The 72089-nt window shown below is 33.9% G+C and overlaps 1 protein-coding gene across 1 annotated transcript; it reads right to left on the reverse strand.

Annotated features, from left to right (window-relative positions):
• Nucleotides 1-33607: 33607 nt before the first annotated feature.
• Nucleotides 33608-37621, reverse strand: LOC149182550 (uncharacterized). The gene is made up of 2 exons (XM_089414593.1): nt 35274-37621; nt 33608-35120 (listed from the first exon to the last, which is right to left on the reverse strand). The coding sequence occupies exons 1-2, from the start codon at nt 37619-37621 to the stop codon at nt 33608-33610; spliced, it is 3861 nt and encodes a 1286-aa protein (XP_089270719.1).
• Between the last annotated feature and the right edge of the window lie 34468 nt (nt 37622-72089).

Genomic DNA, 72089 nt, shown 5'->3' on the forward strand with positions numbered 1-72089 from the left:
TCTTCTCAGATTCTAAAATTCTATTAGATGTAGTCACTTGGATTCCTAACCTTAGGCATACCCGAGGAGAAAGGAAGCACTATTTTGGAGCATTGACATTATATTGGAAGAATAAGACTCTACTAGGCAAAATCTTGTTTGATAAACATACTTAGAGATACAACATCCTTTCTAGTTTGGAGGATGTCAAAAGGTACCAGCAGAACCATAATTATCACTTAGAGATGATTGAGTTGAGGATTGCCCACATTGAGCTCCATTTCTAGTGTAAACCAAATTCACATGCTCCTCTACGATAAAGTTCTAGAGACATAATTATGGTCGATTATTTACACACTTGAGTTTGCATGCTTATCTCCAGTTTTTGTTTTTACATTGCATTCATAGATAGTCTAGTCATGCTAAAAATGTCGAAACATTTTGAATTTTGGACTAATTACTCTAGTGGTAAATGGTCAAAATATCTTGTTTCTTGTTTGGCAAATTGAGACTACCTACCCAATGACATGTGTTAATAATGCTTAAATGATAGACATGGTCTGCTTAATTTTCTAACATAATACAGCCTTAAAAAAAATTATAAGGTAATCCAAATATTTTAAATTTTAACTTTTCCACCAAATCATCTATGCATGTATATATATAGACCCATCAAAATATCTAAAGGCCATGAGCTCCATCATTTTGATAATAAGACTCCCACAACACTAACATGGCACTTGTATTTAAAGTAAGGTTTACCAAAGGCATTACATTAACCAGAAAGACACAAACTTAGAGATCTTCGGTTGGAATAACTTCTACAACGTTATTCACTTCTCTTATACGCTGGGAAGCTTCCAAAGGCTAACCTTCTTCTTTCTTCCTGAATTTAATTGAGCCAATGAATCACTCGAGTAACTTCTGTAGAACTGTTCGTGTAACCGTAAATGTAAAAATACATATTAAAAGAGACTTCTGTGGGGATGCCTGGTCATATATGTCGAATTCCGCAGCTGAGGCTTGGAGACTTCTTTCTCTGGGACGGCTGTACAGGCTTGGAAACTTCTTTCTTTGGGACGGTTGTACATAGCTGGTCAGTTCCTGTATCAGCTATGTATCTCCTTACACGTTTGCTTCAAAATCAGTTTGATTGGTTTTTCTTGAAACAAAAACTCTCTTTCCCCTGCAATTCGCACGCTAAGCTTTTGGTAGGTGACGATGTAAGTTCTTGGTGGGATTAGCAGCTTCTTTTCTAGCTGTATGCCGCGAGGTCCTCAGCTTTGTTGCACCTCTTTATCTCTTTGATGGTTCGGTTGTTATTGCTGCTAGGCTTCTCGGTGGGATTAGCAGCACTTTTTCTGGCTGTATGCAGCAAGATCCGAAGGTTTGTTGCACCTATGTATATCATGTACCGGCTATCACTGGATATGTCGATTGAGTTTCGTTACGATTAAGCGGTGTCGCTGTGCAAAATCGGGATCGGAATGTTACCTGCTCGTTGGTCGTGACCATGGATACTCTTCAGTCAAAACCCTAATGTTAGGACATTATTATCTCAAAATATTCCTAAAATTAAAAGATACAAGTTTTTTAAAGTTTCCATAACAGTAACATGTCACGAGAAATTATCATGATTTTATCGTAACATTTTTTTGGGTCAAAATTATGTAACACTCCAATTTTCTAATCTCTGTAATTAGTTAAGATTTAACATAACTAATAATTATGCCGTACGATGCTTATTATATTTTATCCATGTAAATATCGTTATTATTATGTTATTATGGATTTAATAAAACATTTAAGGCTAATTTACCTAGAAGTGTATAAAAGAGGAACCATTATATCACAAGGGTGAAGAGTGAAGGGATTGTAAGGGAATTAAGATAAATAAATAATTTTAAGTTTTCCATGAAATTGATGTTTCTTCATCACCAGGTGCTTTATTAAAAATATAGAAATTTCAAATTTCAAATAAATTAATGTATGAGGTAGTTGGTGGGGAAGTACACATTTCATAGTTATGGAACTATGGGGTTGAGTACAACAAGAAGAATGGTCTCTCATGCAAAGGGGAATTACATGGGGAGACATTCATTTAGTCATGCATTCATTCATGCTACGGCAAGTGTGAGCACCCACAAATGTAGTAGAAGGGAGGGAATATTAAAAGAGGATTTGGGGATTTATGTAGAGGTTCACTTGTGCAAATTAGGGTGATGCTTTGGTCACTATTAAATGAAAGCTATTGGTTAGAAAGAGGAAATGGCTCTTCAAGAGGTGTGAATTTGTCTACTCTATGCATGGATTCATGCAGAGGTTCACTTGTGCACATTAGGTTGATACTTTGGTCATTGCTAAATGTAAGCTATTGGCTAGAAAGAGGAAAGGACTCCTCAAGGCGTGAATTTTTCTAGTCTTGTGGTGTGTGTTTTTGTTACAAAGAAGAGGGAGTGACCTATTTTCTGGTCAACCCTAGATAAATATGAGTGGCAGAGTCCATACTAAATCAAGTGAAGAGTGCTACAGAGAGAGAACTTAGAGGATAAGCTAAGCATAGGAAAGAGAACATTATTAGTATATGTGCAGAGAGAGAACTCAGAGGATAAGCTAAGCACAGGAAAGAGAACATTATTAGTATATGTGTAGAGAACATTATTAGTATGTGTGCACACTTGGAAGTGAAAGTTGCATTTATAAATTGTAATATGATCATCCTCATGGCATTGCTAACTAATAAGCTCAATTAGTTTGGAGAAGATGAAGGTTCCAATGTAGAGGTCAAATCAGAGGGGAAATTGGGGGATTATAAAGAACTAGAGGTGCCAAGGAAACCTAAACTAGAGCAGTTGAGTTTGATTGTCATGAAACATTCATGGTTTCTCTTTAAAATGGAAGAAAAGGTGGACATCAAGTTGTATCAAGTTGAAATAAATTCTTCTAATTAAATCACTAGTTGTAGCAATTATAGGTTTGCTTTAGTGTTCACCACATCTGATAAGGAACAAAAAAAATCATTTACTCATTTGAAATTAGAAGGCCATGCCCTTACTTGGTGGGATTCAAGCCAAAAAGAAACCCTAATAATGGAGCAAGATCCTCCAATAAATAAGTGGGAGGATTTCAAAACTCTCAGAAAGTCCTAATTCTACCCTATCAGGTATGTAGATGAATAGTCGATTTGGTGGCATTACTTCAAGCAGAGATAGGGGAAAAGTGTATAGAAGTGCACCACATAATTCGAAAACATTACAATAATGCTTTGTATCTCTCTCAAGAACCCAAATGTACTCCTCAAGTATTCACGGGGTCTACACAGCCATCTACGAAGGTAAGTGATGTTGTTCAAACCAAGAAATGTGGACAAGACATGTGTTCAAGTGCAATGATTAGAAAAAATTGGGTAGAAGAAAGGGAAGTCAAGTGGTTCAAAGTAGAAGGAACTATAGGAAAACTCCAAAGGGAGGAATAAGCTCAAATGTGGAAACAAAAATAAGATAACAGTTGTAGCACATTAGTGCAACGATCCTAACAACTACTGCAACCATTATAACATTGATGGTCATAAAAAGGAGAAGTGTTAGAAATTAGATCGAGAACTCAATAAAAAAAATTAGAAGAAGGACAAGAAGAATAAAAATCTCATAGCCACATATTCGAGAAACCAAATGGAAAGATGCTCATGCATGGATGAGGATTATTTTCACATTAGTGCAAAGGGGGGTTGAATCTAAGTATCTGTCAACAATGGGAAGTGAAGGAGATGATCAAACACTTCCATATAAAGGTATAGGTTAAGAAGACAATAATTGATGTTTTTTTGAACTCAAGATCATACACGAATCTCATTGCCATAGAGTTGGTCAATAAATTGGGATTGGAGGTTCGATATCATCCTATATCATATCCATTAGGATGGGTAATTAAGGATACAAAAATTAAGGTATCCAAATATTCCACAATAAAATTTTCTATTAATGTTGATTTTATTAAGGAAGTAGAATTGGATGTAGTTCCACTTGATGGATGCACACTTGTGTTTCGATGTCTCCATATGTATGCACACAATGCAATCTTTATGTGCAGAGCCAACCAATACTGCTTCATCAATGATGAAAAAAATTTCATCATTAATGTGCATAAGGGAAAGTGTAAAAATTCATTAGTAAGTGCCAAGCAAGTCAAGAAATTTAGTATTTCTAGCTAGAAGTATGTTTTATTGCTTTGATGGTAAACTTAGTCTATAGAAGAGTCAATGAGTGCAAAGGATCCCTAGAGGGGTGCACTAAGGAATATAGGCAATAGTTGGAAGAGTTGTTACAAGCATACAAGGGAGTGTTCTAGGAGCCTAAAGGGCTACCACCTAAGAGGGAAGTGGAGCACAAGAGCCAACTGTTGATGAAATTTCCACTGTTAAACATTACGATGTATAGGAAGTATGTTATAGATGAAAATGAGATGAAGTGTTTGGACAATGTTGGAGTAGGGTGTTATTTGGCTAGGAACCTCACCATGTGTGTGACCCATCATAAATGTGCCTCAGATGGATGGGACTTGGGGAATATACATTGATTACAAGGTGTTAAACACAGTTATGCTCAATAACGTGTATACCTTCCCTATAATACATGATCTATTGGACTTGTTTGTAACAAGAAAAATATTTCACCAAGCTGGATTTAAAATTAGGGTATCACCAAGTTTGAGTCAAAGAAGAAGATACCTAGCAGACAACCTTTAAACCCAGACAAGGTTTATATGAGTGGTTATTCATGCCATTTGGTCTATGTAATGCACTAGCTACATTCATTATATTAATGAATGATATTTTGTGCCCATATGCATATTAATTTATTATTATTTATTTGAAGGGCATATTAGATTTTAGTGCTAACTGAGACGAGCATGTCTCATATTTGATGTAGGTGCTAGAGACTTTGAAGAAGCACCAATTGTTGGATAATTTCAAGAAGTTTGAGTTTTCAAAATAGACATTGATGTACTTAGTATATGTGATTGGTGGAAGGGACCTGAAAATATATCTTGTCAATTTGGAGGCCATCATGAAGTGACAAACTACCAATGTTTCTATGGTTAGGAGTTTTGTTGGGGTAGCTTGAGGAAATTCATAGCCACATTTTCAGCAATAACCACACCACTCCACACCACAATAGTTAGTGGAAAGAACTTTTAGTGGGAAAAGGGTCAACAAAATTCCTTTGGAAAGTTGAAGAAGAAAGTTAGTCAAGCATCAATTCTTGCATTATTGAAATTTTAGTATTCCTTTGAAGTGGAGATAGATGCAACTTGATATATTATGGCAGCAGTCATCATCATGGGAAGAAGGCCAATATGTTATCATATCAAAGTATTTCACGTAGTGGTTCTCAACTACCCTGCCTATGACAAGGAACTCTATTCTTAGTACAAGTTGTCAGAAAGTGGAAACATTATATAATCGGAAAGAATACAATCATCCACATAGATCACTAGTCATTATAATACCTAGAGGCCCATAGTAAGTTACAACAAACTAGACATTACAAATAGGTGTGGTTTTTATAGTAGTTTCATTTGGTGATTAAGTACAAGAAGGGAAACACAATAAGTTGGTTGACATGATTTCAAGGGAACCCACATTAAGATTGATGGCTTTGGGAAGTATGATGCACATGGAGCATTTCCCCCATGATGCACATAAAAGGGGACGTACAAAGGATGAATACTTCATGTAGGTATATCAATAGCTACAAGGCCATATTCATGTTGAAATTTTCACAATTGACTGCCATCTCTAGAATGGGTTACACTACATGCTAGACAAACTATGTGTTTCTAAAGGTATGTGACTACAACTAATGACAGAGGCTCACACTTGGAAGGTTGTAGGGAATTTTGTTGTAGGGAATGTAGTTTCCAATTTACAAAGGTATGTGCACTAGCCCAAGATGCAAGAAGATGTAGCTAGGTTCATTAGTGGGCATATACTTTGTTTTATCGGTAAGCCTAGTAATAGGAAAGAGGGTCCATGGAATTTGCAAGAGGTTTATGAACAACCAAGAAGGGACATGACTACATGTTCATGGTAGTTGATAGGTTCAACAATATGTGCATTCTCATTCCCTATAAAAATACCATCAACAAGAAATAAGTAGCAAATTTGTCATTTGGACATGTCTAGGTGCTCTTTATGATACCAAGGAGCATTATTTTAGATAGGGACACTATATTTTTCAGTGCATTTTATAGTATATTGTGGGAAAATATGGACACAAAGTTGAAGATATTGACCTCATTCCATCCACAAATAGATGGGAAAACATAAGTAGTCAATGAGACTTTGGTGTAACTTTTGAGGGTAGACCTGGGATAAAAATCTGGTGTATATACAAGAGTCTTATAAAAGAACAGACCACACTTCCACTTGTAAGTTGTTGATTGAAACTTATTTTGTATTTTTCCACCATCACCTTTGGATATTGCATATGGACAATAAAGAACAGTGAGGATCGCAAATGCGATACTTCAAGGGAAAATAAATTTGTTGAGAAGATCAAGTATATCCATTTGCAAGTACAAGAGACATTGAAGTAATCATATGTAAAGTATAGGACTAGGCATGAACATATAATAGAGAAATTATTTAGATTGGGAGATATAGTATGATTACAGTTGAACAAAGGGAGGCTATAGGGTCATGGTAAGAAAATAAAGGTACTGTGATTTGGTCTTTTCAAGATATTAGGAAAGGCTGGAACCTACTTATTATCTCAAAAAATTTCTTCTCCGATCACATAACTTATTATGTCATTACTCTGCTCTACTATTGAAGTTTATATAATTAATTTTATAATTGTGGGATGCTAGTAGTTGATAAGGATCATGTGGTTGTATTCATTATCCCTTAGAAGAATGAAATCATGCGTAGGAACATGAAAATGATTTTGGGTTCTAAGAGTTGTAGTTACCCTTATCTCTATTTATGAATATACCTCTATTTTAATTTAATCCTTAAAGTTTAACAATGCCTTGAGGGAGGTGCATGTTTTCCCTATGTGAAACCTAGCATATAATGCGTTGAAATCCCTTGGAATATCTTCGCAAGGAGTTGCTTAAGAAGATTAGGCTCATGATTGTTAGCTTGAGACAAGGGATTTGAGAAGGAACTCTTGGTTAATGAATAGGGCTTGGGCCCTATTATAAACTTCACAAGAAAATAATTTTGAGTGAGATACTGCGAAGAATGAAGACATACATGATTTGGGAAACTTGAGAAGCTTTGAGAACTTTTTTTCTATTATAAGAAAAAGAAAATTGCAGTGTAATGTATGACATCAAGGTACTATTCTAGTGCTATATGCTACACAAAGAAAATATGTTAGTGGAATACAGTATGCAATGAGAAGACAGAAGAATAAGTTTGAGATGCGGTGAGAAGAAAGAAATATTGCAAAGTTTGACCTTTTGAGAGATACAATGTGTTGCATAGGTCAAGGGTGGTAGCTTTTAGTTCGTGGTGTGAAAGACCCTTAATAATAGTAAACTACATGAGAAAAATCTTTTGTGTAGCACAACCAACAAAAAATTCTAGGATACTTGCGCAATAAATAGAAGTTCAGGTGTATGAATCTACTTGGGTATTTAGTAGAATGTGCAGTCTTCCTTTGACGAGACCAACAAAATTGACAGAATAAAGAACTTAAAATGGATGGATTAGGGTGGAAGATTTAGGTTTTAGTTATTAATTGACCAGCATCATAAAATATTAATAAACTGGTTGGTTGTCTATTCAATAAGACCAAAATGGTTATTGCTTTATCCTAACCATTGTTGGTAAAAAGCAATTTTTGTGGGTTATTGCTTTATTCTGCACATTGTTGGTAAAAAAGCAATTTTTAAGTAATTTTTTGTGGGTTTACGTTGTAGATTAGCTTATTTTATTGGGTTAATGGTTACTTAATTTTTGTTTTTGTAGATGAACATTTCAATTATCATAAGGGCAAAAAAAATATGTAGATATTTTTGGAAATATAAATTCATATGATTTTATTAAAATAAGTTGATTAGATTAAGTTTAGATCATTTGAATTTTCTTTTTTTTCTTACTAATGATAATGAGAGATATTTTTAATTTCTATCAATTAAATCAAATTTATTTTTTTGAGATTGAGGTTGCTTCACTCTAAAGAAAACGATACAATTGTGGGCATCTTTATTACACTAAATACTGATAATGATTCTGTGTATGCATTTTTGTTAGTATTTAAGATCAAATAACATTTTTATCCAACTAAGATTAAAAAATATTTTAAATTGCAAGATAAATAGAAGGAAATTTTAGTCCAACTAGGGAGGGCATGGTAAGGAGTTTGAAAATAAGAAGTTTTTAAAATTTTGAGAAAAATAATATATCTTGCTTTTACAATATTGTTACATTTGAATTTGGGGTTGTATGACTTGGTTATTTTCAACTTAAAAATTGAAATTGTGTATAGGTGAGGCTTATGTAATTGCATAAATAATGTAACAGAGGCATATGGATCATTCTCTACCCAAATGTTGAAATTGTGTATAGGTGAAGATTATGAAATTGCATAGTTAATGTAACAGAGGCATATGGATCATTGCAAAGGCTTTTTCTAGCCAAAGAAGAAAACATCTAAGATTTGTTGGTGTTGGGAAATTCACAGTTGGTTATCCATCACCTTGCTCATGCATCTTTGCCTAATGATTGCATGTTGGGAAGCATTATTGATTGAATCAAGAATTTGGAATTAGTCTACTCTACTATTAACTTATTTTATGTGTTGAGAATGAACAATTCTGCTACAAATGATCTCACCAATAAAAAACTAAATTTGAGGCAAGTGTCATAATGAAAAATGGGATTCCTTCCCTCGGAACTATTCCTTATCAATTAGTATGCTATGTAGTATAAATTTTGTTTATATTTATAGGTATTTTGGAAAATCTATACCTCCAAAGTCTTTGTGTCTTTTAAGGTAGTAAAACCGCTAATAAATATTGAGAATAAAGTAACATGTATAGCTATTTTCATTGTAGAACACGATAATACAACATTCTCTGATGGTTAAAAAAATGATGTTACTACTGAATTCTTCTCCCCGTATCTTATGGAGTCGAATTCGAATTCTCTGTAACTATGTTATAGCCCACTGAATCAAGATATCAAGATTTCTCCCTTAGCTTTTATTGTTCTTGTGAGTACTAAACCATGTAATGAAAATTTATGAGAACTGAACGTTTGTCTTCGCCATTGTTCTAATAGGTACGCACTTTGGAGGACGAGAAAAAGAGACTCCAGACCAAGTTACCAGTTTCTTGAAAGTCCAAATTCTATTAAGATGATTATACTTCTCGGTTCAAGGATCTACATATAAACTGGTGCTTGTATGGAAGATTGGTACTCGAGGCGAATCCTCCACTTTAGTGTAGGAAAATGTAGCGTAAACCAAACTAACTTACATATTGGGTGTGTGCAATTAAAATTTTACTGTTCCTTTTAAAAATCATAATTATTCTCGTATATTTACCCTCTTTGGGTTCTAATCTAGCAACTGTATTGGCAGACTTAATACCTTGCCCAGCAGGCCCTCAGAGATGACAGGAGATGGCGATAATTCTCAGATAGGAGAAACTGAAATTTCTAATGCCTGATCAAATGACTATTAATTGTTGTTTCTCCACCTGTTCCAAGACTTTGAAAATCCATGACGAATGGAAAGTTGGTTATGTGTTAGAGGATCATACATATTTTTTGCTTTTTGTAGTTATGGATTTTAATGTCTTCAACTTTGTTTTAACATGGTTTCGGTCTTTTTAACTGGAAATATCATTTTTTTTCCAAAAGGAAAAAACACGGGTTTTTATATAGTATCCGTACATATTCAAAATATATATCTTACATGTAGTTAATAAGATCTGAGATAGGAAATCTCCATATCTAATAGCTATAAGGCACAAAAACATTTAAGCATGAAAGTTCAAAAGAGGACCAAAAACATAGACCTACTGTAATAAATATGTATCTATATCAGTATGGAGTTAAGTATATTCAAATGTTGCAAATTGAATAGACATAGACAGGATAATAAATACTATGGAAGCAGAATGGATCCATCTTCTGCAAGATTGTGGAATCTTCTACAGGATTGTTGTCCACCAGAAATTGGTGCATTGAGTCGACAGCCACAGAAAGACCTCTTTTCGACAGAGAATTAGCCACAATGTTAGACTCCCTTAATATTTGTTGTAGAGGGATGTGCACAAAGGACTATTTGAGATTGTGTATGTGGTTAAGCCAACTTTCAAGGTTTGGTGGAGAAAAAGCAGTATTCCCCAATCCTCCATCTATGAGAGATTTGGAATCTCCATATATGTGGATAGTGTCCATAGAAAGTTCCTTTGCAAACCAAAGGAGACCCAATAATGCCAACATATCTTCCCTCATGTTTGAGCTAGTGCCACCATGCCAATCTATTTTGTATTGTTTTTTGTGACATATCTGAATCCATGCTCCACATCCAGATATACATATCGGTGGTGTGTCATCAAAATAACCTGCAAGGAACTGAATGCATGGATGTATATATCGATAACTTAGGTCTTTATCATTATGCAGACTTATATCTTGTGTGCCCATCCACATCGCAATGTTGGACCAAATCTTGTGAGTGTTAATGGGGATACCATCACATATGTTTTCGTACCTAGGTCTCCATAATTCTCAATGAAGAGAGGGATAGGCTGGTGTATTCTCCCTCTCCCACTCCACCAACATAGGCACTGTTCAATTGAGAGGTAAGTTCTATTGGGGAAACTAAAAAAAAGAGAAGTCTAGCACCATACCCGTGATGTGATCGGGCATTCCAGCAATAAATGTAAATTTGTCTAAAATGAGTTATGACATAGTATGCACAATCTTGGTCCATGTATACCCTTCTTTCACAGATGTTCACAAGTCAAGGTTTTTTCTTGCCACAGCAATCAAGTGTATAGAATGATCATAGTAGGGATCTTCATTGTCCATATATTCTGGAACCATGTTTTATTGTTTAAAGAGAGTCTGGAGCACATTTTGTATTTGTAAGTCTCCGCAACCACCATTATACCTTTGTAAAAAGTCTTAGCCCATGAAATATGATCACCCTTCTCTGTTCTGCACAAACCCATCCTTCTAAGTTCCATTATATGGTTATCCCAAACCTCAACACTGTGTCCTGTTAGCCCGATGTCAGTTTCCATCTTCCAAATTGGAAACCTCCCATGCCAGTGATGAATAACCTGTGCCAAATAGGAGTACCCTTTGGAATGTAATCTGTCTATGATGTCATTGGAAGGATGGACACCTAGTATGTTATCTATACCAATGAGAATACAATTACCTGTACAAAAATACCAACGAGTTCGCTGGAGAAACCATAATTTGATTTTATTGAAACTCAACCAGATATAAGAGCCAAAGATTTTACCTATAGAGCCATCCCCAATCCATTCTGATGCCTCTCTATCATTCATGTACTTTTCCAAAATGATGTCCCTACAGGTACCCTCTCAAAATAGTGCATGCCACAATGGCTTAAACAATAGAGCACATCTAAAAAATTTCATGTCCAGTACCCCCCATCCTCCATATTTGTTCGAGATAGTGATCTTCTCCCATTTTATCAAATGGTATTTTCTTCCTTCTTGAGTGCCTACCTAGATGAAATGTGTCATAATTATCGAGATTTTGTATACAATGGACGTAGGAAGCATAAATAAGTGTGCCCAGTAAACCGAGATTTACTGAAGAACCAACTATGCAAGGGTGAATCTCCCCCCTTGAGTGAGCCATCTATGAGACCAGTCAAATAATTTCTAGCAAAATTTATCTAATATCCATAGGCAGTGATTAGTCCTATAGTTGTTGGGCTTCAGTCTGTGTCCCAAATATGTGAAACCTTCGCACAGTGGCTTTGTAGCCACACCAAATATACTAGCAATAAAGTCAATCACCTCTCATTCTCTACAAGAGTAAAGCAGAAGTGACTTTCCTCCATTAACCTGCAATCTAGATACCTCTCCAAATCTCATAAGTATATAATGCAGAGCCAGCCATTATGCTCTGGATACCATACTGAAAGTGAGGATTTCATTGACAAAGAAGCTGTGGGATATTTTGACATTCTTCCCCATATTTATGCAACGGAAAACACTAGTATTTTGAGGCTCTCATATCTTGTGATTGATCCCATCCATAACAAGAATAAATAGAAGGGACGATAGTGAGCATCCCTGTTGTAAACCCCTTCTAGCATGTAAAAAATGGGAAGGATATACATTGATCAATACTGTAAACTATACTGAAGTAACACATGCCATAATCTACTCAACATTGTACATCATCAGTCCAATCTTTGTCAATATGAGTCATAGAAACGTCTAATCTGCACAATCAGATGCTTTTTGCAAATCAAATTTGATGATTAGCGCCTCCGTTTTCTTCATGTGGATGGAATGTATACAATATTGGTTCATTTCCAATACATCATGAATCATACAGTTGTGGAGAAAATCATATTGTTCTCGGGTAATATAAGTTGACAGAGTCGACATCAAGTGCTCCGCTATTCTTTTAGAAATCAGTTTGTAAGTAATATTGCATAGAGAAATAGGTCTGAACTCCATAAAAGTGACGAAATCTGAGGCTTTTGGAAAGAGAGCAATAAAGGTTAAGTTTATGGCTCGAGTTATATTCCCAGTGATCTTGGATTCTTCAGCCATATTCAGAAGTTTCTTCCCCATGAGATCGAATAAATGTAGGAAGAGATCAACTGTCCAACCATCCGGGCCAAGACACTTACCTTTAGTGAAAGATTTCAAAACCCTGTGTACTTTGCCTAGCTCTATAGGTCTGGAAATAATTTGATTTTTTTCCTCATCAAACATGTTTAGATAGTCCTTCAATCCCCATATTTGATCTTCAATATTAACACCATTTCATTCCCTATAGAAAGACTCAAAAAATTAAAATGATTCTTGTTGTATCTCAAATGTAGTGTATACATGCACACCATTTCTCCCCTTTATGTGCTAAACAGTATTAATATTTCTCCAATATTTTGCATACTTGTGAAAAAAACAGGTGTTCTGGTCCCCCTCTTTTAATCACAAAACTAGACTTTTCAAGTGCCAAGTGGCCTTATGTATATGTAATATCTTCTTCTTTCTTCCTCCAGCTCCTCAACTTTTCAATGATAGATAAGGAAGGGGTCCTCATATCCAAAACTCTTCCAAGATGATCAATCTCTGCCACAATTGATTTCGATTCCATGTACAAAGATTTATTCTTATGCCTTTCTCATTTACACACCCGACTCTTCAAGAATTGGAGTTTATTTTTTATGTGATGCATTGTTGATGTGCCTAGTTTTGAAACCACCATATTCCAAGATGTTTTAATCAATTCCTGGAAATCTTCATCCTCCAACCATATACGATTAAATTTTAAAGGGATGCCAATTCGAACTAGTTCTAACCGCCATTGTAAAATAATGGCAAGATGGTCCGAAATGTAAGTTTGATTTACCTAGGTATGCATATTTTCCAAATGGTCAAATAGATTTTCATGCACCAAAAAATGATCCAGTCTTTTCCCATTGTGAAATTGCCCCATTCTACCATTATGCCATGTGGGAGATAAAGGATTTGGGGGAGTGTCTATCAAATTCAATGTAGTAAATAGTGTCTACAATCTATCATCCAAGGGATCCTGCCTGCGATGTATCCCCTAACACTCCTCCAATGAAAATGTAGTATTGAAATCTCCTGCTATAACTAGAAACATCATTTCACTTTGCCTGATATTGAGATTTATTGGGCTCTTATATTGTTCAACACAAAAATAAAACCATGCAAAACTTTCTTTAATTCATTTACTCAAATTCATTTAAATGACTTAGATTAAATTTCTCATTTTGGATTTTTAATACATTACCACTAAACCACACTCCACTGAGAAATTTAAATCCAAAATTTATCAACTTTGACTTTTTAATATGAGTGCAAGAGAGTGTTTCTATAACAATTCAATATTGTTGTATGTAAAATTTCCATTATATATACCATCTATTTTAAATTTAGATTTAAAATGAATAAAAAAAAATGTATAATTTTTTTAATAATTTAATTCTAAATCATATACTAATTTATTTATTAAAATTTTCACATATTTAAATATTTAAATATATTTAAATTTTTAATATACATAAAATAAATAAAAATAAATTAGATTTATAATTTTATTAATATATTTTACATTAATTTGGTTTTTTGAACAATCGCCACAACTTCTAGTTTATATTGAGTTCATGAACATCTCACTTTTATCAATATAATAATTTCCACTAATTACATATAAACTCTATTAATGCAATGTATCTAAATTACATATAAATAATAAATTCCTAATTATTGTGCAATACTATACTGCGAATTTATATCTTGATAATGGTTTGTAATGTGGGTCCCTTCTCTCATATTAATATGAATTCTTAAATAAGTTACTTCTTTATAAACAATGAACTCCTTTATGAACTATTTCTTAAAAGAGAGTGATGTAAAGACATAGATTATTTTCATTCCCGTGAAACAAGGGATGTTTGCATTAAAAATTGCATGACAACACATTATTAACTAGTATATTTCTATGATGTTCATAACCACGGCTAGCATTTATGTTGGTAATGTTTTTTAATTTTTTATCATTTTAAATGGAATATATAGAATTTGGTAGATATTTTGAAATTTAATTTTTTAATAATATTTATTTAGAAAATATATATATATATATATATATATATATATATATATATATATATATATATATATATATATAATTTAATAGAATCTTTAAAATTCATATTTTGTTATTTAAAAAATAAAAATAAAAAATTTATCTATTTTAGTACTTTTGAAATATTATTTTGAAATTTGGACAGTTTTATCAAATTTATATAATTTAATTAGATCAATAAATTTATTTATATTAAAAATTAGTAATAAATTTTAGGTGTATATTTCTGATTTAATAAAAGATAATATTAAACTTATTAATTTTCATATATTTTATAAATAGCCATTTATAATTACTAGTATTATTAAAAGGTTTTTTTACCACTGAATATTTTCTATGTATAATTGTTTAATGATGAAGGTGACACAAGTTAAACTCATGAAGTTGTGTTTTTCCTTGGTTAGGGTTTTCCTAGGATAAATTTTGTGTCTCTTGTTTAGTTGACTCTTTATGGTCCTATTGGATTTATTTTTTTACGATTGAATATTGTCTATGTAAAATTGCTTAATGATGAAGGTGACACAAGTTAAACTCATGAAGAAATTATTGGAAGTATTTGTGAGTCTAGAAAATATTGAAAAGTCAACAGGAAACAATGTAAGGTTGTATAGACCTTAGATGGTTTTAAAGGCCCTCAATATTATATGAGGAGAAACTCTAACAAATCCTAAAAGAGGCTTTAATATATCATGGATCATGCATATGATTTAAATAATCCAAACATGAATATAAACATAATCTTTAGCCTAAAAGTATCCTATAGGTACCATTATGTTAGGTTGTTTCTTAGGGACATATACATCAAGTGACAAATAAAATCGTTTTCTTAGGGCCTAATGAGGTTTGTATGGTTTATGACCATAAATATGGTGAAAAATCACAACATAACCCTTATAAATTTAATGAGGCCCTACAGATGCTAAATATTTTGAAATGGAAACTAAGCATTTACACCCTAAATATGTATATATGCAGGTTATTAGCATGCATAGGGCCCCAAACTGCATCGTATGTTTTATAAATGGAATATTCAACTTATAAATAATGAGTGTAAGGACCTTACCCATATTATGAGAAATAAAATCATAGTATTATGCATTAGATAAAGTTTCTAAGAATCCATGGGGGTTACCATAGAAGTCTAGTAAACACCACGAGTTCATATAAAATGTGTTTAATTTTATCCATATGTATTTGTGGTATATGATAATATATGACAATTTAAAGCACTACAAAATTATATGACAAATTTTTAATTAGTTTTTTTTTTCAAAATTCTAAAAAGTGTTATTAATAATTATAAATTAATTTACTACTAAAAGACTAGAAAATAAGAGAATGATGTGGCAATTTTTTTATAATAAAAATAAATATTTTAACAAGTACCTAAATTCACATGTTTAAAATATAATGAAGTTTTTACCACTCTATAAGACCTACTGAAAAATGTTTTATAAATCTCTTGCCATTTTGATGTTCGATGAACTAGTGACTCCATGAATTACTAGCTTTGATTATATGTCTAAATACTCTATTTATCATAGTTTCTATTATTAGATTACATAATAACTTAACTTTTTTTAAATATCATTAGAAAAAATATCATGATTTCATTGCTCAAGTGACTCCATGAATTTACTAGCTTTGATTATATGTCTAAATACTTTATTTATCATGGTTTCTATTATTAAATTACATAATAACTTAACTTTGAGGAATAATAATATATGTTATTATTTATATTATGGTTTCTTTAATATATTAGAGTATCATGATATCATTACTTAGGTGATTCCATAAATTACTTATATAGATATGGAGCATGAAATATGAGGAAATATACTTATATGAGGTGCCAAACTTATAGTGCTAAGGGTGCCAGACTTATTTTGTTATGGAGAAGTACCATGCATGAGTTTTACACACAACATGAATACCATTTTTATCTCATGAAGTGTGTAAGTATTTTGAGTATCACCAAAATATTTAATTTTGAGGCGAAAAATTGAGCAACCTACATGAACAATTTGCATTTTGTAATAATGTACTCACTTTTATAAAACATTTCCACCTGTGTGTCATGGTGGTGCTTCATTAAGTCAAATATTTAATTTTTAGGCAAAAACTTAAGCCATCTACATGAACAATTTAAATTTCGTGATAATGCTTTCACTTTTATAAAACATTTTCCACCAATGTGTCATGGGTCACGCTTCAGTTGTAAACTTATGTGTTTTTTTCATATATAAGGTTGACTAACTAACAATTTCATTGGATGTTGCAAAGGAAATGTGGTAAGTTAGTAGCATATGGAAGAAGAGCATAGGTGAAGAGAGATGTGGTATGTTATGCGATTTAAATGTTGTCTACTTTGGCATTGTTTCCTTTGCAACATAAATTATTGCCTCTAACAACAAGTAATAAATTAATTTAACTTTACAACAAGTTTACCAAGGCCAATGAATGGATGCCCCCAATTACATGAGGTATGTGCCATGTGAGCATGTTATATGATAGGTCTAGTTGTAGTAGCTTCTCACATTTTCCCAGAGTTACATATACACTACCCGATAACTGGTTGAGAGCAAGATTTACTTTTTTTAGTTGTTTGAGGTGGTAAATTAATTTAAATTTACAACTAGTTTACCAGGGCCTATGAATGGATACCCCCAATTTCATGGGGTATGTGCTAAGTGAGCATGTTATTTGACAGGTCTATTTGTAGTAACTTCACACATCTTCCCAGAGTTAGATGTATACTACCCAATAACTAGTTCAAAGCATGATTTGTTTTTTCTCATTATTGGAGCTATCCATTGGATTTGGCGATTCTTCCACAGAGATTCTAATTATTTTGTTTAAATATTTTATTCTTTTTCTGATGACATTGAGATTGATATGATTTCTTTAGAAGGGATCCTAGAAGTGGGCACAAGAAATGTCATTCACTGTAATTTGAAGCATTGTTGCCCGACATGAGGTATGTGCCTTATGAGCTTGTTATATGATAGGTCTAGTTGTAGTAACTTCACACATTTCCCAAGAGTTGCATGTATACTACCTAGTAACTGGTTCAAAGCAAGATTTATTTTTTCTAGTTGTTGGAGGTCGCTAATGGATTTGGGGATTCTTCCAAAATTATTAGAATTATTTTGTTTAAATTTTTTATTCTTTTTATGATGACATTGAGGTTGAGATAATTACTTTAGAAGGAATCCTTGAAGTGGACATTTCTGAACTAGAGAAATCTGTGCTCTTCTCAATGGAAAGACATGTTATGAGATGTTCTCTTACATGATAAAAGAAAAACTCAAATGGGCCATGATTGAAGAAACATTTCATGTTCAACCCCAAACTAGTTAAGCGATCTTCACTAGCTAGAAAAGGTAAATTAGAAGGCATTCATCTAATCACCATCTTCTACTTGGAACAAAATATGATGCTACAAACAATATGACATGTGACAAATCTACCAATCTTCCACCAACGCTACAAACAATTCCCATGTTTCATTTGACGTGCATCTGGTACAAAAAAAACATGAGTATCTCATAGGTGATGTGATTCATTATAACTTGAAGCATTGTTGTTCGACTTGGACTATCTGATTCTACATTTTCATTCACGAAATACATATATTCTACGTTTTCATTCATGAAATACATATACTAAAGAACAAATCCTGTAAAGGCTAACAACACTTCCTCAAATTCAATTGTAGGTTGTTATGTGGAATTTTTAGAGTATCCCGTAATTGTTATAGATGAGTCCTCCACTTAAAAGCCTTTTTGTTATATTGCAACACCAAAAATACAAAAATCCCCTATTACATTTGCGCACACAACCATCCTTAATTTCTTAGAAGGTCAATGTTCACCAATTTATTTTTTAAGGAATGGATAGTTTATATTGATGAAGCTGGTAAATCGGCTAGTAAAGTAAATTAAAGGAGTGATCACCATCAACAATAATCCATATATATATACAAAGAGTAGTCTTTTCCTGTCCTGCCTATTCCTTTCTATACTTCTAACAACGTGTTTCTTGTAAATTCTCCCAAAAACCCAACAAAAAGTGCAAATTTACAAAGCATTTAACAAAAAGAGACCTAAAACCCGAACTCTACATTCCTAGAGGTTCACTATTGGACATTACGATTAGATTTTATTCCTGCTCTTGGAGTGTAATTTCTACAACAATCTACTCCATAGGCTCGCTTGGTTGAATGTCGTCATGCTCACCAAGGGACGCGAGATCCCGCAAACCAAACACCGCCTTGAGGATACTTTCGCAATAAACAAAAGTTCAGATGTATGAATATACTTGGGTATTTAGTAGAATGTGGAGTCTTCATTTGACTAGACTTAGAGAATATTTCAAAATCTGAAGTTAAAGAGGTCAAACCATTAATATTCTCGTAACCATCCAATTCCAGGATTTTTCCCAATAAGCATTAGTTCAGGTGTATGAATCTATTTGGGTATTTAGTGGAATGTGCAACCTTCCTTTGATGAGACCAACATAATTGATGGAATAAAGAACTTAAAATGGATGGATTAGGAAGCCTAATATGGCAGGAGAGATTTAGGTTTTAGTTATTAATTAACCATCGTCATAAAATATTAATAAACTGGTTGGTTGTGTATTGAATAAGACCAAAATGGTTATTGCTTTATCCTACTCATTGTTGGTAAAAAGCAATTTTTAAGCAACTTTTGTGGGTTTACGTTGTAGCTTAGCTTATTTTATTGTGTTGGTGATTACTTAATTTTTATTTTTGTATATGAATATTTCAATCATCATGAGAGGAAAAAAAAATAAATGTAGATATTTTTGGAAAAATAAATTGATATGATTTTATTAAAATAAGTTGACTAGATTAAGTTTAAATCATTTGATTTTTTTTTCTTTCCAATGATAATGAGAGATATTTTTAATTTCTAGCAATTAAATCAAACTTATTTTTTTGAGATTGAGGTTGCTTAGCTCTAAGGAAAATGATACAATTGTGTGCATCTTTGTTACATTAAATACTGATAATGATTTTGTGTATGCATTTTTGTTAGTATTAAATATGAGATAACATTTTTATCTAATTAAGATTAAAAAATGTTTTAGATTGCAAGATAAATAGAAGAAAATTTTAGTCCAACTAGGGAGGGCATGGTAAGGAGTTCAAAAATAAGAAGTTTTTTTTAGTTTTGAAAAAAATAATATATGTTGCTTTTACAATATTGTTACTTTTGAATTTGGGGTTGTAAGATGTGGTTATTTTTCACCTAAAAATTGAAATTGTGTATAGGTGAGGCAAACCAAACACCTCCTTGAGGACAACAACTGTTGCCATTTCAAAAATGACCTCAATCCCATTAACTTAGACCCAAAGTGTCCACCTTGATGGCTAAATTTTCCACTGTCAATTGAAGCCTCTTCATGGCCTCCTGTAGATGCTCCATTTGCTGGATGACTAGAGAAAAATGAGAATGAGCTTCCAACACAACTTTCTCGTCAACCGTTTCCATCTTGGCAACAGCTTACTCTAGATAATTTTGATTTGAAGCCCTCCTGACATATCTGTTTTGTTCATGGATAGAGGAGGCCATGAGTCTAATCAATGAAAGCTAACCTTAATACTTAACACATCCAACTTTGTCAATTTCCATTTATAATGGGGAATGTGACTAGTTTCCTTTCCTGCAGAGATATTTTCGCATTGGATGCTTCTAAGCTTTGATTTCCTACTCGTTTCGGCTATAGACTAAATCAAATCCATTTCCCATCACTCGATTTTACTACATTTAATCTACATAGGTGAGATTAAGCTATTATCCATAGGGATTTTATGGCCCAACTTGAAGTTGCATGAAGCATGATTCCATTTGTCCTTGCGAGTGACACATTGCCTCTCCAATATCCATATGGAATATCACTCAGCTTGTTTTTCCTTGATCGAGAGCCAACATTTCAAGGAAATAATGATCGAGACGATTTCAATGCTAACTAATAATATGACGGGCCTTGGGAATTAGTTTGTCCAAGGTGTCCTTTGATTTATTACATCCTCCATTCTACATAATTGCAACATCATGGAATATATTAATGAGTTGAGTCACCTCTATCTTGGCGAAGTATTCCTTGATCAAGATGAGCTCCTATATTGGAGTGCTCATCAATGATCTAGTTATTTCCTCTTTTTGATATGATAAAAGATAATGATCTCAAATTTTCCAATTTGTCTCCTAATTTGAATGTCCATTGGGGACTGAATTTTTTTATAGAATTTTTGGCTCTATAAAAGTTTTGGATGTTTATCATCGTGTCTCTCAATACCACAATACCACTAGTTGATGAATTCCTCTTACTATGGCTATTTTCAACCCTTACCAAAGAGTCAGAGTTTCTTCTTGATTGTTAGTGATTGATCCTAGTCCCCATGCATGTTTAATCTCTATTTCTCCATTGAAGTGAAATATTACCCCTTCTTCTTTTGCCTCTCCCTTCACCCATTTTGACAGAAATGATAATAAAAAATTATATTCATAATCAAATAATATTTTATTAAATACTCTCACTTTTATTTAAATAAAGTGGGAAAATTTGTTTTCGTTGAAATTAATATAATTCTTTTTTATAAAATACCTTTCGGTTAACATCTCACAGATCACGAATACCTTAGACTTATTAATCCATATATATTTCATATAAACTTTTTTATAAGATTATTTTTACATAATATCTTCCTTAAATCATGATATCATCCATTAAACCTAATATTTTCTTAAACAATTTTATTTTCCCATAATTCATATTTCTCTACTTATTAACTCTTTAATTCTAAAATTTCAATTATTATATTTTTGATGATGTAACCTTTTGTATAAAAGAATATTGGTGAATTCATATTTTTTTATAATTATAATTATGTGAAAAAATAAATAAATTGGAGAGTAATAGATAATAATATTTAAGAAATAAATTATTATAAATTTATTAAGTATTAAAATCAATTTATTTTAAATATAATTTAGTAATTAATAAATAAATATAGAATTAAATTATAAAAAAATTTATATCTTAAAAATTTTAATTTATTACAAATTGATGATTTATTTAAATATTTGATAAATGAAATTTTAAAATACTCCATATTCTATTAATTTCTATATACTTCATTATTATTAAAAATAATTATAATAACGGTAAAAAAAAAATAAATTAAATATTTTGATTTAAAATATTTATATATTTTATAAACAAGTTTTTAAATTTCACTTAATTAATTAAAAAAAAAAAAACACTTTTCTATTCCAAAAAAAAAAATTAATAGCCAAAAATATCTTTACAATCTAGGCAACATAATAAGTACTTTGAACCATTTATTATTTATTACTTACTACTAGAAAGTAACTTACTATTAATTTATTTGGGGAACGCACTTCAATTTTTGATAATCATTAAGAATATCAATTTATAGTTTATTATTAAATTACAAGGTATTTAACATACAAAAATCTCTTATTAAATTTGAGCAAACAACTGTCGTCAAATTCTTACAAGGTCTACTTTCGCTTATTGTGATTAAATGATAATAAAAAATGTATTCATAATCAAATAATATTCTATTAAATTAAAAAGTATTCAGTATTCAAAAATATCTTTACAACCCAGACAACATAATATTAAAAAAAAAAAGGAAAATAGAGCTTTACAACAAAAATATAAATCTAAATTCATAAAGAATTTTAAGTAAATAATTTGTTTGCCTTCACTATGAATTTTAGTTCCGAGTTAGAGTAGGATTACATCTTTATCTATGTATTCCTTTCACTTAAACTAAAATTTAGTTCAACACAACATCTTACCTTTGATTTGAGATGTTGAAAGAGGAAGCTTTTAAGGTTGACCTTTGAATTTAGAAAACTACCTCCAGTTTTTACATTAAGTATCTCTAAATTGAATATTAAAAGACGAAGATTCCAACCATCAGAATTTAGAGAAGTCCTCCAAATTCATACTTTAAATATTTAGAATCTTCAACTACTTTCAAACAAGCTATGAAAATCTACATAAAGTTTCATCAACATCCATAGTTCTTTTGCCTACACTAAGGAATGTTTAAAGTATAAACTTCTTACCTCTGAATTCAGAACTTACAGCCACATTCTAACTTTTGTCGATTTTTGGACTTCGAATGTAGAAAATTGCAAGAAATTCCTCTCCTCTATGAGCTTCAATTTTTCAACTCTCATTAAAGTAGTGACGATAATATAATATACTAAAATTCATCAAATTGTCGTAATTTTGTAGGCTAAAGGATGTTTTCCAACATACAAGGCCAACGAACAATTGAGAAAGTGACTCCATATTATTTCGATATTATGCTCAAAGCCATGAATACACCCAATTATGCATAAAATGACTAAAAGAAAAAGAAGGTGAAAGATCGAGCAAGGAATGAATTCTAGTACATTGTCAATTTCAAGAAATCCCTTCGAGATCACCTGTTTCTGGTAACAAAATGCTCATCAAGAAGCTGTAAAATGATATAAATGCCAGAATGGTTTGTATGAATTGGTAATTAGTGTAATTTTAGTTAAGATCCATTCAACCACTTCCTTTCGTCAATCCATCAAGTGATGTAAATCAAGGAGGCAATTATGAGCTTAAGTGGTGGGATTCTAGGGTCAAAAACCTTGCAATTGTCGAATAATGAATTGAATGGTGCCAAACAGTCCAGAGTGGAAACTGGGTGAGTTCTTCTCAGAGAGGAATGTCTTACAATGTAATTAATTTAATGTTTAAATTTTGTAAACCATACAAAATTTAAGCTTTGTAAAAACATTTTGTTTAAATATTCTTTTAAATAAATTTTATATATTGATTTTTATTGAAATTAAAAATATGTATTTATATATTTTAAATAATTGATAAATATTTATAAGTATCAATTTATAATAAATATCAAAACGCTTACTTTAAGATATATTTCACATCATAAAATCAAAAAAATTAATTAAGTTATATTGTTATTTTAAGTTATTATTATTAATTATAAAAAAAATTAATTAAGTTGATAAGTGTGTCTACTTTGGAATGATATTGTCTAATGAGGGGAAATTTCATCTAGATGGTAACATTTTCACCAGAATTGGACGTTTTTTATTTTGCAAAATCTTGATTTAGAAGTGCTCCACTCTGGATTTAAAAAAAAATGGATTCAATGCTCTAAAAACCCCACAACAACTAAAATTCTATATTTTGACTATTGTAACATGTATTTTCAAAATTTTCAATTGGAATTTTCCAAAACATGCTGAAAAATCTATATTTTCATGTGAAATTGTCGCCTACTTAAACTACTCTTTTTGGAAATTTTAAATTTTAATTTAATTATTGCTAATTATTAAGTGGACTGTAGGAATTTAACCTTAAATGTAAAATGAGAAAAAAAAAAGGAAAAAAGACGTAACTACTTTTGAGATAAATCTCAACCTTTGATTTCTCACTGCTACTTAGAATATTATAAAATATTTCATAGAGGTTAAATCTTCACCATCAACTCAATAGCTATTGATAATTAAATTAAAATTCTAAAAACAATATTCCTAAATAAATATATTTATTTACATAATAAATATATTTATATAAATCTTAAATTTATAGCTTTTATAATAAAAAAATATAAATATCTAACATTTTATATATATATATTATATCTTCTACTATCCTACACTTCAATTTATATATTAAAAAAATTACTTTCTTTAGATTAACATCTTCAAATATTATATTAATATTCACATTAAAAAGATTAGAATCTCTTTTTTGTTTGGTATTTTATATTTAGGACATGGTAATTCGGCATTTGAGCTTCAACCTCTCATGATGTTAGACTTTAGGTATCTCATTCCATTTATTGTCGAATTTTGAATTTAAACTATTATATAAAATAAAAAGTTTCAAAATTAATTATATTAAGAAAATTTCAAAAATAATTAAAATTTTAAACCTATTTAATTATAAGGCACTTTATTAGCCTTTAGATACTCAATATGAATGGCAGGAACACTTACAACATATATTAGAAGGAGACAAAAGTGACCTAGAATAAGAGACTGCCAATGAATGACAAACTCCCCTAATTGGGTGATTCCCATTAGGTGCAGAAGACTAGGGGGTTATGCTTTCTGCCCTGTAAATGCTAGGAGAGTTAATGAAGGGGGTCACGTGGTTGTCCCCTCACATGCATAAGCATGCAGATTAATATTGCCTCTATAAGTATGTTTTACGACTGCGTAGATCCTACGAAAGTTGTGAGTGTTGGTTTGGGCACTCAGAGCGACAATGAACTATTTCCTCTCCCCATGAGAGATTTTAGGGAGGAAATTATCTCTAGTGTCAATTATGTGTGTACATTTTGATGGTAATCTTTGCAAGGTGCACTAAGGTTACTGGTATGTGGGATGCATGATAGGCTCTTGGTGGAGTTGCCGAAGGAAAGAGCTGAGAGCACCAACAGAGTAGGATGTGGTGTGTTTCTTGGACTAGTTGAGTTCATGGGTGTGGACACACATAATTCAACCCTAAGCAAGATGCCTCTCCTAACCTATGATGATAGGGTACTTCTCCATCTCTACTAGTTTTTTGTTAATCTTCAGGATTACTCTTTGAATTTTGTCTAGTATATCTTTGGAAAAAAAATATTTTCCCAAGGGTTCAATGTAATTTTTGTGGTTGTTTAAATAGTCATTGGAGGCTTAGTTGTGATGTCGTGCATGTGTTAGTTATTACCACCTATACACCTTACGATGTCACCCGTGGCAGTCATCAACTGAACTGGGCTTGTGACCTTCTAACTCTTCACCTTTCTTCATTGTTATCGGGTTTGTTGGAATATAGGGGTCTGTGTCTATGTGGCTTTATCTTTGCTGGCCTCGAGAGTTGTCACTGGTAGCCGACTTTGTTTGGTGACTTACTCTGAGTAGGGACAATTTCTTCTTGTTGCAACTTTGTCTTCATTCCATCCCATGTTGGCCTTCTAGGTCTAGTTGGTCTATAATCAGTGCCTTAATGTATACCAGTTCTGGTAGTTGCACCCCCTCTTCCTTGGCGTTTCATTTTGTGAGTCTTAACTCCATATCAAATTGTTATTGGTTGAAGATGGAGTGGTAGTGAATGCGCAATAGGCATGGGCAGGGGGTTTTGACCCCCAAGACTGATATGAAGCTCAACAATAGGTCCAGGAGGTTGCTGATAAATACCATGCAATGGTCCCCCTGATACCCAAAATGAAATCCATAATTTTGAGTCTCATGTTGTTCAAGATAGACAAGTCTTCTAAAATTCTAAAATTCTTGAAGATGTAGCCACTTGGATTCCTAACCTGAGGCATACCCGAGGACAAAGGAAGCACTATTTTTTAGCATTGACATTATACTGGAAGAAGAAGACTCTGCTAGGAAAAATCTTGATTGATAAACAAACTTAGAGATATAACATCTTTTCTAGTTTGGAGGATGTCAAAAGGTACCAGCACAACCATAATTATCACTTAGAGATGATTGAGTTGAGGATTGCACACATTGAGCTCCATTTCTAATGTAAACCAAATTCACATGCTCCTCTACGATAAAGTTCTAGAGACACAGTTATGCTCGATTCTTTAGACACTTAAGTTTGCATGCTTATCTCTAGTTTTTGTTTTTACATTGCATTCATAGATAGTCTAGTCATGTTAAAAATGTTGAAATATTTTGAATTTTGGACTAATTACTCTATTTGTAAATGGTCAAAAATATCTTGTTTCTTGTTTGGCAAATTGAGACTACCTACCCAATGACATATGTGATGCTTAAATAATATACATGGTCTCCTTAATTTTCTAACCTAATACAACCTTAAAAATTTTTATAAAGTAATCCAAATATTTTAAATTTTAACTTTTACACCAAATTATCTCTGCATGTATATATATAGAGCCATCAAAATATCTAAAGGCCATGAGCTCCATCATTTTGATAATAAGACTCCCACAACACTAACATGGCACTTGTATTTAAAGTAAGGTTTACCAAAGGAATATAGATAATAGTTGGAAGAGTTGTTACAAACATACAAGGGAGTGTTCTAAGAGCCTAAAGGGCTACCACCTAAGAGGGAAGTAGAGCACAAGAGTGAATTGTTGATGGAATTTCCACTGTTAAACATTGAGATGCATAGGAAGTATGTTATAGATGAAAATGAGATGAACTATTTCGACAATGTTGTAGTAGGCTGTTATTTGACTAGGAACCTCATCATGTGTGTGACCCATCAAAAATATGTCTCAAATGGATGGGACTTGGAGAATATACATTGATTACAAGGTGTTAAACACAGTTATGCTCAATAACATGTAAACCTTGCCTATAATACATGATCTGTTGGACTTGTTTGTAACAAGAAAAATATTTTACCAATATGGATTTAAAATTAGGGTATCACCAAGTTTGAGTCCAAGAAGAAGATACCTAGAAGACAACCTTTAAACCCAGACAAGGTTTATATGAGTTGTTATTCATGCCATTTGGTCTATGTAATGCACTAGCTACATTCATTATATTAATGAATGATATCTTGTGCCCATATGCATATTCATTTATTATTATTTATTTCAATGGCATATTAGATTTTAGTGCTAACTGAGACTAGCATTTCTCATATTTGATGTAGGTGCTAGAGACTTTGAAGAAGCACCAATTGTTGGATAATTTCAAGAAGTTTGAGTTTTCATAATAGAATTTGATGTACTTAGTATATGTGATTGGTCAAGGGGGCCATAAAATAGACCTTGTCAATTTGGAGGCCATCATGAAGCGACCAACTCCTACCAGTGTTTCTATGGTTAGGAGTTTTATTGGGGTAGCCTGAGGAAATTCATAGCGACATTTTCAGCAATAACCACACCACTCCACACCATAGTAATGAGTGGAATATTATTTTATTGTATTGATGGTTACCCAATTTTTATTTTTGTAGATGAACATTTCAATCATCATAAATTAAATGTAGATATTTTTGGAAAAATAAAATTGATATGATTTTATTAAAATAAGTTGATTAGATTAAGTTTAAATTATTTGATTTTTTTTTTCTTTCCAATGATAATGAGAGATATTTTTAATTTCTAACAATTAAATCAAACTTATTTTTTTGAGATTGAGGTTGCTTATCTCTAAGGAAAATGATACAATTGTGTGCATCTTTGTTACATTAAATATTGATAATGATTTTGTGTATGCATTTTTGTTAGTATTAAATATGAGATAACATTTTTATCTAATTAAGATTAAAAAATATTTTAAATTGCAAGATAAATAGAAGAAAATTTTAGTCCAACTAGGGAGGGCATGGTAAGGAGTTCGAAAATAAAAAGTTTTTTTAATTTTGAAAAAAATAATATATCTTGCTTTTACAATATTGTTACTTTTGAATTTGGGGTTGTAAAACTTGGTTATTTTCCACCTTAAAATTGAAATTGTGTATAACTGAGGCTTATCCAATTGCATAAATAATGTAACAGAGGCATATGGATCATTCTCGGCCCAAAAATTTAAATTGTGTATAGGTGAAGGTTATGCAATTGCATAAATAATGTAACAGAGGCATATGGATCATTGCAAAGGTTCTTTCTAGCCAAAGAAGAAAACATCTAAGATTTGTTGGTGTTGGGAAATTCACAGTTGGTTATCCATCACCTTGTTCATGCTTCTTTGCCTAATGATTGCACATTGGGAAGCATTATTAACTGAATCAAGAATTTGGAATTAGTCTTCTCTACTATTAACTTCTTTTATGTGTTGAGAATAACAATTCTATTGCAAATGATCTCACCAACAAAAATGTAAATTTGAGGCAAGAGTCGTAATGAAAAATGGGAGTCCTTCCCTCGGAACTATTCCTTAATAATTAGTGTGCTATGTAGTATAAATTTTGTGTAAATTTTGTTTATATTTACAAGTCTTTTGGAAAATCTATACCTCCAAAGTCTTTGTATCTTTTAAGGTGGTAAAACCACTAATAAATATTGAGAATAAAGTAACATGTATAGCTAATCTCGAAAGATTTTCATTATTGAAAATAAAGTAACATGTATAGCTATTTTCATTGTAGAACACGATAATACAACTTATCTAATGGTTAAAAAATGATGTTACTACTGAATTCTTTTCCTCGTATCTTATGGAATCAAATTCAAATTCTCTGTAACTATGTTATAAACCACTGAATCAAGATATCGAGATCGCTCCCTTAGCTTTGCTTGTTCTTGTGAGTACTAAACCATGTAATGAAAATTTATGAGAACTGAACATTTGTCTTCGCCATTATTCTAATAGGTATGCACTTTGGAAGATGATAATAAGAAACTCCAAACCAAGGTACCAGTTTCTTGAGAGTCCAAAATCTATTAAGACAATTATACTTCCTGGTTCAAGGACCTACATATAACCTAGTGCTTGTATGGCAGATTGGTACTTGAGGTGAATCCTCCACTTCAGTGCAGGAAAATGTAGTGGTACACCAAACTAACTTACGTCTTGGGTGTGTGCACTTAAACTTTTATTGTTCCTTTTAAAAATCATAATTATTCTCGTATCTTTACCTTCTTCGGGTTCTAATCTGACAACTATATCGGTAGACTTAATACCTTGCCCAGCAGACCCTCTGAGATGACAGGAGATGGCAATAATTCCCAGATAGGAGAAACTAAAATCTCTAATGCCTGATCCAATGACTATTTATTGTCATTTCTCCACCTGTTCCAAGAGTTTGAAAATCCACGACGAATGGAAAATTGGTTCTATGTGAGAGGATCATACATGTTTTTTGTTGTTTACTAGTTATGGATTTTAATGTCTTCAACTTTGTTTTAACACGATTTTTGTTTTTTTAACTGGAAATATCAGTTTTTTCCAGAAGGAAAAAACACAGGTTTTTATATAGTATTAGTACATATTCAAAATATATATTTTACATGCAGTTAATCAGATCTGAGATAGGAAATCTCCATATCTAACAACTATAAGGCACAAAAACATTTAAGCATGAAAGTTCAAAAGAGTACCAAAAATATAGACCTACTGTCATAAATATGTATCTATCTCAGTATGGAGGTAAGTATATTCAAATATTGCAAATTGAATAGACATAGACAGGATAATAAATACTATGGAAGAAGAATGGATCCATCTTTTGCAAGATTGTGGAATCCTCTACAAGATTGTTGTCCACTAGGAATTATGGAATTAGCCACAGTGTTAGAATCCTTTAATATTTCTTGGAGAGGGATGTGCACAAAGGATTGTTTGAGATTGTGTATGTGGTTAAGCCAACCTTCAAGTTTTGGTGGAGAAAAAGCAGTAATCTCCAACACTCCATCTATGAAAGATTTGGAATCCCCATATATGTGGATAGTGTCCATAGAAAGTTCTTCTACAAACCAAAGGAGACCCCATAATGCCAAGATATCTTCCCTCATGTTTGAGCTAGTGCCACCGTGCCAGTCTATTTTGTATTGTTTTCTGTCACATATGTGAAGCCATGCTCCACATCCAAATATACATGTCGGTGCTGCATCATCAAAATAACCTGCAGGGAACTAAATGCATGGATGTATATATCGATAACTTAGGTCTTTATCCTTATTCATACGTATATCTTCTGTGCCTAGCCACATCGAAATGTTGGACCAAATCCTATGAGTGTTAATGGGGAGACCATCAAATATGTTTTCGTTCCTAGGTCTCCATAATTCTTAATGAAGAGAGGGATACGCTGGTGTATTCTCCCTCTCCCACTCCACCAACACAGGCACTGTTCAATTGAGAGGTAAGTTCTATTGGGGAAATTAGAAAAAAAAAAGAGAAGTCTAGCACCATACCTGTGATGTGATCGGGCATTCCAGCAGTAGATGTAAATTTGTCTCAAATGAGTTATGACATAGTACACACCATCTTGGTCCATGTATACCCTTCTTTTGTAGATGTTCCCAAGTCAAGGTTTTTTCTTACCACACCAATCAAGTGTATAGAATGATCTTAGTAGGGACCTTCATTCTCCATATATTCTAGAACCATGTTTTGTTGTTTCAAGAGAGTTTGGAGCACATTATGTATTTGTAAGTTTCCACAACCACCACTATACCTTTGTAAAAAGTCTCAACCCATGAAATATGATCACCCTTCTATGTTCTGCACAAGCTCATCCTTATGAGTTCCATTATATGGTTATCCCAAACCTCAACACTGTGTCCCATCAGCCCGATGTCAGTTTCCATCTTCTAAACTAGAAACCTCCCATGCCAGTGATGAATAACCTGTGCCAAATAGAAGTACCCTTTGGCATGTAATCTGTCTATGATGTCGTTGGAAGGATGGACACCCAATATGTTATCTAGACCAATAACAATATAATTACCTGTACCAAAATACTAACGGATTCACTGGAGAAACCATAATTTGATTTTATTGAAACTCAACTAGATATAAGAGCCAAATATTTTACCTATAGAGCCATCCCTAATCCATTCTCATGCCTTTCTATATTTTAGGTACTTTTCCTGAACGATGTCCCTCCAGGTACCATCTCAAAATAGTGAATGCCATAATGGCTTAATCAATAAAGCACATATCAAAATTTTCATGTCTAGTATCCCCCATCCTCCATATTCGTTTGAGATAGTGATCTTCTCCCATTTTATCAAATGGTATTTTCTTCCTTCTCCCATTTTATCAAATGGTATTTTCTTCCTTCTTGAGTGCCTGCCCAGATGAAATGTGCCATAATTCTGTGTATTTTTTATACAATGGATGTAGGAAGAATAAATAAGTCTGCCTACTAAACCAAGATTTACTGAAGAACTGACTTTGCAAGGGTGAATCTCCACCCGAGGGTGAGCCATCTATGAGACCAGCCAAATAATTTCTAACAAATTTTATCTAATATCAATAGCCAGTCATTAGTCTTATAGTTGTTGGGCTTGATTCTGTGTCCCAAATATGTGAAACCCTCACACAGGGGCTTTGTAGCCACGCCAAATATACTAGCAATAAAGTCAATCACCTCTCAGTCTTTGCCAGAGTAAAGCATAAGTGATTTTCTTCCATTAACATGAAATCTAGATGCCTCTTCAAATATCATAAAGATATAATGCAGAGCAAGCCACTATGCTTTGGATACCATCCCGAAAGTGATGATTTTATTGACAAAGAAGTTGTGGGATATTTCGTCATTCTTCCCCATATTTATGCCATAGAAACACTAGTAGTTCGAGCCTCTCGTATCTTGTGACTGATCCCATCCATAACAAGAATAAATAGAAGGGACGACAGTGAGCATCCCTATTGTAAACCCCTTCTAGCATGGAAAAAATGGGAAGGATATCCATTGATCAATACTGCAAACTATACCATAGTAACACATGCCATAATCTACTCAACATTGTACATCGTTAATCCAATCTTTGTCAATATGAGTCACAGAAACATCCAATCTGCACAATCAGATTCTTTCTGCAAATCAAATTTCATGATTAATGCCTCCATTTTATTTGTGTGGATGGAATGTATACATTATTGGTTCATTTCCAAAACATCATGAATCATACAGTTGTGGAGAAAATGATATTGTTCTCTAGTTATTTTTGATGTGATTCATTGTTGATGTGCCTAGTTCTGAAACCACCATATTCCAAGATGTTTTAATGAATTCTTGGAAATATTCATCCCCCAATCATATACGATTAAATTTGAAAGGGATGTTAATTCGAACTCGTTCTGACCGCCATTGTAAAATAATGGGAAGATGGTCCAAAATGTAAGTCTGATTTACCCAGGTACACATATTTCCTAAACGGTCAAATAGATTTTCATGCACTAGAAAATGGTCCAGTCTTTTCCCAATGTGGAATTGCCCCGTTCTACCATTATGCCATGTGGGAGATAAAGGATTTGGGGGAGTGCCTATCAAATTGTATGTAGTAAATAGCATCTACAATCTATCATCCAAGGGATCCCGCTTGCGATGTATCCCCTAACACTCCTCCAATGAAAATGTAGTATTGAAATCTCCTGCTATAACTAGAAACATCAGTTTACTTTACCTAATATTGAGATTTATGGGGCTCTTATATTGTTCAACACAAAAATAAACCCATGCAAAACTTTCTTTAATTCATTTACTCAAATTCATTTAAATGATTTAGATTAAATTTCTCGTTTTGGATTTTAATTCCCTACCACTAAAATATACTCCACTGAGAAATTTAAATCCAAAATTTATCCACTTTTACTTTTTAATCTGATTGTAAGAGAGTGTTTCTATAACAATTCAATGATGTTTTTTTTTTTTTTTCCCAAAGGAAAACTTGTAATCTTTCATTATATGATGAAAAATTACATGTAGTAAATGTTGTTCAGCATATGCGGATTTCCTTCATGACTTAAGAGTCTATGGTCCTTCTTGTACATGTCTATTTCAAAATCAAAAAATCATCATGCAGGATGATGCCGTATCAAACTGTCAAAAATATACACCACACAGGATGTTTGTATAAAAAGAAAAATGTATAATTGCATCTCACAGGATGTTGTTCATGAGATACTGGATTTCTATTATCAACATATATACATGGCAAAATCAATGGTCATCCACCCTAGGGTAGATTTGATCTATGTAATGCCTGTGGTAGTATTGATACTGTGAGTTGACCCTCTGTTCTTGGATTATCCACTATCCTCCTGGAATGTGCATGGCTTCCTTGGATAATCCGTCGGCACAGTGATTATGCTCCCTGTAAATATGACGAACAATGATTATGTTAAAATGTGCTTTGAGGTGCATAACTTCATCCAAAATATTTAAGAGTGTGTGTGCATGACATCTAGCTTTCAGATTGATCCAGTTTATGATAATATTTGAATCCCCAAAAATCTGTAAATCTCTGCAATCATGATTTAATGCAAAATGCATAAGGTGTCTGATGGTTATGAGCTCAGCGAAATTGTTCGTTCCCATGCCTAAGCCCATCTTAACTTTGAAATGATGATTAGCTGATAAATATAGAATGAACCCCCCACCACATCCATGCTGCTGTGCAGCACCATCGAAAAAGGCCCATGGTATAGATTGGTCTATGGGATCCAGGGCAGCTGGTCTGCGAATGCGAGGAGGGGTAATTTCCGGCAGTTCATGGTATGCTGCTACGATTTTGGCAGTGACAGATTGCCAGCGTATCGAGCCATTTTCGAAAATCAGTTTGTTCCGCGCCAACCAAATTGCCCAGCTAATGATAAGGGGAAGGCATGCACGGTTTGATCTGGAATGAGCATGATACCAAGCCTCCCATGCTACTGTGATGTTTTCACCCTCCCAATTACTCATAAAACCGAGCTCCTCAGTCACCTCCTTCCATATCTGTTTAGTTATTCCACATGTAAGAAAAAGATGAGTGGTCGATTCGGACTGTTGTTTACAAAGAATGCACCAGGTGGGGCCATGCACAGATCTGCGCATGAGCGCTTCCCCAGTGGGGACCTTATTCCAGAGTAAGCACCAGAAGAAGAGTTTTGTCCTGGGAGGGGTCTTTAATTGCCAGATGATCTTCCACCAGCTCTGCACTATTTCTGGCTTTTTGTAATTAATCAGACACAGGTACCCTTCCTTGGGGGAATAAAATCCAGATTCAGCCTTATCCCACATGAGTTCGTCTGGTCCGTCTTTAATGCGAATATGAGATTCACTCAGGGCATTCGTGTAATCCTCCCAGCTTTGATGCCATTCCGGAGGCAAATTTAACTGCACTGTTGTTTTCCATGCCTGTGTAAATATGGAAGAGTTCTCCTGATCCGCTATGTGGGCTATTACTCTAGTATTCTGATGATCGAGTATTCGAATAAGCTCTTGTGGGAGATAACACCTCCCTCCACCTCCTGTCCATGGATCCATTCTGATACGAGCCCTGGATCCATCATTTATTCTCCAAGTTAGATGGCTGCGAATGAGGGGGAGCGAGTACAATAGAGCTTTCCATACTGTTGATATACCTGTTCTGTTCCAACCAGGTAATCGGATCCAATCCATGAGATGTAATGGCCATATGTATTTGTGGTATGAGATTGATGTCCAGAGATTTTTCTTTGTAAGCAAAGTCCATCCCAATTTCACAGCCAGAGCGTGTGCAAAGTGTGTGAGATCCTTAAGGCCCCAGCCTCCCCACTTTTTTGGCAGAGAGATGTTATCCCAGCTGATCCAAGCAAAAACTCTTTGATCCTATCTCCCATTCCAGAGATATCTACAACAAGATTGCCTCAGGCGAGCAAGAATACCTCTAGGTATCCAGGCTAAGGCCATCCAGAATACAGGTGTGGCCTCCAAAACTGATTTAATGAGAACTAACCTCGCTGCTCTTGATAGAAATCGATGGCTCCAGTGTGAGATCCGGTTCTCTAATTTTGAGATCAGCCAAGTCCAATCCACAATCTTGTGACCCGTCAGCTTGATCCAATAACCCAAATATTTGAACCCCTGATCCAACGGGCGAGGATTATATGGGAAACGCTGCAAGGCTAGGTCAAATTCTTGAGCTGATGTGTAAGCCTGGGAAATAGTTGATTTTGTGTGGTTAGCCATCATGCCTGTTGCCCTGAAGAATGAGGCAAGAATCTTGTCAAAAGTAGTCATGTCCCGAACACTCCCATCCAAAAATATGATGACATCATCTACAAATAGAAGGTGTGTTAAAAAACACTGATCAGTAATCTTCAATCCTGATAATCTACCATTCTGCTTTTCATGATAGATGAGTCTGCTCAGCCCTTCCATTACAAGTAGGAAAAGGAGCGGAGAGAGAGGGCATCCCTGTCTGAGACCCCTTTCAGCATGGAAAAAAGGGGAGGCGGATCCATTAATGAGCAGACTGTATGTGGGGGATGATATGCATGCCATTATCCAATTTGTGAAAGGAAGAGGAAAGCCCAGATGGATAAGTAGCATTTTGATATAAGTCCAATCCACCCGATCAAAAGCCTTGGCTAAGTCAATTTTGAGGATGATACCTTTAAGACGGCAAGCTCGGATAGAATGAATGGCCTCTTGTGTAGTACCAATCGCTTCATGAATTTGGTGATCTTCAAGAAAAGCAAATTGTTCAGGGAGTATGTGCTGAGAAAGAATAGGTCTGATACGATTGGCAATGATTTTTGAAATAATCTTATAGAGGCAATTGCAGAGGGAGATGGGACGAAAATCATCAAAAGAGCCAGGGGAATCATTCTTAGGAATAAGGGCTATGAAGGTGGAATTGATAGCATTGAACATCCTCCCTGATGAACGGGATTCCTCCACAACCAGAAGGAGATCCGAGGCCAATAAGTCAAAGAAAGCCAAATAAAATTCAATAGTCCACCCGTCTGGACCCGGGCTTTTATCCTTCTTGAACCACTTCAGAACCCCCTCTAGTTCCTCCTGGGTAACCGGCGAGGTTAATTCATTTGCTTCTTCTTCACCTACAAAATGGGGGAAGAGTCCAGCCACATGAATGATATCTGCTAGATTGGCTTCATGGGGAACTTTGAATAAATTCTGAAAATGTGATGTGCCCAGTCTGGAGAGTTTTTGGAAATTGTCTGCTGTATCTCCATTAGGAAGGGGCAACTTCCAAATCATATTAGTGACCTTCCTTCCTTTGGCATAATTCTGGAAAAATATGGTATTGTTAACTACTGCCTTCAACCATACGGCCCTGCTCTTCAATCTCCATGCTTCCTCCCTTTCCTTAAGAATCTTGTCTTTCTGCAGCTCAAGCTCTATCAATTTGTTTTTCCCTTCAGCTGAGGTAAAACCAAGATTCCTATCATCCATCAGAGTTTCCAGCTCTGCTTCTATGTCCAGAATCTTCCGATCATCTTTAATCTTCTTCTCTTTGGCCCAAGTCATGGTTATTTGTTTAAGCTGTGAGAGATTATGACAGAAACCCTCTGCTGCCGACCTGTGATTCGATATAGGGTGGGACACCCAGTAGTCCTTGATCAGCTTAGTATATTCATCGTCTTGAAGCCAAACATGATTGAATTTAAAGGGAGCCCTTGGCTTGGCTTCAGGTCCCATAATTTCCAAATATATAGGGGAATGGTCGGATTTACCCCCTGCCCCTACCCATTGTCTGTATCTGGACAGTCTCTGGAGAAGGGGGATCTTGATCATGAATCTGTCAAGTCTCCTAGCCAGGGCAGCCTCCCCTATCCTCCGGTTCCTCCAGGTAGGCATCGGCTTGTTCATGGGGATATCAGCCATATGATGATGCTCCAGAATGTCTTTAAAGAAATCAGACAAGGGGTCAATCTGTGCATGCGATCCCCAGGATTCCCCAAATCCCATAGAGAAATTAAGATCACCCCCAATGATAAGCTGATCTATAGATGTCAAATTTGATCCAAGAAAATTCTGCCAGAATTCCTCTCTCCTCTGGCATGGGCCATATACATTGATGATCCTCAAGGTTTCCCCTAGCTCCGCTGAGAAGAAATCCATGCCTATGTATCCCACTCCCCCCCAAGTGGCAGATACATTTATTTTCCGAGGATTGTATCCGATGGCTAATCCTCCAGCCCTACCAATGGCATCCAGCGCATGGTGATGCCATCCAGGTCGTAGGCCGGCAAGGGTGTGCTCAATGGCATCAGCATTGCCCAAAGTTTCTTGCAGCATAAGGATATCAATTGGTTCATTTTCAATCAACCTCCGCATGGCTAGTTTCTTGGAGGTACTAGCCAGACCTCTACAATTAAAGGATAGGCACTTCATGGTGGAACCCCTTCCAGGGCTTTCAGTGCTCTAAGGACCCCTTCCATGGTGGATTGCTTGCCCAATACTACCTCAACTCCAGCTTTCTGAATAGCTTTGGATAGGTTAGATTTGCGACCCCGGGTTGAAAGAGCAGGGGGTCCAGGGTAGACCACCCCCAGCCCAGAATGTGAGTCAGAGCCAGATAAGGGCCTTGACCGCAGGTTGTAAGGGTGTGACAATATCTGGCAGGACGAGGCCACTACCTCAGTAGGAAGAGAAGAGGAATGGACCGTAGGAGAGGATGGTGCATTGATGGGCGGAGGGGGGGAAATTGCACAAGTAACCAGAGAAACAAATGCTTCCGAAGGTGCATCAACGGAAATTGATAATGAAGGTGAAATCAAAGGGGAGGAAGTAAATGTACCCGATTTCCGCGCTACCTCCGCAGCTGCTGCGGCCCTAGCCCGTGTCAAAGGGGGCGAGGGCATCCTGATTGCTTCTTCTGCCTCCTTCGGCGAACCTCCCACGTTGAGATTCTTGGGTGCCAACGTACTTATTTGCGATGCCGAACCCGGGGCTTGAGATGCCGACACTGGAGCATTTCCTTTTAGAGATGAGGGCGGGCCTAGGGAGTCCGTTGTTTTCGAGAGCAGAGGGCATTCTTTGAATACATGCCCTACCTTATGACACCTTCTACATCGAAACGGTACCCCCTCATAATCCAAAATCTGGATCCTGGTGTAATGCCTCCACTTCAGGGTGATCTTTTCTTCTAAGCCCTCCCTTGTGTCCAAGTGAACCAGAATTCTTGCCAGTGCCCAATTTTTTGTCTGTACATAAGTCTTATCATATTCCAAATATGTTCCAAGGGCATTACCAATCCTGATAAACACTGCTTCAGACCAGAATTGTAGAGGTAGACCAGGTAATCGTACCCATATAGGTCCCACCCCAATTTGTTCCCGCTCCAGGTCGAATAATGGTGACCAGCGTTTGAGGAGGACCGGGGCCATCTCAATGTGCCAATATTTGGCCAGGATCAGATCGGTGTATTCAGCTTTCATAAAATGCAGAGAAAACCAACCCTGCGCCAGGCTCTGAACCTCCAGCAGCTCTTGGAGAATGCCACACCATATCTCTTGTACTGAGTTCGTGAGCCTGGTTGCTAAGTAAGCCCTCCCTCGCACATGTCCAACAAGTACTCTGTTGGCCTTATCCATGACCTTTCCCATAGGAATATCTTTGCCAAAGGTGATGGTAAGATCCTTTGTGGACTTCTTCACACACTTAACCTTTCACTTTCCAGTTCTCGGCGCCGATGGGTGCTCCGTCAATGGATCTGATCCCAAATCCTTTAGGGGAGTCACCGATTTAGGGTTTATGACGAGGGAGTCGAAGCATCCCGAAGGGAGGGAGTTAGGGTTTGCCAAGACTGGATGAGGCGATCTCTGGGGGGGCACCGGGTTGAAAGAGGGGAGCGGATCGAAATTAGGGGAGGGTGGCGTAATAGCAGAGAGAAGATTGAGCGTGCCAGGGGATAGAGGGGGAATGTCTAAACCCGGGGTCTCCAAGGAGAGTGATCCAATACGCAACGGCGAAGTAGAGGATCCAGGGAGCACGACGACCGACGAGATAGCCGGATGAGGAGGTGCAGATTCGATAGTGCTAGGGTTGGCACCGCGGCCGCAGAAAATGGATTGTCCTTCATAAGGGTCCTAGGAATAATCGATCGCTTCTTCTTCATAATCCATAGCTTCCATTGACCTAAACTGCCTTCGAAACCACCAAGACAGAAGTTAGTTGACCAAGAAAGGTGGGACGGATGTCGACCGGTCGAAAAAATAGGGTGACCACGATCGCATTAACCTAGATTAACTGCGAATTAATTCAGATCTGTCTCTGCGCAGGTGCAGGGAGATGCGCTCGCCACTTGCCCGCCTCCGGCCACGTTAGAGCCCAGAAACCCATTCTCAACAATTCAATGATGTTGTATGTAAAATTTCCATTATATATACCATCTATTTTAAATTTAAATTTAGAATAAATAGAAAGAAATGTATAAATTTTTTAGCAATTTAATTGTAAATCATATATTAATTTATTTATTAAAATTTTCACATATTTAAATATATAAATTTATTTAAATTTTTAATTTACATAAAATAAAATAAAATAAAACAGATTAGATTTATAATTTTATTAATACAATTTTACATTAATTTGGTTTTTGAACCATCACCACAACTTCTAGTTTATATTGAGTTCATGAACATCTCACTTTTATCAATATAATAATTTCCACTAATTACATATAAACTCTATTAATATGCAATGTATCTAAATTACATATAAATAATAAACTCTTAACTATTGTGTAATATTGTGCTGCTAATTTATATTTTGATAAAGGTTTGTAATGTGGGTCGCTTTTCTCATATTGATATGAATGCCTGAATAAGTTACTTCTTTGTAAACAGTGAACTCCTTTATGAACTATTTCTTAAAAGAGAGTGATGGAAAGGCAGAGATGATTTTCATTCCCGTGAAACAAGGGATGTTTGCATTAAAAATTGCATGGCAACACATTATTAACTAGTATATTTCTATGATGTTTATAACCACAACTAGCATTAATGTTGGTAATGTTTTTTTATTTTTTATCATTTTAAATTGAATATATAGAATTTGGTAAATATTTTGAAATTTAATTTTTAATAATATTTATTTAGGAAAAAAATGAATATACAAATATTTATAATTTAATAGTATCTTTAAAATTCATACTTTGTTATTTTAAAAAAATATATAAATTTTGAAATATTATGAAATATTTTCTTGAAATTTTGATAGTTTTATCAAATTTATATAATTTAATTAACGCAATAAATTTGTTTATATTAAAAAAATAGTAATAAATTTTAGAATTTTTTTATTATAAATATTAGGGGTATATTTCTGATTTATTAAAAGATAATATTAAACTTATTAATTTTTTTATATTTTATAAATAACCATTTATAATTACTAGTATTATTAAAAAAAAAATTACTGATTAATTTTTTAATTTTATGATGAATCTCATAAGTACATTCAAAGTATTGATAATCCAAAAATCACATATGATGAATTGGAAATAACTTCTCAACTGTGAAATCACAAAAGCCTCAAAACTATAATATTGACGTTTCATTAACAAAGATTAAACTATTTCTCCTTTCTCAAACCCTAATCTAATAAATTTCACAACAAAAAATACCCACTATAAAATTGCTATCAAAACTTAACATATTTCCAAGTTACAATTTCAATGGCATGCCCAATAGACTAATTCTAGAAAAAATACACTTCTTCCACAAACATTCCACTCCATCCTCAAACTATGTCATTGACCAACACTTGACAAGGGAAATGGAAACAATCGAACAACAAGAATAATTCATTTGCAACAATGTCCACATTTGGGGTATTTAAACCCTAAAAAGGCTCTTGCATTGATAACGTGGTTGTTCAGATGGTGTGAATGCGCATTGTACTTGGTAACCCCCAAATCGAAAGGTTATTTATGTTTGATTGAATCTTCAAATAGATGGTATAATAATCAATTCTAGATTAAAAAGGCAAGACTGGACTATAGTAATCAAAATGGTGGTGTTAGCATTAGTCTATGTGGCAAGTAATTTAACAGTTTAGGCATTCAGATTGTTGTAATTTATGGATTAATTTTTGAGAGTCAATAGTGTTATTTTCCATCTTATTTAGCCTCTTCCCAAGGCAAGAAAAAAACTATAAGCATAAATAATAGATTATATATTTCATTCATATTTGCAAAATGCAAAGTATTGCTAACATTAGTTCCCCAGTATTAAATGTTAATAAATGTTATGTGGTTACTTTAGGAAAGTATGCATATACACAGGTGAACTGTGGCTTTCATATGACCAGTTCCTTGTTGGGAACAATAGGTGTGATGTCATCCTCAGGTTGTCAGGTCTATCCACACGTGTGCGGTCTAGCCAATCACCAAGCAAGCCCTCGATTAATCAACCAGCCAACAAGTAGCAAGTTCATTATTAAGTTAATTGTCTGCAATTCTTAATCAAAATCCAGAAAGCAAGAGAGAGCTCAATCTCATGGCTTTGGTCGCTCGATCAGCCATAAAGTTGAATCATGGAAAGAAGAGGAATTTGCATGAGATATGTTGACCCCTACCACCACTAAAGAATGCACCCGCTCGATGTGATCATTGGTTTCAATTTCCCCCCAGAAGCAAGACCGTGTGCCTAGAAGTAAGTGAGTGATCAAGGATGCTTTGAAGAAGACAATTTGGGACCCATTGATCAACTAACCAACCAAAGAGAATGATATGTGCTTGAAAGGAGCACCTCTCCCATGCATTGACCTCAATTTCCATCCCACCCATGGCCCCCATCGTGCCACAGTGAACTCGTCTTTCCATCGGTACATCCATGGACCCCAGAGTCACACTCGAAACTCGTCCACGCAAACCAATTACCTGTCACACTTGATGGAAACCTGACACCCGTTGCACCCAGAGTAACATTATGAAAACGAAACCTCCATGCATTTATATATGTGGAGTTCCCGAGTCTAGTTTCAAATATCATGTTAAATAATAGGCACGGATGACTGGTATGATTGGTATGATTGAGCTAGCTAATATGGAACTAATGAACTAAGATAACAAAAAGACAATGTAACTTTGTAAAATAGAGCACAATGGGAAGAAGCATGATTGTCTTTCTTGAAGATCACTTAGCGCAATGGGCATTGGGCACTATCAATCCCTCCCTTTTTCAAGTTCTAAAAATCACCTCCCTCACTACCTATCATGTGTAGGCAAGTCCCATAATGTCATAGAAGGTAATTCTTGCCTGAGCAGCTTCAAAAAAATAATTTCAATTTTTGAAAATTAATTTTTTTTTTCCACTGAAAAAAAAGTCAAGTTAGCCATCCAAGAAGTACAGGTCGACTCAGTGTACAAACACACCTTGTTGGGCTCATGAATTCGCTATTTGTACGCTACTCATTATCCACTTCAATACACAAAAATTCGGATCACCATAGGAGGCAGGATAAGAATGAATATGAGGCAGACTAGAAGGATGAATTTGAGGCAAAATAAGAGGACGAATTTGAGGCATGAAAAAGGACGATTTATGGGGCAGAAAACGAAAATTGCGGGATGCTGAAATTTCAAAAGGCCGAAATTTCAGGAAGTAGAATTTGTCTTTGTTTGATTAAGTTTGACCTGGGTTTGGTTATTAGTCAGTTTGACTTTATTTTTTGATTAGGAAGTCAGATTGTATCTATTTTTGAATTGGACAATTTTGCTACAAAAAGGTTGTTGTGTTTTTCCTTGTTTAGGGTTTTCCTAGGATAAATTTTGTGTCACTTCTTTGGTTGACTCTTTATGATCCTATTGGATTTATTTTTTTACTACCGAATATTTTCTATGTATAATTTCTTTATGATGAATGTGACACAAGTCAAACTCATGAAAAAATTATTGGAAGTAATTGTCAGTCTAGAAAATATTGAAAAATCAACAGGAAACAATGTAAGGTTATATATACTTGAGATGGTTTTAAGGGCCCTCAATATTATATGAGGAGAAACTCTAATAGATCCTAAAAGAGGATTTTATATATCATGGATCATGCATATGATTTAAATATGCCAAACGTGAATATAAACAGAATCTTTAGTCTAAAAGTATCATATAGGTACCATTATGTTACGTTGTTTCTTAGGGACATATGCATCAAGTGACAAATAAAATCGATTTCTTAGGGCCTAACGAGGATTGTATGGTTTATGACCATAAACATAGTCAAAAATCACAACATAACGCTTCTAAAGTTAATGAGTACCTATAGGTGCTAAAGATTTTGAAATGGAAACTAAGCATTTACACCCTAAAGATGTTTATCTGTTGGTTATTAGCATGCATAGGGCCCTAAAGTGCATCATATGTTTTATAAATGGAATATTCAACTTATAAATAATGAGTGTAATGACCTTAGCCATATTATGAGAAATAAAATCATGGTATTATGCATTAAATAAAGTTTCTAAGAATCGATGGCGATTACCATAGAAGTCTAGTAAATACCACAAGTTCATATAAAATGTATTTAATTTTATCCTCATGTATTTTTGGTATATGATAATATATGACAATTTAAAGCACTGCAAAATTATATGACAATTTTTTAATTAATTTTTTTTTTCAAAATAGTGAAATTTCTAAAAAGTGCTAATAATAATTATAAATTAATTTACTAGTAAAAGACTAGAAAATAAGAGAATGATGTGGCAATTTTTTTATAATAAAAATAAATATTTTAACAAGTACCTAAATTCACATGTTTAAAATATAATGAAGTTTTAACCACTGTACAAAAGTTACTAGAAAATGTTTTATAAATCTCTTGCCATTTTCATGTTCGATGAACTAGAGATATATCTCAAAATCCCATTGATAATTTTTTTCTTTTTTTTTTGGGGGGGGGGGGGGGTTGGGGGGCAAACATCAATGACATTGAAATAAATGATGTCGCATCATAATATAATATAATTTAAATACTCTATTTACTATGACTTTTATTGTTATAATACAAAATTTAAAAACTAATAATATATATTATTACTTATGTTATAGTTTTTTAAATATCATTAGAAACAATATCATGATTTCATTACTCAAGTGACTCCATGAATTTACTAGCTTTGATTATATGTCTAAATACTCTATTTATCATGGTTTCTATTATTAGATTACATATAACTTAACTTCGAGGAATAATAATATATGTTATTATTTATATTATGGTATCTTTAATATATTAGAGTATCATGATATCATTACTTAGGTGATTCCATAAATTACATATATAGATATGGAGCATGAAATATCAGGAAATATGCTTAAATGAGGTGCCAAATTTATAGTCCTAAGAAAGGGCCCTATAAAATATAGATATATGTAACAGTGCCAGAATTATTTTTTTATGGAGAAGTACCATGCATATTTTTACACATGACATGAATACGATTTTTATCTCATGAAGTGCGTAAGTATTTTGAGTATCACCAAAATATTTAATTTTGAGGCGAAAAATTAAGCAATCTAAATGAACAATTGAATTTTGTAATAATGCACTCACTTTTATAAAACATTTCCACATGTGTGTCATGGATAGTGCTTAATTAAGTCAAATATTTAATTTTGAGGTGAAATCTTAAGCCATGTACACAAACAATTTGAATTTCGTGATAATGCACTCACTTTTATAAAACATTTTCCACCTATGTGTCATGGGTCGCACTTCAGTTGTAAACTTATGTGTTTTTTTCATATATAAGGTTGACTAACTAAAAATTTCATTGGATGTTGCAAAGGAAATGTGGTAAGTTAGTAGCATATGGAAGAAGAGCATAGATGAAGAGACATGTGATATGTTATGTGATTTAAATGTTGTCTAGTTTGGCATTGTTTCCTTTACAACATAAATTACTACCTCTAACAACAAGTAATAAATTAATTTAACTTTACAACAAGTTTACCAAGGCCAATGAATGCAGGCCCACAATTACATGAGGTATGTGCCATGTGAGCATGTTATATGATAGGTCTAGTTGTAGTAACTTCACACATTTTCCCAGAGTTACACATATACTACCCAATAACCAGTTCAATGCAAGATTTACTTTTTTTAGTTGTTTGAGGTGGTAAATTAATTTAACTTTACAACAAATTTACCAGGGTCTATGAATGGAGCATGTTATATGACAGGTCTATTTGTAGTAACTTCACACATCTTCCTAGATTTACATGTATACTACCCAATAATTGGTTCAAAGCATGATTTATTTTTTCTCATTATTGGAGGTGTCCAATGGATATGGCGATTCTTCCATGGAGATTCTACTTATTTTGTCTAAATATTTTATTCTTTTTATGATGACATTGATATTGATATGATTTCTTTAGAAGGGATCCTAGAAGTGGGCAAAAGAAATGTCACTCACTGTAACTTGAAGCATTATTGCCCGACATGATGTATGTGCCTTATGATCTTGTTATATGATAGGTCTAGTTGTAGTAACTTCACACATTTCCCAAGAGTTGCATGTATACTACCCAGTAATTGCTTCAAAGCAAAAAAAAAAATTCTAGTTGTTGGAGGTGGCTAATGGATTTGGGGATTCTTCCAAAAAGATTATAATTATTCTGTTTAAATTTTTTATTCTTTTTATGATGACATTGAGGTTGAGATAATAACTTTAGAAGGAATCCTTGAAGTGGACATTTCTGGACTAGAGAAATCTTTGTTCTTCTCAACAGAAAGACATGTTATGGGATGTTCTCCAACATGATAAAAGACAAACTCAGCTGGGCCATGATTGAAGAAACATTTCATGTTAAAGCCCAAACTAGTTAAGCGATCTTCACCAACTAGAAAAAGTAAATTTGAAGGCATTCATCTAATCACCATCTTCTACTTGGAACAAAATATGATGCTACAAACAATATGATGTGTGACAAATCTTCCAATCTTCCACCAATGCTACAAACAATTCCCATGTTCCATTTGACATGCATCTGGTACAAAAAAAAACATAAGGAATATCTTATAGGTGATGTGATTCACTGTAACTTGAAGCATTGTTGTCTGACATGGACTAGCTGATTCTACATTTTCATTCATGAAATACGAATATTTTTCATTTTCATTCATGAAATACATATACTAAAGAACAAATCCTGTAAAGGCTAACAACACTTCCACAAATTCAATTGTAGGTTGTTATGTGGAATTTTTGGAGTATCTCGTAATTGTTATGGATGAGTCCTCCACTTAAAAGCCTTGTTGTTATATTGCAACACCAAAATAACAAAAATCCCCTATTACATTTGCGCAGACAACCATCCTCAATTTCTTAGAAGGTTTGTGTTCACCCATTATTTTTAAGGATGGATAGTTTATATCGATTAAGCTGGTAAACAGGCTAGTAAAGTAAATTAAAGGAGTGATCACCATCTATAGTAATCCATATATATATACAAAGAGTAGTCTTTTCATATCCTGCCTATTCCTTTCTATACTTCTAACAACATGTTTCTTGTAAACTCTCCAAAAAAACGCACCAAAAACTGAAAATTTACAAAACATTTAACAAAAAGAGACCTAAAACCTGAACTCTACGTTCCTAGAGGTTCACTATTGGCCATTGCGATTAGATTTTATTCCTACTCTTGGAGTGTAATTTCTACAACAATCTACTCCATAGGCTTGCTTGGTTGAACATCGTCATGCTTACCAAGGGACGTGAGATCCTACAAACCAAACACCGCCTTGAGGACAGCAACTGCTGCCATTTCAAAAATGACCTCAATCCCATTAACTTAGACCCAAAGTGTCCACCTTGATGGCTAAATTCTCCACCATCATTTGAAGCCTCGTCATGGGCTCATGTAGATCCTCCATTTGCCAAATGACCAGAGAAGAATGAGAATGAGCTTCCAGCACAACCTGCTCACCAACCCTTTCCATCTTGGCAACAGCTTACTCTAGAGAATTTTGATTCGAAGCCCTCCTGACATATTAGTTTTCTTCATGGATAGAGGAGGCCATGAGGCTAATCGACAAAAGTTAACCTTAATACTTAACACATTCAACTTTGTCAATTTCCATTTATAATGGGGAATGCCACTAGTTTCCTTTCTTGCAGGCATATTTTCGCATTGAATGCTTCTGAGATTTGATTTCCTATTCGTTTTAGTTGTAGACTACATCAAATCCATTTCCCATCACTCGATTTTACTACATTTACTCTACATAGGTGAGATTAAGGTATTATCTGTAGGGATTTTATGGCCCAACTTGAATTTGCATGAAGCGTGATTCCATTTTTCCTTGCGAGTAACACATTGCCTCTCCAATATCCATATGGAATAGCACTTGGCTTGTTTTTCCTTGATTAAGAGCCAACATTTCAAGGAAATAATGATTGGGATGATTTCAATGCTAATTAATAATGCGACAGGCCTTGGGAATTGGTTTCTCCAAGGTGTCCTTTGATTTATTACATCCTCCATTATACATAATTGCAACAACATGGAATAGATTAATGAGTTGAGTAACCTCACATAATTCAACCCTAAGCGAGATGCCTCCCCTAAGCTATGATGATAGGGTACTTCTCCATCTCTACTAGGTATTTGTTAATCTTCAAGATTACTCTTTGAATTTTGTCTAGTATATCTTTGGAAAAAAAAAATAATTTCCCAAGGGGTCAATGTAATTTTTGTGGCGGTTTAAATAATCTTTGGAGGCTTAGTTGTGATGTCGTGCATGTGTTAGTTATTGCCACCTATACACCTTGTGATGTCGCTTGTGGCAATTGTCAGCTGAACTAGGCTTGGTACCTTCTGAGTCTTCACGTTTCTTCATTATTTTTGGGTTTGTTGGAATATAGAGGTCTGTGTCTATGTGGCTTTATCTTTGCTACCCTCGAGAGTTATCACTAGCAGCCGAGTTTGTTTGGCAGCTTACTGTGAGTAGGGATAATTATATGACAGGGTATGTGTTATGTGAGCATGTTATATGACAGGTCTAGTTGTAGTAACTTCACACATCTTCCCATAGTTACATGTATACTACCCAATAACTCGTTCAAAGCATGATTTATTTTTTCTCGTTATTGGATGTGTCCAATGGATTTGGCGATTCTTCAACAGAGATTCTAATTATTTGTTTAAATATTTTATTCTTTTTATGATGACACTAAGATTTATATGATTTATTTAGAATGGATCCTATAAGTGGGCACAAGAAATGTCATTCATTATAACTTGAAGCATTGTTTCTCGACATGAGGTATGTGCCTTATGAGCTTATTATATGATAGGTCTAGTTGTAGTAACTTCACACATTTCCCAAGAGTTGCATGTATACTTCCCAGTAACTGGTTCAAAGCAAGATTTATTTTTTCTAGTTGTTGGAGGTGGCTAATGGATTTGGGGATTCTTCCAAAAGTATTATAATTATTCTTTTTTAATTTTTTATTCTTTTTATGATGACATTGAGGTTGAGATAATTACCTTAGAAGGAATCCTTGAAGTGGACATTTCTGAACTAGAGAAATATTTGTTCTTCTCAACAGAAAGACATGTTATGAAACATTCTCTAACATGATCAAATACAAACTCAGATGGGCCATGATTGAATAAACATTTCATGTTCAACCCCAAACTAGTTAAGCGATCTTCACCAACTAGAAAAAGTAAATTTGAAGGCATTCGTCTAATCTCCATATTCTATCTAGAATAAAATATGATGCTACAAACAATATGACGTGTGATAAATTTAACAATATTCCACCAACATTGAAAACAATTCCCATGTTTCATTTGACTTGCATCTCGTACAAAAAAAAACATAAGGAATATCTCATAGGTGATGTGATTCAATGTAACTTGAAGCATTGTTGTATGACATGGACTATCTGATTCTACATTTTCATTCATGAAATACATATATTCTACATTTTCATTCATGAAATGCATATACTAAAGAATAAATCTTGTAAAGGTTAACAACACTTCCTCGAATTCAATTGTAGATTGTTATGTGGAAATTTTAAAAGTATCCCGTAATCATTATGGATGATTCCTCCATTTAAAAGCCTTGTTGTTATATTGCAACACCAAAAATACAAAAATCTCCTATTACACTTGTGTATACAACCATCCTCAATTTCTTAAAAGGTCTATGTTCACCCATTTTTTTTTAAGGAATGGATAGTTAATATTGATCAAGTTGGTAAACATGCTAGTAAAGTAAATTAAAGGAGTGATCACCATCTACAATAATCCATATATATATATATATATATATATATATATATATATATATATATATATATATATATATATATATATATATATACATATATATATATTCAAAGAGTAGTCTTTTCCTATCCTTCCTATTCCTTTCTATACTTCTAACAACATTTTTCTTGTAAATTCTCCAAAAAAACCTAACAAAAACTGCAAATTTACAAAACATTTAACAAAAAGAGATCTGAAACCCAAACTCTACATTCCTAGAGGGTCACTATTGGCCATTGCAGTTCCATTTTCTTCCTACTCTTGGAGTGGAATTTCTACAACAATCTACTCCATAGGCTCGCTTGGTTGAACTTCGTCATGCACACAAAGGGGCGCAAGATCCTGCAAACCAAACACCTCCTTGAGGATAGTAACTGCTGCCATTTCAAACATGACCTCAATCCCATTAACTTAGACCCAAAGTGTCCACTTTGATGGATAAATTCTCCACCATCAATTGAAGCCTCTTCATGGCCTCCTGTAGATCCTCCATTTGCCGAATGACCAGAGAAAAATGAGAACGAGCTTCCAACACAGCCTGCTCACCAACCCTTTACATCTTGGCAACACCTTACTCTAGAGAATTTTGATTTGAAGCCCTCCTAACATATCTATTTTCTTCATGGATAGAGGAGGCCATGATTCTAATCGATGAAATTTAACCTTAATACTTAACACATCCAACTTTGTCAATTTCCATTTATAATGGGGAATGCCACTAGTTTCCTTTCTTACAGACATATTTTCACATTGAATGCTTCTGAGCTTTGATTTCCTGTTCGTTTCAGCTGTAGACTACATCAAATCCATTTCCCATCACTCGATTTTACTACATCTACTCTACATAGGTGATATTAAGGTACTATCCATAGGGATTTTATGGCCCAACTTGAAGTTGCGTGAAGCGTGATTCCATCTATCCTTGCGAGTGACACATTGCCTCTACAATATCCATATGGAATATCACTCAGCTTGTTTTTCCTTGATTGAGAGCCAACGTTTCAAGGAAATAATGATCGAGATGATTTCAATGTTAATTAATAATGCAACGGGCCTTGGGAACTAGTTTCTCCAAGGTGTCCTTTGATTTATTACATCCTCCATTCTACATAATTGCAACATCATGGAATATATTAATTAGTTGAGTCACCTCTATCTTCGCAGAGTATTCCTTGATCAAGGTGAGCTCCTATATTGGCGTGTTCATCAATGATCTAGTTATTTTCTCTTTTTCATATGCTAAAAGGTGTTTATGTCATAATTTCCAATTTGTCTCCTAATTTGAATGTCCATTGGGGACTAATTTGTTTTATAGAATTTTTGGCTCTATAAAACTTATGGATTTTTATCATTGTGTCTCCCAATACCACAGTACCACTAGTTGACGAATTCCTCTTACTATGGCTATTTTCAGCCCTTACCAAATAGTCAGAGCTTCTTCTTGATTGTTAGTGATTGATCCTAGTCCCCATGCATGTTTAATATCTATTTCTCCATCAAGACAAAATATTACCCATTCCGCTCTTTCCTCCCTCTTCACCCATTTTCACTGAAATGATAATAAAAAATTATATTCATAATCAAATTATATTTTATTAAATACTCTCACTTTTATTTAAATAAAGTGGCAAAATTTGTTTTCGTTGAAATTAATATAATTATTTTTTATAAAATACTTTTTGGTTAACATCTCACAGATCATGAATACCTTAGATTTATTCATTCATATATATTTCATATAAATATTTTTTATAAGATTATTTTTACATAATATCTTCCTTAGATCATGATACCATCCATTAAACTTAATATTTTCTTAAACAAAATTATTTTCCCATAATTCATATTACTCTACTTATTAACTCTTTAATTCTAAAATTTCAATTCTTATATTTTTGATGATGTGACCTTTTCTATAAAAAAAAAATTGGTGAATTCATATTTTTTTATAATTATAATTATGTGAAAAAATAAATAAATTAAAGAGCGATAAATAATAATATTTAAGAAATAAATTATTATAAATTTATTAAATATTAAAATCAATTTATTTTAAATATAATTTAGTAATCAATATATAAATATAGAATTAGATTATTAAAAAAAATACATCTTAAAAATTTTGATTTATTTCAAAATGATTATTTATTTAAATATGTGATAAATGAAATTTTAAAATAATCCATATTCTATTAATATCTATATACTTCATTATTATTAAAAATAATTATATTAATGGTAAAAATAATATAAATTAAATATATTGATTTAAAATATTTATATATTTTATAAATAAGCTTTTAAATTTCATTTAATTAATTAAAATATATATATTTTCTATTCCAAAAAAAAAAAAAATAGCCAAAAATATCTTTACAATCTATTCAACATAATAAGTAGTTTGAACCAATTATTACTTACTACTAGAAAGTAACTTACCATTAATTTATGTGGGGGAACACACTTCAATGTTTGATAATCCTTACGAATGTCACTTTATAGTTTATTATTAAATTACAAGTAATTTAACATACAAAAATGTCTTATTAAACTTGAGCAAACAACCATCCCCAAATTCTTACAAGGTCTACTTTCACCTATTTTGATTAAATGATAATAAAAAAATGTATTCATAATCAAATAATATTCTATTAAATTAAAAAGCATTCAATATTCAAAAATATCTTTACAACCTAGATAACATAATATTAAAAATTCGGCCTGGAGTATGCCGTAAAACTGCTTCTGCTTGGCTAAGAGCTCGTCTTCCTCGGACGTAAGGAAACAGGTTAACGGCCCAAGACCCAGAGGCATCTGGCAGGAGTGAAAGCCTGCTCCCTTACGGACCACCAGCGGGTTATTACAGGTGGCGTGGTTTTCCTTGATAACGGTGATGAGTCAAATCGACATTCGCGGATAGCAGCCAGAGATGGTTGTCCTCACTGTTGGTTTGACACCTGAGTTTGATAGGTTTTGCCACCTTCGGAAAAAAAAAAAAAAAAAAAAAAAAAAAAAAAAAAAAAAAAAAAACATAATATTAAAAACAAAAAAAACAAAATATAAATTTACAACAAAAATATAAATCCAAATTCATAAAGAATTTTAAGTAAATAATTTGTTTGTCTTCACTATGAACTTTAGTTCCGAGTTAGAGTAGGATTACATCTTTATCTATGTATTACTTTCACATAAACTAAAATTTAGTTCAGCACAACATCTTACCTTTGATTTGAGATGTTTTAAGAGGAAGCTTTTAAGGTTGACCTTTGAATTTAGAAAACTACCTCCAGTTTTTACATTAAATATCTCTGAATTGAATATTAAAAGAGGAATATTCCAACTGTCAAAATTTAGAGAAGTTCTCCAAATTCATACTTTAAATACTTAGAATTTTCAACTACTTTGGAACAAGCTATGAAAATCTACATAAAGATTCATCAACATCCATAGTTCTTTTGCCTGTGCTAAGGAATATTTAAAGTATAAACTTCTTACCTCTGAATTTAGAACTTACAGCCACATTCTAACTTCCATCGATTTTTGTACTTTGAATGTAGAAAACTACAAGAAATTCCTCTCCTCTATGAGCTTCGAATTTTTAACTCTCATTAAAGTAGTGACGATAATATAATATCTACTAAAATTCATCAAACTCTCGTAATTTTGTAGGCTAAAAAATGTTTTCCAACATAGAGGGTCAGCAAACAATTGAGAAGGTGACTCCATATTATTTCGAAATTATGCTCAAAGCCACAACTACACCCAATTTCTCTTAAAATGACTAAAAGAAAAAGAAGGTGAAAGATCTAGCAAGGAATGAATTCTAGTACATTGTCAGTTTGAAGAAATCCCTTCGAGATCACCTGTTTCTGGTACCAAAATTCTCATCAAGAAGCTGGAAAATGATATAAATGCCAAAATGGTTTATATGAATTGGTTATTAATGTAATTTTGGTTAAGATCCATTGAACCGCTTCCTTCCGCCATTCCGTCAAGCGATGTAAATCAAAGAGGCAATTGTGAATTTAAGTGGTGGGATTCTAGGGTCGAAAACCTTACAATCGTCTAATACTGGATCGAATGGTGCAAAACAGTCCAGAGTGGAAACTGGATGAGTTCTTCTCAAAGAGTTACCTTAGGAAAGTATGCATATATACAGGTGAATTGTGGCTTTCATATGATTAGTTCCTTGTTGGGAACAACAGGTGTGATGTCATCCTCAGGTTTTCAGGTCTATCCACACACATGCGGTCTAGCCAATAACCAAGCAAGCCCTCGGTTAATTAACAAGCAACAAGTTCATCATCAAGTTAATTTTCTGCAATTCTCAATCAAAATCCATGAAGCAAGAGAGAGCTCGATCTCATGGCTTTGGTCACTCAATCAGCCTTAAGGTTGAAGCATGGAAAGAAGAGGAATTTGCATGAGATATTGTTGAACGCTACTACCACTAAAGAATGCACCCGCTCGATGTGATCGTTGGTTTGAATTTCATGCCCAGAAGCAAGACCGCATGCATAGAAGCAAGTGAGTGATCAGGGATGCTTTGAAGAAGACAATTCGAGGATATGTGGTTTCCCAGCCTTCGACAGACCTACTGATCGACAAACCAACCGAGAGAGAAGGATATGTACTTGAAATGAGCACCTCACCCAATGCATTGACCTCAATTACCATCCCACCCATGGCCCCCATCATGCCATAGTGAACTCATTTTTCCATCAGTACATCCATGGACCCCAGAGTAACACTCGAAACTCAGCAACGCAAACCAATTACCTATCACACTTGATGGAAACCCGACACCCTTTGCACCCAGAGTAACATTGTGAAAACGAATCCTCCAATGCATTGTTAACCTTAAGAGCTTTGGGGTCACCCATACCACAGCAAGCACATCAATCGATGCTTACACACCAATACATACCAACCTACATGCATTTATATATGTTGTTGTTTGAATTAGCTAGTGGAGTTCCCGAGTCTAGTTTCAAATATCGTGTTAAATAATAGGCACGGGATGACTGGTATGATTGGTATGATTGGTATGATTGAGCTAACTAAGATGTAACTAATGAACTAAGATAACAAAAAAAATGTAACTTTGTCAAATAGAGCACAATGGGAAGAAGCATGTATGTATTTCTTGAAGATCACTTAGTGCAGTGGGCACCAGGCACTATCAATCCCTCACTTTCTCAAGTTCTAAAAATCACCTCCATCACTACCTTTCGTGTGCAAGAAAGTCCCATATGAGGAACACTAGAAGGATGAATCTAAGGCAGATTAAGAGGATGAATTCGAGGCATGAAAAAGGAGGATTTATGAGGCAGGAAAACGAAATTACGGGACGCTGAAATTTCAAGGGGCCAAAATTTCAGGAAGTCGAATTTGTCTTCATTTGACTAATTTTGACCTGGGTTCAATGGTTACTAGTTAGTTTGACTTTATTTTTTGATTAGGAAGTCAGATTGTATCTATTGTTGAATTGGACAATTTTGCTAGGAAAAAGTTGTTGTGTTTTTCCTTGGTTAAGGTTTTCCTAGGATAAATTTTGTGTCTCTTGTTTGGTTGACTCTTTATGATATTATTGGATTTATTTTTTTACTACTAAATATTTTCTATGTATAATTGCTTAATGATGAAGGTGACACAAGTTAAACTCATGAAGAAATTATTGGAAGTAATTGTTAGTCTAGAAAATATTGAAAAATCAACATGAAACAATGGAAGGTTGTATGGACTTGAGATGGTTTTAAAGGCCCTCAATATTATATGAGGAGAAACTCTAATAGATCCTAAAAGAGGATTTTATATATCATGGATCATGCATATGATTTAAATATGCCAAACGTGAATATAAACAAAATCTTTAGCCTAAAAGTATCATATAGGTACCATTATGTTAGGTAGTCTTTTAGGGACATATACGACATATACATCAAGTGACAAATAAAATTGATTTCTTAGGGCCTAATGAGGATTGTATGGTTTATGACCATAAACATAGTCAAAAATCACAACATAACCCTTATAAAGTTAATGAGGCCTTGCAGATGCTAATGATTTTAAAATGGAAACTAAGCATTTACACCCTAAAGATGTTTATCTGCGGGTTATTAGCATGCTTAGGGCCCTAAACTGCATCATATGTTTTATAAATGGAATATTCAACTTATAAATAATTAGTGTAAGGACCTTAGCCATATTATGAGAAATAAAATCATGGTATTATGCATTAAATAAAGTTTCTAAGAATCCATGGGGGTTACCATAGAAGTCTAGTAAATACCATGAGTTCATATAAAATGTATTTAATTTTATCCTTATGTATTTTTGGTATATGATAATATATGACAATTTAAAGCACTGCAAAATTATATGACAATTTTTTAATTAATTTTTTATTTTTTATTTTTTTTCCTGCATAAGACTATTTCAATTAACAAAGTAAAGATAAATTTATAGCATGACCGGAGTCAAGAACTCTGCACTGGCAGGAGGCAGAACTATCCAAAAAAACATGTGTAAAAACTGTCTGTTTTTAGGACCCACGTAGGGGACTGAGCTGAGATGCATATGACAGTGCAAAATTACCCAAAAAACTAAGAAACACTAGAAAACCCAAAAACTATTTGCCTTACGATCATGCCCAGTGGTGAAGGGCGCACTGCAAGAAGAAGAGGCTTGGGTGGACAAGCTAGTCATTAGGAGGCTCTTCTATGATACGACACCAACCAATATCTAGCAAATCCCTTGCTTGTGCCACGTTCTGAACAGAGGGACCCGGGTCAGCCATCATCACATCTTGAGCTCTGCATGTCTGTTCAGTTGCTGCCTGCCAAGGAGCATTTTCGACATTCAACTGGAGGGAAGAAGAAGGAGCCGAGATTGCCCCCGAGCCCCCAGGCTGAGTACTTGTATCATCGGCTTGGATTTCTTCATGAAATACCACCATGAAATAAGCAGTAATCCTAGGTCTATTCAGAACGCTATCAAAGGTGAAGATGGCAAAACCAGAAGTGGGGACAGGCCCGTGGCGAGAAATGGTGGCGCGGGATCTCCCTCTCCTACTTTGGGTTAAAGGGCGACGTCTAGCTGACAATTCACTGGATGACGAACTGGTTGGTGCTCGCCTCGGCTGGCCTCTACGGTAGCCCATCCTTGGTCGCAAACAAGGCATCTGGAAAATTGCAACCACTGAGGTCCAGGAATGCGGCACAACAGCACTAACCGGCGGGTGGCAGAAACTTTTCCTTCTGATCGAACAGCCTTTGCTGAGCTTAAACCCATCCTCCAGGAGAGCCAAACTTAGCTCAGAGAAATCCCTGCCTATACCAGAAACCAGCGACCAGAAAAGGAGATGAATCACTGAGATATGGAAATGAAAGCTACAGCACAGAACGCCGAAAAGAAATGCGAAGAGGAATAGAATTTGCTTCGCCAAGAGGGCCAAGCCAAGCGACAGAGTAACCCGACTCCCCTCAGGCGACCTGAAGTCCAAAGTGAGACTGGAGGCGAGAGAGAAGAGCAAATAAAACAGTAATGTTGCCGCCTCCCCAAGACCTCCCCTGAACTTATCATTCTTTGTCATGCCTCGGGAGGCTCCTCCCATTACTTCCGCATTGATGGATCTTAACTTCCGATGTAGGCTGGTGTGTGTGGAGGTAGAAACCATAACTCTGAACCTGATGTGTGAGCTGAACCGTCTGGATTGAAGTCCTATATGCCGATCTTTGTGCTCATGCCATGCGCTAGATGCCATACCATTTTTTAATTTCTTGTACTGATTGGGTAGGTGGCAATTTGCCTCGCCCCAACCCTGTCCCATTGTATTAATGTCCATCACAACCACCCGCATCCGGGAAATTTTTTTTTTTTTTTTAAATAGTGCAATTTCTAAAAAGTTTTATTAATAATTATAAATTAATTTACTACTAAAAGACTAGAAAATAAGAGAATAGTGTGGCAATTTTTTTATAATAAAAATAAATATTTTAACAAGTACCTAAATTCACATGTTTAAAATATAATGAAGTTTTTACCACTCTATAAGACCTACTGGAAAATGTTTTATAAATCTCTTACCATTTTGATGTTCGATGAACTAGAGATATATCTCAAAATCCCATTGATAGTTTTTTTTTGTTGGCGGGGGGGTGTGGGGGGAATCAATGACATTGAAATAAATGATGTTGCATCATAATATAATATAATTTAAATACTTTATTTACTATGAATTTTATTGTTATAATACAAACTTTAAAAGCTAATAATATATATTATTACATAGATTATAGTTTTTTAAATATCATTAGAAAACATATCATGATTTCATTACTCAAGTGCCTCCATGAATTACTAGCTTTGATTTTATGTCTAAATACTCTATTTATCATGGTTTCTATTATTAGATTACATATTAACTTAGCTTCAAGGAATAATAATTTATGTTATTATTTATATTATGGTTTCTTTAATATATTAGAGTATCATGATATCATTACTTAGGTGATTCCATAAATTACTTATACATATATGGAGCATGAAATATGAGGAAATATGCTTATATGAGGTGCCAAATTTATAGTGCTAAGCAAGGGCCCTATAAAATATAGATATATGTAAGGGTGCCAGACTTATTTTTTTATGGAGTAGTACCATGCATGATTTTTACACACGACATGAATACCGTTTTTATCTCATGAAGTGCGTAAGTATTTTGAGTATCACCAAAATATTTGATTTTGAGGCGAAAAATTAAGTAATGTACATGAACAATTTGAATTTTGTAATAAAGCACTCACTTTTATAAAACATTTCCACCTGTGTGTCATGGGTGGTGCTTCATTAAGTCAAATATTTAATTTTGATGTGAAAACTTAAGCCATGTACACGAATAATTTGAATTTCGTGATAATGCACTCACTTTTATAAAACATTTTCCACCTATATGTCATGGGTTGTGCTTTAGTTGTAAACTTACGTGTTTTTTTCATATATAAGGTTGAGTAACTAACAATTGCATTGGATGTTGCAAAGGAAATGTGGTAAGTTAGTAGCATATGGAAGAAGAGCATAGATGAAGAGAGATGTGATATGTTATGCGATTTAAATGTTGTCTAGTTTGGCATTGTATCCTTTGCAACATAAATTACTACCTCTAACAACAAGTAATAAATTAATTTAACTTTACAAGAAGTTTACCAAGGCCAATGAATGGAGGCCCCCAATTACATGAGGTATGTTCCATGTGAGCATGTTATATGATAGGTCTAGTTGTATTAACTTCACACATTTTACTAGAGTTACATATATACTACCCAATAACTGGTTCAGAGCAAGATTTACTTTTTTTAGTTGTTTGAGGTGGCAAATTAATTTAACTTTACAATAGGTTTACCAAGGCCTATGAATGGAGACCCCCAATTTCATGGGGTATGTGCTATGTAAGCATGTTATATGACATGTCTAATTGTAGTAACTTCACACATCTTCCCAGAGTTACGTGTATACTACCCAATAACTGGTTCAAAGCATGATTTAATTTTTCTCGTTATTGGAGGTGTCCAATGGATTTGGTGATTCTTCCATAGAGATTCTAATTATTTTTTTAAAATATTTTATTCTTTTTATGCTGACATTGAGATTGATATGATTTCTTTAGAAGGGATCCTAGAAGTGGGCACAAGAAATGTCATTCACTGTAACTTGAAGCATTGTTTCCTGACATGAGGTATGTGCCTTATGAGCTTGTTATATGACAGGTCTAGTTGTAGTAACTTCATACATTTCCCAAGAGTTTCATGTATACTGCCTAGTAATTGGTTCAAAGCAAGATTTATTTTTTCTAGTTGTTGGAGGTGGCTAATGGATTTGGGGATTCTTCCAAAAGGATTTTAATTATTCTGTTTAAATTTTATAATTTTTTTTTATGATGACATTGACGTTGAGATAATTACTCTGGAAGGAATCCTTGAAGTGGACATTTCTAAACTAGATAAATCTTTGTTCTTCTCAATAGAAAGACATGTTATGAGATGTTCTCTAACATGATAAAAGACAAACTCAGATGGGCCATGATTGAACAAACATTTCATGTTCAACCCCAAACTAGTTAAGTGATATTCGCGAGCTAGAAAAAGTAAATTTGAAGGCATTCGTCTAATCACCATCTTATACCTGGAACAAAATATGATGCTACAAACAATATGACGTGTGATAAATCTTCCAATCTTCCACCAACGCTACAAACAATTCCCATGTTTCATTTGACATGCATCTCGTATAAAAAAAAAACATAAGGAATATCTCATAGGTGATGTGATTCACTATAACTTGAAGAATTGTTGTCTGACATGGACTATTTGATTCTACATTTTCATTCATGAAATACATATATTCTACATTTTCATTCATGAAATACATATACTAAAGAACAAATCCTATAAAGGCTAATAACACTTCCTCAAATTCAATTGTAGGTTGTTATGTGGAATTTTCAGAGTATCTCGTAATTGTTATGGATGACTCCTCCACTTAAAGGTCTTGTTGTTATATTGCAACACCAAAATAAAAAAATCCCCTATTACATTTGCGCAGACAACCATCCTAAACTTCTTAGAAGGTCAATGTTCACCCATTTTTTTTTAAGCAATGGATAGTTTATATTGATCAAGCTAGTAAACAGGCTAGTAAAGTAAATTACTATAATGGGGAATCCCACTAGTTTCCTTTCTTGCAGACATATTTTCGCATTGAATGCTTCTGAGCTTTGATTTCCTGTTCATTTCAGCTGTAGACTGCATCAAATCCATTTCCCATCACTCAATTTTACTACATTTACTCTACATAGGTGAGATTAAGGTATTATCAATAGGGATTTTATGGCCCAACTTGAAGTTGCATGAAGCGTGATTCCATCTATCCTTGCGAGTGACACACTGCCTCTCCAATATCCATATTAAATAGCACTCATCTTGTTTTTCCTTGATTGAGAGTCAACATTTCATGTAAATAATGATTAGATGATTTCAATGCTAATTAATAATGCAATGGGCCTTGGGAACTGGTTTCTCTAAGGTGTCCTTTGATTTATTACATCCTCCATTCTACATAATTGCAACATCATGGAATATATCAATGAGTTGAGTCACCTCTATCTTGGCAGAGTATTCCTTGATCAAGATGAGCTACTATATTGGTGTGCTCATTAATGATCTACTTATTTCCTCTTTTTGATATGATAAAAGGTGATGATGTCAAATTTTCCAATTTGTCTCCTAATTTGAATGTCCATTGGGGACTGATTTTTTTTTATAGAATTTTTGGCTCTATAAAACTTTTGGATGTTTATCATCATGTCTCCCAATACCATAATACCACTAGTTGACGAATTCCTCTTACTATGGCTATTTTCAACCCTTACCAAATAGTCAGAGCTTCTTCTTGATTGTTAGTGATTGATCCTAGTCCCCATGCATGTTTAATCTCTATTTCTCCATCAAGGCAAAATATTACCCCTTCTGCTCTTGCCTCCCCCTTCACCCATTTTCACTGAAATGATAATAAAAAATTATATTCATAATCAAATAATATTTTATTAAATACTCTCACTTTTATTTAAATAAAGTGGGAAAATTTGTTTTTTTTTAAATTAATATAATTATTTTGTATAAAATAGCTCTCGGTTAACATCTCACAGATCATGAATACCTTAGACTTATTCATTCATATATTTCATTTAAATATTTTTATAAAATTATTTTTACATAATATCTTTCTTGAATCATGACACCATCCATTAAACTTAATATTTTATGAAACAATTTTATTTTCCCATAATTCATATTACTCTACTTATTAACTCTTTACTTCTAAAATTTCAATCATTATATTTTTTATGATGTAACCTTTTGTATAAAAAATTATTGGTGAATTCATATTTTCTTATAATTATAATTATGTGAAAAAATAAATAAATTGAAGAGCGATAGATAATAATATTTAAGAAATAAGTTATTATAAATTTATTAAATATTAAAATCAATTTATTTTAGATATAATTTAGTAATTAATATATAAATATAGAATTAAATTATTAAAAAAATTACATCTTAAAAATTTTGATTTATTTCAAAATGATTATTTATTTAAATATTTGATAAATGAAATTTTAAATACTCCATATTCTATTAATATCTATATACTTCATTATTACTAAAAATAACTATAATAATGGTAAAAATAATATAAATTAAATGTATTGATTTAAAATATTTATATATTTTATAAATAAGTTTTTAAATTTCACTTAATTAATTAAAAAAAAAAAAATCTATTCTAAAAAAAAAATTAATAGCCAAAAATATCTTTACAATCTATTCAACATATTAGGTACTTTGAACCATTTATTACTTACTACTAGAAAGTAACTTACTATTAATTTATCTCGGGGAACACACTTCAATGTTTGATAATCATTAAGAATGTCAATTTATGGTTTATTATTAAATTACAAGGTATTTAACATACAAAAATCTCTTATTGAACTCGAGCAAACAACCGTCCTCAAATTCTTACAAGGTCTACTTTCACCTATTTTGATTAAATGATAATAAAAAAAATGTATTCGTAATCAAATAATCTTCTACTAAATTAAAAAGTATTCAATATTCAAAAATATCTTCACAACTGAGACAACATAATATTTAAAGAAAACAAAATACAAATTTACAACAAAAATATAAATCCAAATTCATAAATAATTTGTTTGCCTTCACTATGAACTTTAGTTCCGAGTTAGAGTAGGATTACATCTTTATCTCTGTATTTCTTTCACATAAACTAATTTTTTTTTTTTTTGTTAACTTTGGCAGAGCTACTATCTATATTTCAAAATCAAAATTTACATCCATCCATCATATGTCCTAGGTGGTTAACCTGCCCGAAGGAAACCAAGCAACCACCTGTCTGCATTAAATCCAGCCCAAAATTTGAAAATGTTCATCTCTGTGTTTCTAACATGTCTGCTCTTCCGAGCTCTACTCATTATCCTAGCTTTTATTCTAAGGTAATACATCAGATTTCAGTTTTTTGCATCAAAAAACACTAACAAACTTGACATACTGCATCAGTCCTCATCTGAGGAGATTATCGAGGCGAGCGCCTTAGCGCTTGATCCAGGGGTCTCGTTTCTCTATTCCATTATCCATTTCATCTCCCTCAACATCTGTTCCATTCTCCCCAGGATAAGATTATTGCAAGAGGCCTGAATTTGTACCTCTGAAATTTCCTTAAGAAGCATTGACTTCATGTTTTCGCATTCTTCTTGGTTCTGGTTCCGTAACTTCTCATTCCGTTGCCTCATCTCCTCCTCTTCTTCCTCCCAAACAGCCTGATTCATTTCCATGGCTCTGGATACCACATGCTTCATTATCCAATAATGTTGGATCGTTTTATTAAAGAGTGAGTTACGGCTGCGCGAATTACCTGGGTCTAGCACCATGGCCTCCCAATCTCCCTTGGGGACCTCTTGGTTCGAGCTGATTGATCTCAGCTCTCTCTCCCAACCGTTTATCTGCTCCCGAATTTCAGGTGGGTTCCCCACCATGTAAGCATTTATAATGTTCATCATATGCTCGGCCTCTGATTTCCTTCCTCTCCTTTTCATATTTTTGCTGGTTCCCTCTTCCTGTTTTGGAGCCTTTTTCACTTTTGCGGGGCCATGTTCTTTCTTGACTAAATGTTGTGCTTTACTGAATCTTTCTTACCTAGCAAGACATGATACCATAAGTCAGTAACACGGTTTAAAATTTGAGTTTTGATCCATTTACTTACCACCCTTTCCTTGCCAGAATTCTAGTTTCCCAGGGTTTGAAAATGGTGTGACAGTGCAGAACGCACTAAGGGCCAACCTGTAATTCGGCCCATTTCATTTCCTCCACTCGAAATGGCCACGAAAACCCCTCGTTTCCCTTGTTGCTGGCTTTCTGAGGGTCTGTGCAGGTCATCTCTTCTCTCCAGCTGTCAAAGGGGATGGATTTATCTCCTTTTATCACGGGATTTCCTACTCTTTATCCTTCTGGACTTTTCTACAGGAATGAAAGGGGCAGGGGTTCAGCTGCTTACAGGGTTATCTCACCTTCTAGAGATTCCTCCCTTCCCCGCCCTAAGAGCTATCTTGGATTTTGGTTTTCCTTTCCTCAGGAGACCTTGATTCATTTTTGACCAGTAGATCTCCTCAGAGCTAGGGCTTTCTGGCTTGCTCCTCTGGTCCAGTAAGGACACTGCTTCCTAGGTCTGAGGTTTCCTATAGACAGGCTATGTCTACCTTCAGATTTTTAGCCTCATGGTTTCCTCAGGAAAATAACTTAGACTCCTACTTCTAGCTACAACGTAAAAGACTGAACAGGAGAATGAATCAACATACCACCTTTCCCCACTGTTGACGTAGCCTTTGTCTGATCACTGCTCCTGTCTACCACCTTTCTTCGTTCCCTCCTGCTTCGAGCTCTGCTGCATGCAAATTCCTAATGCCACCTTAGGCCCTCTTTGGTTTATTCCTATCCTTCTGTCCCTTCTGACCTCCACCTATCCTGTTTCTTTCCCAGCACTCTTTCCCGAGTCCTTTCCTCGAGATGTGCCTCGACCATTCTGTCTGCCTTTACTCCTCATAACTCCTACGTCCTCTCGGCTGCTCCTACCGTATACTCTCTGTCCTTCTGCTGCCACTTGCCATCCCTTCTCTGACCCTTTGCCCAGCTCCACACCTTCCCTCCACCATCTCATTCCTTGATTATGCCTCCGCTGGCTTCTCGGGATGCGATCCATCCCTTCCCTGCTCCGTCAGCTGCCCTTTTTTCCATTTACTCTATTCATTTCTCACGTGTGTCCTATTTTTTGTCACCGGCTGAGTACTTTCCCCGCGTCTACCACTTGCTACCTTTTCCTGAACATTCCTCTCTATATCACTATTGCCACCATTATCGACGTCTAAGAGTTTTTGCAACTGCACCTTCTCCTCCGGGTGAGGGAGCTCTATTCCTCTAAGGTCCATCAACCTTCCCCCATTTCGGCTTCCCCAATTATCTAGCTAGTCTACCGGTCTATTGCTTGTCTACCTTACATGTGTGGGAATAAGATAGTCTATTCTATTTATCAATTTCCCTATTTCACTGGTTAACCATCCTATTCTCCAGCTCCTGCTAATCTTTCCCACCAATGTCTTATTTTGTAGTTGTTTTACAATGTCAACTACCAGTTTCGAATCACCTTCAATTTGAAGGTTCTAGTGCTTCTCCCGAATGGTAATTTTGAGTCCTCATTTTAGTGCGTGTAACTACCTTTGAATTTAGAAAACTACCTCCAGTTTTTACATTAATTATCTTTGAATTGAATATTAAAAGAAGAAGATTCCAACTGTTAGAATTTAGAGAAGTCCCCCAAATTCATACTTTAAATATTTAGAATTTTCAACTACTTTCGAACAAGCTATGAAAATCTGCATAAAGTTTTATCAACATCCATAGTTGTTTTTCCTGCACTAAGGAATGTTTAAAGTATAAACTTCTTACCTCTCAATTCAAAACTTACAACCGCATTCAAATTTCATCGATTTTTGGACTTCGAATGTAGAAAACCGTAAGAAATTCCTCTCCTTTATGAACCTTGATTTTTCAACTCATGTTAAAGTAGTGACGATAATATAATATACTAAAATTCATCAAACCGTCGTAATTTTGTAGGCTAAAGAATGTTTTCCAACATAGAGGTTCAGCGAACAATTGAGAAGGCAACTCCATATTATTTCGTTATTATGCTAAAAGCCACGAATACACCCAAGTGTGCTTATAATGACTAAAAGAAAAAGAAGGTGAAAGATCGAGCAAGGAACGAATTCCAATACATTGTCAGTTTAAAGAAATCCCTTCCAGATCACCTGCTTCTGGTACCAAAATGCTCATCAAGAAGCTGGAAAACAATATAAATGCCAAAACAGTTTGTATGAATTGGTTATTAGTGTAATTTTAGTTAGGATCCATTGAACCACTTCATTTCGTCAATCCGTCAAGCGACGTAAATCAAGGAGGCAATTGTGAGTTTAAGTGGTGGGATTCCAGGGTCAAAAACCTTACAGTCATCTAATAATGGATTGAATGGTGCAAAATAGTCCAGAGTGGAAACTGGGTGAGTTCTTCTCAAAGTGGAATGACTTACAATGTAATTAATTTAACGTTTAAATTTTGTAAGCCATACAAAATTTAACCTTTGTAAAAACATTTTGTTTAAATATTTTTTTAAATAAATTTTATATATTGATTTTTATTGAAATTAAAAATATATATTTATATATTTTAAATAATTGATAAATATTTATAAGTATCAATTTATAACAAATATCAAAATGCTTACTTTATGATACATTTCACATCATAAAATTAAAATATTAATTAAGTTATATCGTTATTTTAAGTTATTGTTATTAATTATAAAAATAAATTAAATAAGTTGATAAGTGTGTCTACTTCGGAATGATGTTGTTTAATGAGGCAAAAATTTCATCCAGATGCTAACATTTTCACCAGAATTGGATGTTTTTTGTTTTGCAAAATCTTGATTTAGAAGTGTTCCACTCTGGATTTTGAAATAAAAATGGATTGAACACTCTAAAAACCCTAGAGCACCTAAACTTCTATATTTTGACTGTTGTAACATGGATTTTCAAAATTTTCAATTGGAATTTTCCAAAACGTGCTAAAAAAAATCTATATTTTCAAGAGAAATTGTCACCTACTTAAACTACTCATTTTGGAATTTTAAAATTTTAATTTAATTATTGCTAATTATTAAGTGGATGGTAGGAATTTAACCTCAACTGTAAAATGAAAAAAAAAAAGTAAAAAATACATAACTACTTTTGAGATAAATCTCAACCTTTGATTTCTCACTGCTATTTAGAATATTCTAAAATATTTCATAGAGGTTAAATCTTCACCATCAACTCAATAGCTATTGATAATTAAATTAAAATTCTAAAAACGCTATTCCTAAATAAACATATTTATTTACATAATAAATATGTTTATATGAATCTTAAATTTATAACTTTTATAATAAAAAAATATAAATATCTAACCTTTTTTATATATAAATTATATCTTCTACTATCCTGCACTTCAATTTATATATTAAAAAAAATATTTTCATTAGATTAACATCTTCAAATATTATATTAATATTCACATTAAAAAGATTAGAATTTCTTTTTTGTTTGGTATTTTATACTTAGGACATGGTAATTAGACATTTGAGCTTCAACCTTTCATGTTGTTAGACTTTAGGTATCTCATTCTATTTATTGTGGAATTTTGAATTTAAACTATTGTATAAAATAAAAAAATTAATTATATTAAGAAAATTTCAAAAATAATTAAAATTTTAAACCTATTTAATTATAAGGTACTTTAATAGCCTTTGGATACACAATATGAATGGCAAGGACACTTACAACATATCTTAGAAGGAGACAAAAGTGACCTAGAGTAAGAGGCTACCAATGAATGACAAACTCCCCTAATCAGGTGATTCCCATTAGGTGCATAAGGTTAGGGGGTTATGCTTTCCACCCTGGAAATGCTAGGAGAGTTAATGAAGGGAGTCACATGGTTGTCCTCTCGCATGCATAAGCATGTAGATTAATATCACCTCTATAAGTATGTTTTACGACCACGCAGAGCCTACGAAAGTCGTGAGTGTTGGTTTGGGCACTCAGAGTGACAATTAACTATTTCCTTTCCCCATGAGAGAATTCAGGGAGGAAATTTATAGAGGAGTCACTAAATTATCTCTAGTGACGATTATGTGTGAACATTTTGATGGTAATCTTCGCAAGGTGCACTACGGTTACTGGTATGTGGGATGTATGACAGGTTGACTTGGTGAAGCTACCGCAAGAAAGAGCTGAGAGTGCCAATAGAGCAGGATGTGGTGTGTTTCTTGGCCTAGTTGAGTTCGTGGGCATGGGCACACACAATTCAACCCTAAGCGAGATGCCTCCCCTAACCTATGATGATAGGGTACTTCTCCATCTATACTAGGTATTTGTTAATCTTCACGATTACTCTTTGAATTTTGTCTAGTTTATCTTTGGAAAAAAAACATTTTCCCAAGGGGTCAATGTAATTTTTGTGGTGGTTTAAATAGTCCTTGGAGGCTTAGTTGTGATGTCGTGCATGTGTTAGTTATTACCACCTATACACCTTGTGATTTCACCCGTGGCAATCGTCAGCTGAACTGGGCTTAGGACCTTTTGAGTCTTCACCTTTCTTCATTATTTTTTATTTTGTTGGAATATAGAGGTTTGTGTCTATGTGGATTTATCTTTGCTGCCCTTGAGAGTTGTCACTGGTAGCCGAGTTTGTTTGGCAGCTTACTGTGAGTAGGGACAATTTCTTCTTGTTGCAACTTTGTCTTCATTCCATCTCGTGTTGGCCTTCCATGTCTTGTTGGTCTATAATCAGTGTCTTAAAGTATACCAGTTCTGGTAATTGCACCCCCTCTTTCTTGGTGTTTCATTTTGTGAGTCTTAACTCCATATCACATTATTATTGGTTGAAGATGGAGTGCCAGTGAATGCGCAATAGGCATGGGGAGGGGGTTGTGGCCCCCAAGACTAATATAAAGCTCAAAAATAGGCCCAGGAGGTTGTTGATAAATACCATGAAATGGTCCCCCTGATACCCAGAATGAAATCCGTAATTTTGAGTCTCATGTTGTTCAAGATAGACAAGTCTTCTCAGATTCTGAAATTCAAGAAGTTGTAGCCATTTGGATTCCTAACCTGAGGCAAACATGAGGAAAAGGGAAGCTCTATTTTGGAGCGTTGACATTATATTTGAAGAAGAAGACTCTGCTAGGCAAAAGCTTGATTGATAAACAGACTTAGAGATACAACATCTCTTTTAGTTTGGGGGATGTCAAAAGGTACCAGTACAACCAAAATTATCTCTTAGAGATGATTGAGTTGAGGATTGCACACATTGAGCTCCATTTATAGTGTAAACAAGATTCACATGCTTCTCTAGGATAAAGTTCTAGAGACATAGTTATGGTCGATTCTTTAGACACTTGAGTTTGCATGCTTATCTTCAGGTTTTTATTTTTCATTGCATTCATAGATAGTCTAGTCATGCTAAAAATGTTGAAACATTTTGAATTCTGGACTAACTACTCTATTGGTAAATGGTAAAAAGTATCTTATTTCTTGTTTGGCAAATTAATACTACCTACCCAATGACATATGTGTTGATGATGCTTAACTGATATACATGGGCTGCTTAATTTTCTAACCTAATATAAACTTAAAAAAATAATTATAAGATAATCCAAATATTTTAAATTTTAACTTTTACACCAAATTATCTATGCATGTATATATATAAAGCCATCAAAATATCTAAAGGCCATGAGCTCCATCGATTGATAATAAGACTCCCACAACACTAACATGGAAATTGTATTTAAAGTAAGGTTTACCAAAGGCATTACATTAACCAGAAAGACACAAACTTAGAGATCTTCGGTTGGAATAACTTCTACAATGTTAAGGAATTTAGACTTCTGTGATCCATAACATTGTATAGATAATCTTCGGCAAAATCACATAACCAATCTTTTGTCGACGCGTTTCGAACCAACCACATCGTCAGGACAAGTTGAAGAACCAATCCGGATTAGCTGATTAAATAGAGTGTGCAGAGACTCCAACGGCTATATTGCCAACGGCTAATTTGACCTAAGGATCCCGGTCAAACCACTAATTTAACTATTAACATTTCTATAAATAGCTAAAACAGTTAAATTTGTTAATTATATCTAAGATTAAAATCATTTAATCATATGAGTATTAAATATAATGGTCATATATTTATTAGATGATCTATAATTATTATTATTCTACTATTATTTAAGTATAAATAAACGATACTCTTAGAATTTAGTTATCTTAGGCATATAATGGTCCTATATAATAGCTAAAACAGGATAGCTGTAATAATATCTAAGATTAAACTCCCCTAAGATAACTAAATTCCGTTTATTTATACATCATCTAATAAATATATGACCATTATATTTAATAATGATTAAATGATTTTAATCTTAGATATAATTAACAAATTTAACCAGACCGGGATCCTTAGGTCAAATTACAATATAGCCAGATCAGCTAAGATTGGTTCTTCAACTTGTCCTGACGATCGGTTCGAAACGCGTCGACAAAAGATTGGTTAACTTCTACAATGTTATTCACTTCTCTTATACGCTGGGAAGCTTCGAGAGGCTAACCTTCTTCTTTCTTCCTGAATTTAATTGATTCAATGGATCACACGAGTAACTTCTGTAGAACTGTTTGTGTAACAGTAAAAGTAAAAATACATATTAAAAGAGATTTCTGTGGCGATGCCTGGTCATATATGTCGAATTCCACAGCTGAGCCTTGGAAACTTCTTTCTTTGCGATGGTTGTACAGGCTTCCACGAGATTTTCTTTGCGATGGTTGTACAGGCTTCCACGAGTTCATGTATCATCTATGTATCTCCTTTGATTGGTTTTTCTTGTACCAAAAACTCTCTTTCCCACTGAAATTTGCACGCTAAGCTTTTGGTAGGTGAAGATGGAAGTTCGATTGTTATTGCAGCTAAGGTTCTTGGTGGTTTTTCTTTTCTAGCTGTATACCGCGAGGTCCTCAGATTTGTTGCACCTCTTTATCTCTTAGAATTGTCTTTTCGCTTTTGATGGGTGATGGTTGGAGTTCACTTTTTCTAGCTGTATACAACAAGATCCGAAGGTTTGTTGCACCTATGTATACAGTAGTTTCCTGAGAAATTTCTTGATGGGCCTCTCGGGGAGCACTGTCATCATGCACCGGCTATCGATTTATCTTCTAGCTGGATTGGATATAGTTTCAGTAGATATGTAAGCTATAGTTTTAGTTTCTATGGGAGGGAATATTAAAAGAGGGTCTGGGGATTTATGTAGAGGTTTGTTTGTGCAAATTAGGGTGATGCTTTGGTCCCGGTTAAATGTAAGCTATTGGTTAGAAAGAGGAAATGGCTCTTCAAGATGTGTGAATTTGTCTATTCTATGCGTGGATTCATGTAGAGGTTCACTTGTGCACATTAGGGTGATACTTTGGTCACTCATAAATGTAAGCTATTGGCTAGAAAGAGGAAATGACTCCTCAAGACGTGAATTTGTCTAGTCTTGTAGTGTGTGTTTTTGTTTCAAAGAGGGAGTGACCTATTTTCTGGTCAACCCTAGATAAATATGAGTGGCAGAGACCATACTAAATTAAGTGAAGAGTGCTAAAGAGAGAGAACTCAGAGGATAAGCTAAGCATAAGAAAGAGAACATTATTAGTATATGCGCAGAGAGAGTAACCATAGCTAAAAGCCAATATGGCTACCTGATTTGGATTGGATCATTATTTTTTTTGTCATCCATATTGATGATTTTCAAGTGGAAACATCAGAGAAATCAACTTACAGGAGTAGTTTAGTGGTAGAGCCAGTTTTGAGAATTAGGGTCAAAAACCTTTTAGGGTTAGCTTGAGGCCTTAAATGATGTTTTTGAGGATAAAAAATTATTGCTTAAGTGTCACACCCCATGATGTTATTATCATATAGATACCTTTAAGATGTCAATCAAAATTTAGATGTGAAATTTATGCCTTTCAAAAGTTGACCTATTGTGATTGACCACCATAATTTAAGAGAATGCCACATCCACTCTAGTTACTCATGGAAAAGGGGCTAGCCACATGGTCAATATGAATAATACTCTGGAAAGGTTGAATTATAACCCATGTTGAGGGTAGAATGTGTCAAATTTAACCCCTAGTTTGCTACCAGTCTTTGTTATAATCGAACCACTAAGAGGAAAAGGGGTTTCATTCAATTCAAGTGTATTTTGTTCCATAGTGAAGTAGAGTAGCTGAAAGTAGATAGAGATATAGAACATAGTAGAATGGGTTTTATTATGTGGCAGCCTAAGGATCATGAGTTTCAAACAAATCCGTAGTGACTGCCTTATCCTTTTTATTTGCATCATTTTCATTCAAAGAAAAGAGAGTGAAGAAACCTCACCTTCCAACTAGGTTTTCTCCTAAAAGGGTTTCCAAGAGTATATCTTGGTGTTTATTATGGTTTGTGAGTGTTTGTATTTCATTGTTCTCTATTTTCCTCATTTATCTATTGCATGCATAAATAACAAAATCAATAATAAAATATCTAGAATCTAAGGGAACTAACACTTCATAATATAGATTTCAATTTATCTTAATAGATCTATTGTGATGAACCATTTATAGGAATATTTACAATATTTTATAAATCATAGTGGTATCATAGCAAGTTCCTTTTCGTATATTGTGGAAAATTCCAAGGGATCATATCAGTTTAAAAAGAAATTCATAAAACTGTAGCCATGGCTAATGAATTAGTTTATGAT

Source organism: Pinus tabuliformis, chromosome 3_2 (assembly GCF_031772625.1).
Source record: "Pinus tabuliformis cultivar Carrire ecotype Pingquan chromosome 3_2, CPIR1, whole genome shotgun sequence".
Lineage (NCBI taxonomy): Eukaryota > Viridiplantae > Streptophyta > Pinopsida > Pinales > Pinaceae > Pinus > Pinus tabuliformis.

Coding starts and splice junctions, on each gene's coding strand:
- LOC149182550 (XM_089414593.1), bottom strand. CDS start 37,621: ATGCGGAGGTTGATTGAAAATGAACCAATTGATATCCTTATGCTGCAA. Junction 35,121..35,273: donor TTTCTATCAAGAGCAGCGAG/GTTAGTTCTCAT, acceptor TGCTTGGATCAG/CTGGGATAACATCTCTCTGC.